Source organism: Silene latifolia, chromosome 9 (genome assembly GCF_048544455.1).
Source record: "Silene latifolia isolate original U9 population chromosome 9, ASM4854445v1, whole genome shotgun sequence".
NCBI classification, from domain to species: Eukaryota; Viridiplantae; Streptophyta; class Magnoliopsida; order Caryophyllales; family Caryophyllaceae; genus Silene; species Silene latifolia.
Window position 1 is genome coordinate 224,339,747 of NC_133534.1, and position 72,089 is coordinate 224,411,835.

At 35.0% G+C, this 72,089-nt stretch overlaps 4 protein-coding genes across 4 annotated transcripts in view; 2 read left to right on the forward strand and 2 right to left on the reverse strand.

Annotated features, from left to right (window-relative positions):
- Positions 1-1,516: 1,516 nt before the first annotated feature.
- Positions 1,517-25,058, reverse strand: LOC141602298 (protein FAR1-RELATED SEQUENCE 5-like). The gene is made up of 2 exons (XM_074422601.1): positions 24,241-25,058; positions 1,517-1,589 (listed from the first exon to the last, which is right to left on the reverse strand). Exons 1-2 carry the CDS (start codon positions 25,056-25,058, stop codon positions 1,517-1,519), a joined length of 891 nt encoding a protein of 296 aa, XP_074278702.1.
- An 18,583-nt stretch (positions 25,059-43,641) lies between these two features.
- LOC141602299 (uncharacterized) lies at positions 43,642-44,625 on the reverse strand. Its single transcript, XM_074422602.1, has one exon. It carries the CDS (start codon positions 44,623-44,625, stop codon positions 43,642-43,644), a length of 984 nt encoding a protein of 327 aa, XP_074278703.1.
- A 17,784-nt stretch (positions 44,626-62,409) lies between these two features.
- LOC141600467 (transcription initiation factor IIB-2) lies at positions 62,410-67,716 on the forward strand. Its single transcript, XM_074420701.1, has 7 exons — positions 62,410-62,912; positions 64,019-64,043; positions 64,740-64,869; positions 64,953-65,083; positions 65,192-65,280; positions 65,991-66,067; positions 67,197-67,716. The coding sequence occupies exons 1-7, from the start codon at positions 62,563-62,565 to the stop codon at positions 67,328-67,330; spliced, it is 936 nt and encodes a 311-aa protein (XP_074276802.1). The 5' UTR covers positions 62,410-62,562; the 3' UTR covers positions 67,331-67,716.
- Positions 67,717-71,081: 3,365 nt separating this feature from the next.
- The window catches only part of LOC141602300 (putative disease resistance protein RGA1), a 2,733-nt gene continuing 1,725 nt past the window's right edge, over positions 71,082-72,089 (forward strand). The window contains exon 1 of the mRNA XM_074422603.1: positions 71,082-72,089. This exon is cut by the window's right edge and continues 1,725 nt beyond it. Coding sequence (XP_074278704.1) covers positions 71,082-72,089 — 1,008 coding nt within the window.

The following is a 72,089-nucleotide window of genomic DNA, read 5'->3' on the forward strand; positions in this document are numbered from 1 at the left end:
AGGAATTTGGCATTTGTCTATAGTACGGTGACTTGAGACTTAAGCTACATTTTCTATTGCCCATGCCTTTGAATTTGTTTTATTATTACACCTTGGTCATTACTTTGTTACAAATATGGATAGCTTGGGATTTGTATGTGCATCAACATTAGCTCTGAGTTGTCTATTCGCCTTCTGTATGATTGCCTTTTGTACTGTGTGGTGCTTTGCTTGAGGACAAGTAAATAGATGGTTTGGGGGAGTTTGATGAGTCATAATTATATTCATATTTATGCTCCCCCTTTAGTTACTTTTGATTCGGTTTTCGTGCTAGTTTATATTGATTTCATGCCTTTTATGCAAGAATGTCGATACTTCCGCTATTCGGTGTTTAATGCAGGAATGATGTATTTGTGGAGCAAAGGAATGAAATGAGCACTGCAGAGTGGGCATGAAGGAATACACGGAGCATGGCACGAGAATTTAGAAGAATAAAGGGAGAGAAGTTAAGAAGACAACACGAAGAAAAAAGCTGAAACAGGATGAGTCCTCGATCAAGCCCAAGCAGACTCGATCAACTGAGAATGTACTCGATCGATTAGACTCGGGCTCGATCGAGTACACTTTAGTTTCAGGATTTTTGCACAATTTCCTTAAGTCGGTTATGTTTTATTATAAATACCCAATTCGTACCCTATGTTATATGGACGTCTTATTTTACCTAGTTATGCTACTTTACAATAAATTCCCTCTAAAAACACTTAGTTTAGTTTATTGTTCTTACTTTCGGATCTAAGCATTCCTCTATTACGGTATTATTGTTAATCTTTATTCTATTATTAATCATTCATTCATTGTTCATCTTTTATGCTTTTAATTATGTCTTCTACAATTATTATTGTTGTTATCACCGTTATTATGCGTAGCTAGTTTCATAATCTAGGATGAAAGAGAATCTAGCTAGGTTGTTAGAAAAGGGTTATTAATGAATTTATTGCTAAATTGCTCTTGATTATTGTTCATTTGTTGTCTTACATCAAATTAATTAATTCGATCGAATTGGTTAATTAGTCTTGCAAACTAGGATTTTCACCAATCCGATTAAGACTAGTATAGGCCACGATAATTGAATTAGACTGACTTAATAATAGCGATCGCATGTTAAGTTTAGATCTAAAAAGACATATTAGAATCGAGCGATCGTATGACTTTCAACGATATAAATTGCTCAATCAATGAATTAAATCTCACCCTTGGATGAGTACCTAGTGAACCCAATCCCTAGACTCTTTAATATTATTGAATTTGTCTTTATTTACCTCGCAATTAGTTTTAGAAATCAACCAAACCTTCAAGAAAACGGTTACTTTAAGACGAATCTAAATAATAGCAAACTAGAATAATTAACTCGCCTCTCTTTGGATTCGACCCTTTCTTACCGTTAGCTAATTGTTAGTAGTATTATAGGATTACTTTGATTAAGGTGACACGACTTTAGCTTTATCAGAAATATGTCGTGTATATGCTGCTGCTTTATTTAATGAGCTCCATCAACAGGAAAGTCTTTCAGCCTATCAACAATCATCAACGTCATCCTCATCCGAACTCCCCTGAAAATCAACAAAAAAGTATGTATGAATAACATGTAAAGTACTTGAGAAACACATAAAAAACTTGTGTAACAGTGATATTGTTTTGTATAAGATGTGATGTTATTTCTAATAACGTATGATATTGGTTCTAACTCGTAACTATAGACAATATATACACTTTCATGAATAAAAATCATACACAAACTTCTCATGGTGAGCATATCTTTATTGTCGACATCAGGTACAAAAGCATTAGGACAGTTACTTTTATCATAATGAGCCATTTGTTTACAATTACGGCAAAGCCTTTAGGCTTCTCCGCTTTGGCTATGCATTGTCGCTTTGTTGAGATCATTTTATTCCCACTACCAATGTTCTTTGCCTAACGAGGTGGTAGAATCCTCACCTCAGTTGATGAACTGCATCCAAGAAGCATCTCAACCTCCTGCTCTTTTGTCATTGGCTGTACTTATGGATTGAGTTTGACCCTAAATTGCTTCAGTGTGTCATCAAGATCAGTAATCCGATTGTTAGGCATATTTTTCAGCACGTTGATAGTTGAGTAGAACGCTAACCATAACTTGCACATCTCCAGCTACCTTAAATCAGTGGCATCAAAGTCGTCCATTAACTCACCATGTAAACCATAAAGAGGGATATTGTAACACCCCGTATTTTATAATAATATTTTATTATAAAAGTATTTTATTAAATTGATTATTTCGGAATTTAATAATGTATTTTGAATATTTATATTTATCGCATCCATTCTATATTTTATTATTTCCTGTTTTGATATACTTTTGGAAAAGGGTTAAAATGTCCGTGCACGATTTGACTATTTTAATTTAATAATTTCTTTTCTATAATTAGCTCTCCTTCCGTTTTAATATGGTTCAATCCGATTTGTAATTGGATAATCCATTGTATGAGCTAATGGACCCAAAGCCCATTAGTTATTCCCTTATAAATAGAATTTAACCTAGCAAGCAACTAGGTCAATTCATTGTTTGGTGCGTGAGATTTCTGCCGCACGACCTCCTCCACTTTTCCTCTCTTTTATCTCTTTTCTCCCTTTGACTTCATTGTTGAATAACTTTCCTTCTCTCAAACTCATACACAAATTATATTTTCATAATCTTTGCTCTTACCTCTACAATAATTTATTCTCCAAATAATTTTATGAGAATTATTTGTATGGACCTTTAGACCTACGTTTTGGGTCTTTTATTTTTAATGGGTAAAGAAGAAGAAGAGTATTTTATGGTGCTTTCATGGTTTTGAATTCGGTATTCTTTAGAGTCGACTTTTGGGGACGTTGACACGTGTTGGAGACAAGGCTTTGTTGGTCGTTTTCTTTATGGAGGTTTTCATTAATTGCTAATAAGGTAACTATGTGTTTTCTTTTAATTGTGTTTATGCCAATTGATGTAATTAATATGATTTAATGAATGTTTTGCATGATTAGTACATGTTTGATTATTTATTATCATGTTAATTATGTTTTCTCATGTTTGTATATGTTTCAATGCGTTAATTATATATCGTATGTTGTTTATATGTTTATTATGGGTGTCATGAGCGTAATTAGAGTTTACGAATCGAACCCTAGTGGCGGCATGATGGCGGCCAAGAGTTCTCTCCAAAGTTATAACTAAAGCTAGTATAACCTTGATGATGATTCATGAGTTATAGCTAAAGTTAATACAACTTTGGGTAGTTACCCTAGTTATGGCTGGAGCTACTATAACGTTGAAGTACGAGTTAAGGTTATAGCTGGAACTAACGTACCCTGAGATTATGACTCAAGGTTGTGGTTGGAACTAGTATAACTTTGAGTTTCGTGTCAAAGTTATAGTTGAGGTAAGTATAACTTCAAGTCATATATGTTGAAGTTATAGTCGAGGTTACTATAACCTCGCATCTAGAGTTTATGTTATTGTTAAGGTTACTATAACATTGCATGGTTAATGTTAAAGTTATAGTTGAAGTTACTATAACGTTGGTTGCTTGTACTTGTTCCATATGTTGTATTGTGTTTAACGTGTTATGTCCTTGTGTTGCATATTTATTTGGTTACTCTTGTTCATATGATAAGTAGGATGGTCAGTTATACTATCCTATGAGTTGAGTCGTGATGTTGTTCACGCATGTTAGTACAGTCAGTTATACTGTGCATTTGTTTGTTGGCTGGTTTGAATAGATGACGGTAGATTCTTATAGTATTATGGTGGATTCGTGATGTAAAGATAATGTTCATGGATAGTAGAATGTGATTATAAACTGAGGTTATAAGCTGGTCGTTATATGAGCACATGTGATAAGATTTATTTGGTAATAAGCTTTGATGGAATTGCGGTATCGGTGGATAAGTGTGTTGTGGTACAATAGGTACTAGCTTAACCTATGGTGTGTGTTTGTTGGAAACATAGTAATGTCATGATCATGAGTGTTCAAAGGAGATGATTGGGTCTAGCGAGTGCGACAAATGATTTTGTCATGAGATTGAGGTTCCATAAAATCATGACAGTTTAGACGAAGTTTGAGGTTTGAGATTGAGGAATTTGGATACTAGATATATATCGAGAATCATCGAGACTTATTAAAGCCTTTTGAGCTTAAGAGTTGTGAATGGTAGTAAGCACTACTCGCTTTGAGGATATTAGTGTAGGCTGGAGTAATTATAATGTCACTCGTGAATGGAAGAGTTTTCTCATTTGAAAGATGTTTTTGGTTTAGAGATTATCTATTTGAGGTTTTGGTTAATGTCAGATCTTGTGGTGAATGATAAACTAGAATTGGAGTATTCGTTAAAGTTTATGTGGATTTGTAGTAATAGTAATGAGTTCAAACTTTGGAGAGGGCATATATGTTGTTTAATGATGGTTAATGGTAGTTGGATGAGTGTTTGAAATATGAGGACTAGATGTTGGCTTAATAATCATCTTGGGTTGCGATGGTCGGAGTCTGATATGAGTTTTAAGGTGATAGAGAGTGTGAAGATGATAATAACTTTGAGGATTTGGGATTCTTTCTTTGGTTTGAGCTTGGATAAGGATCAGAGTGCGCAGCGGTTAGGATTCCGAGATGACCTTTGTTGATGATCACTTGTAATTCTTACCGTCTTTTGATCTTATCTTTGAAATTCAAGTTTCGAGGACGAAACTTCTTTTTAGGGGGTTGGATTGTAACACCCCGTATTTTATAATAATATTTTATTATAAAAGTATCTTATTAAATTGATTATTTCGGAATTTAATAATGTATTTTAGAAATATTTATATTTATCGATTTCGTTCTCTATTTATTATTCCTCACTTTAATATATTTGGAAGGGTTAAAATGACCGGGCACGATTTGATTATTTTAATGTAATAACTACTTTTCCAATATAAGCTCTCTTTACGTTTTAATATAGCTCAATCCAATTTGTAATCAGATAATCCATTGTATGAGTTAATGGACCCAAAGCCCATTAGTTAATCCCCTTATAAATAGAATTAACCTAGCAAGCAACTAGGTCAATCCTTTTTCTTTCTCCATGAGACCTAACCTAGCACGCAAGCTGCTCTCCTTTATTTTCTCACGTAAAGTGCCGCACGGCAGCTTCCTCTATTTCTCTCTTTTGTTCTTCTTTTCTCCCTTTGACTCCATTGTTGAATATCTTTTATTCTTCCAAACTCATACATAAATTATATTTTCATAATCCTTACTCTTACCTCTACAACATATTATTCTCCAAATATTTTTATGAGAATTATTTGTATGAACCTTTAGACCTACCTTTAAGGTCTCTTATTTTAATGGGTAAAGAAGAAGAAGAGTCTTTTATAGTGTTTTCATGGATTTCGATTTGTGCCTTTCTTTAAAGTCGATTTTAGGGACGTGGACACGTGTTTGAGACAAGTTTTGATGATCGAGTCTTTCATGGAGGTTTTCTTTATTGCGGTATTTAATTGCTAAAAAGGTAACTAGGTGTTTTCTTTAAATTGTGTTTATGCCAATTGATGTAATTAATATGATTTAATGAATGTTTTGTATGATTAGTACATGTTTGATTGTTTATTATCATGTTAATTATGTTTTCACATGTTTCTATATGTTTTAATGTATTAATTATATATCGCATGTTGGTTATGTGTTTATTATGGGTGTCATGAGCGTAATTAGGGTTTACGAATAAACCCTAGTGGCGGCATGATAGGTGGCCTAGAGTGCTCTCCAAATTTATAGCTAAAGCTAGTATAACCTTGATGATGATTCATGAGTTATAGCTAAAGTTAATACAACTTTGGGTAGTTACCCTAGTTATGGCTGGAGCTACTATAGCGTTTAAGTAAGAGTTAAGGTTATAGCTGGAACGAACGTACCCTGAGATTATGGCTCAAGGTTGTGGTTGGAACTAGTATAACTTTGAGTTTCGTGTCAAAGTTATAGTTGAGTTAAGTATAACTTCAAGTCATATATGTTGAAGTTATAGTCGAGGTTACTATAACCTCGCATCTAGAGTTTATGTTATGGTTGAGGTTACTATAACATTGCATGGTTAATATTAAAGTTATAGCTGAAGTTACTATAACATTTGGTTGCTTATACTTGTTTCATATGTTGTATTGTGTTAACGTGTCATGTCCTTGTGTTGCATATGTATTTGGTTACTCTTGTTCATATGATAAGTAGGATGGTCGGTTATACTATCCTATGAGTTGAGTCGTGATGTTGTTCACGCATGTTAGTACAGTCAGTTATACTGTGCATTTGTTTGTTGGCTGGTTTGAATAGATGACGGTAGTATCAGTTATATACTATCGGAATGAACTAACGCCACCCGTTGATGCGGGATTTATGTTGGTCTATGTTCGGGGTGGCAGATTAAATCGGTTATACGTTCGGGTCCCGAGTGTCGTTCGGTGTACGATTATTGCATCGAGAGGTCCGGCAGGTCTTAGGCATATAGGCGGTGGTGATACGCTATACATAGTACCGTAGAGGCGGTGGTGATACGCTCCCACACCGATGGAGGCGGTGGTGATACGCTCCGTCGATCGGGCGGTGGTGATACGCTCCGACAAGTTAGAGGCGATGGTGATACGCTCTAACGGGCGTTCGCTCTATTCGCTATAATTTGTTGCTAGCTTTGTGCCTTCTGTTGCTGTGGATTGTGTGTTACCGTATTCGCTATGCTTTGATGCTAGCATTGTGCCTTAAGTTGTTAGGGGTCGTGTCCTACAATGGTTATTAGGGTACATGGTCTAGTTCTTGCATATGGTTTAGGTTTGCGTGATTCCGTCAGATTGATAAGTCATGGTAAGCTTTGTTGGGTCTTTCAAGAGTATAGATGATCTCGCATGTTTACTGGTTTTACATTTCATTTATTAATGATTGCTGATTATATTCAATTGTTGTAAACATGACTGGGAGAGCATCTAGTTACTCCCGACTGATTGTCGACCCCCATTTTCAGGTTATTCAGATGTTGCTGTCTGGTTGATGCTTGCTTGGGGAATGTGCGAAGTGAGCTTAATAATAAATTAGGAGTTTGCCTTATGTTTTAAGAACCTTTGAATAATGTATTAGTTTGGTTTTGGATTTAGTAGCGAACCGGATTGGTTAGGTGTTTCCGCCACCTTGACCCTTTTATCAGTATCGTACTCTGATATTTATTTTATATAAGTTTTCCCTTTGTTTTATAATCCGGGTTGTTACAGTTGGTATCAGAGCAACCTTGCGACCGTGTGGTGATCGGAGGCAGTTGTTATACGCTCCTGGAGGCAGTGGTTATACGCTCCATTGTAATCACACACCTAGTGGGAGAGGATTCTGGGTTAGCGGTTATGCTCCCAGGCGCAACGAGGACGTTGCGTTCTTCAAATGGGGGTGATTGTAACACCCCATGTTAATTGAAGAGGTCCTGTGATAGGCTTAAATGACTAGTGCTTAAAGGGATTGAAAGTACTACTCATATCAACAAAGTGCACTTTCTTTTATGGTCATCCATGCAAAAGAACTCCAAAGATAAGCGTGCTTGGCTGGGAGTAGTCTTAGGATGGGTGACCTCCTGGGAAGGTTCTCGGGATGCGCATGAGTGAGGACAAAATGCGCTATAAAGGACCTGTATTGATCTGTGGGCCATGTACACAGCCTGGTGAGCTATCATAAGTAACCGCTCCCGACCCGGTTTGGGCCGGGGTGTTACAAGTATTTTATAATAATATTTTATTATAAAAGTATTTTATTAAATTGATTATTTCGGAATTTAATAATGTATTTTGAATATTTATATTTATCGCATCCATTCTATATTTTATTATTTCCCGTTTTGATATACTTTTGGAAGGGTTAAAATGTCCGTGCACGATTTGACTATTTTAATTTAATAATTTCTTTTCTATAATTAGCTCTCCTTCCGTTTTAATATGGTTCAATCCGATTTGTAATTGGATAATCCATTGTATGAGCTAATGGACTCAAAGCCCATTAGTTATTCCCTTATAAATAGAATTTAACCTAGCAAGCAACTAGGTCAATTCATTGTTTCGTGCGTAAGATTTCTGCCGCACGGCCTCCTCCAGTTTTCCTCTCTTTTGTTCTCTTTACTCCCTTTGACTTCATTGTTGAATATCTTTCCTTCTCTCAAACTCATACACAAATTATATTTTCATAATCTTTGCTCTTACCTCTACAATAATTTATTCTCCAAATAATTTTATGAGAATTATTTGTATGGACCTTTAGACCTACGTTTTGGGTCTTTTATTTTTAATGGGTAAAGAAGAAGAAGAGTATTTTATGGTGCTTTCATGGTTTTGGATTCGATATTCTTTAGAGTCGACTTTTGGGGACGTTGACACATGTTGGAGACAAGGCTTTGTTGGTCGTTTTCTTTATGGAGGTTTTCATTAATTGCTAATAAGGTAACTAGGTGTTTTCTTTTAATTGTGTTTATGCCAATTGATGTAATTAATATGATTTAATGAATGTTTTGCATGATTAGTGCATGTTTGATTGTTTATTATCATGTTAATTATGTTTTCTCATGTTTGTATATGTTCAATGCGTTAATTATATATCGTATGTTGTTTATGTAACACCCCGGTTTATAAAAGAAGCCTTCGTCAAGACATTCCCTGATAAACCGGACTGTTACCATCTCGGTTTCCCGAGGTAGTGAATAACAAATTAAACTTCACGGCAATTTACATAATTATTTTTAACTTAATTATTACAAAACCTCTTTTATGTCAAATTACAAAGAACAAACATAAATAAAAGTGAAAGTCTTCTAGATGATGATCTAGCTACTAAGTCGTCTGATCCAGTGTCTCACGCCCGTCCAGCTCCCGTTCTATCTCTTAACCTGTCAAGTCTGCTCGCCAATATTTGGGTCATCACAGGTGTTCACGAATACACAGGGTCAACCACGAGGTTGAGTAGGAAAAACAATGAAACAACAAAATATGATATGCATGCTCCTCCGTCACCTCCATCTCCATCTCAACTCATATCTCATATCTCATACCCCGGAACGCCCAGCCATACCGATCCCCGGTAGACTATATATCGACCGTAGCCGATCCGCCATTTCCTTGTTGAGGACACCAGGGCAAGTCCTGCAGAACCCGCCTGGGCCTTATCACAACATCGTCATCCCACACCACATCACCACAACATCCTCCATCTCCAATGCATATGAATGCTCAAAAGAAATTAATGCAACATAATATATATAAATCACTGAACTGATAAATCATAAAATCATGCCGGTTAGCCAATGCTGTGATATCATACTCAATACGATCAATTCAGTCAATCACCTTCCCATATATGAATCATAACGTAAATCAACAACCATGAATCAAGCCAACACAATTCGACAATAACGGTAATAAGTCAAGTGTATTTCCCTACCTCAAGGTGCCAGCAAATCCAATTAAGCGGTTCAAGCGATCGAACATAAAGCAACGAATTTGATTAACGATCCTTCACGAATCCGTCACCTAAAACAATTATAATATTTATAATTACTAACTACTAAATATAGAAATCTCCCAAAGTAGAAGCTACTAAAAATAGATAGGTTACCCAATATAGAGAGTTCCTAAAATAGAAGTTTTTCCGAAATACAATCCCGACACCAAACTTATGCCCCAACTGATAACTAAAATAACCCGATTAGTATTTGACCCAACTTCCCAAAATAGAAAGTTACTAAAGTAGAATTTCTTAAAATGGAAACTTTCCCGATATAGTAACTTTTCTCTTTTAACAAACCCGACTCAAAACCCGACTTGAATTACCTAACTGGCTCGGGAATTAAATTGAATAACCAATATGATAATTAAAAGATTAAACGAATTATACGATTGAGAAAACTCGAATCAAACATTTGAACAACTCACAACCCGACTTAAAACCTGTCTTTAATTATTTAAATAACTCGGAATTAAATTAATTAATTAAGCATACGACCAATTAACGAAATATAACGATTAAACTATGACAAAACCCGTTTCAAAGCTAAAACAACCCGTCATCAACACTACCCCCCTCACACGCGCTCCCACGCTCCCACGCGCCACCACTAGGCCGTGTCAACCACCACCCAATCCCCACACGACCCGACCACCAACGACCACCACCAGCCTGGTCGACTGCCGCCGGCGAGTCGAACCAGGGCTGCCATAAGGCCGGGTTCACCATCGTGCCTCACCACACGCCCACTGTCCTTGACTCACCACCACCGCAACAATCACCAAACCCCTGCCAAACTACCACGGCCCTGCTCGCCGTCAGCCCACGCACCCAGAAACAGTGGCACCACCGTCTCGACCTCCCCCTAGTCCACGGTGGCGCCACCCCAAACCTACCCATCTAAACCCGTCTGAAAACCACTACATAAACCCGTTTCTACCCCCTTGTCGATGCCGCCCTTCACAGCCACCACTACCGCCTAAAACCACCTCAACAACCACCACCCCACTCGACCCTTACCACCCTACTCCCTTACCCTGCTAACAACCACCAGCAACACCTTCCTAAGCCACGAAACAACACCCAAAAACCCGACATCAATGCTAAAACAGAGGAGATGGGTTGAATGCTTACCTTTCCGCCACCACAACAGCCACCACGGCCACCCACGGTCGTCGACAATAGTCCCTAGCTTATCACTGCTGTGCCGTTAACACCCATGGCCTCTCTCTCTCTCTCTCTCTCTCTCTCTCTCTCTCTCTCTCTCTCTCTCTCTCTCTCTCTCTCTCTCTCTCTCTCTCTCTCTCTCTCTCTCTCTCTATGCGTGAAAAGCTGAGATTTGGTGTTGATAAAGAAGGGAGGCGGGTTGAGTGAGTAAGGAATGAGGGAGGCGGGTTGGGTAGGGTTGTTAGGGTTAGGGTATACTATTAGGGTTAGGGTTTAGGGTTAAATGGGCTGGACAGTTATTGGGCCAGCTCAAAAGGTTAGCTCACATTTCGAATTCCATATAACCCGTCTCAATTAGCTTAGATCGATACAACGCGAGTCAAGTAAAATAACTTAACGTAATTATCGACTAACAATTAACCCGACATAATTCGTAATATAAATGTATAATAATTAATATATAATAATATCCATTTAATTGATTATATAAAATACGGGGTATTACAGTCTTCCCCCCTTAAAATGAACTTCGTCCCGAAGTTCGCTCCCGTACACAAACCTCAGAAGGATATTGTATATCGTACCTACGGACATCACGCATTTCCTACATCGTTAACACACACTTTTGACACATCAGTTAAACATAACAGACACGGAATGTTACATTCTGCCCTCCTAAAAATAAACTTCGTCCCGAAGTTTAGCTCGTTTTTACTTAACCCACTAACTACAACTACTAACTACCTGAGAACACAAATGTATAGTAACTAAATATTCATCTGAGAACACCGTCATCTTCCATCTCAATTCCGATCTCAAACTCAAGTAACTCAATAACCATGGTCTCACTGGACCGTAAATGTAACTCGGCACAAGGGCCCCACAACTCATAACTCAATACCAGTAGTTTAACTATACTCTCCTTTTACACCTCAACCAACTAACAGAAGTAGGAATAACACATATAGAACTCATTTGCATAGGTACCCCACAACGAAACATCTACTTGATCAAAACCACCATCTACAAACAAGTGCAATATAAACATTAAGATTTTACGATCCTACCCGACTAGAAACATGGTTACGTCCTCGTAACCTCTTTTCAATTTTCATATACTTATGTACAAAATCATTATCAACCACATGTGACAGGAAAGAACACATGATAAGAGATTGCGCATTAACATTAAGGTCAAAACAAGGTTTTATTAAGGAATTAACTGATTGTCAACAAGTAACATTTATTACTAGCTCATGCTTAACTTAAAAACACAACATCAAACTAAAAGAACAACTAGAAAGGAACCAAGGTTTACACGGTTTCACAACTAAACAAATTTGATGATCAATTATAGACTATGAACGAGCGAGAGCAAAATCAACAAAGCAATTTAAGAACTTCTCACATTTGTAAACATATCACAGAAAACAGATCTACCACTGCTATCCCTCACAATCACAGGATCTTATTGACATGTCCGTACAACCATTTACTCACTCACTGGTTTAGGTCACGAATTAGGCCGATGAATTTAAGCAATCAACAACATACTCATCATTCATATTTTAAATTATCAAAATTGTTTGCACGATATCAATTCTGAAAACATGTTTCCCAATAAAAGTAACAGCATATGATCTATGACAACGACAACATTACTTCCATATCCCTCATGTGTTTAACATCTTAGCAACCATATCATTCAATTGTGTCCAGCAACTTAGTATAATTCATTTTCAGCAAAACAAAAGATATCGTATAAATAACTTAGACATATACATTTGCCATCATATACTTTGTAGAACTCTAGCTATGATAAAAGATTAACAACTTGAACAACTTCTCTGATTTGTACGGTTTGAATAATTAGGCAACTCGTAGGCTCAATTAAACGTAACTATAACGACTATCATTTAAACCAATGTATATCAAGTGAATCATCAAAGGGTTATCCTATTATAATTGTCAACATAGTTATCATAAACAATCTCTATTAGAATATAATTGATAGTAACGACTCGAGAATATAGATATGTCAAACGTCGTGTTACGATTGCAAGAATCACTTTAGCATTTTATGACAATATAATAACGAACATATCCAATAAGAAATAACTCACTGTTTATTATCATGTTATAGGTTTAGGTTCAACTGAAATAATTAATGCGATGAAGGTAACAAATATAATTATTGGCACACAACTCATATGAAAGACATTAGAACTCAGATGCATCCTACATGTGTGAACATTTAGACATACTCATTACTACCATCCATGTGTAAACATTTAGACATAATTATTATAATTATTCATGCGAGTATATTAGAACAATAAAATTAACTTTTAACGTCATCAACTTTACCAAGATATGACAATATAGTTTTATATTTATATATATCCGACCACTATGCAAATATGATGAACACGCCAGGAATATTACAACATGCCAAATGTATATAACGTATGCAAACAACTGGACTCGTATAAACATTTCAACCTCGATGAAGAATCAAATTAAGCTATCCCATTTTACTCATACTATCATGCCAATAATGTTATCAACTAAGTTTTAATTTTATCACTTGTTAAGATACATAACTACTGAACATGCCTGCTACTATCATCATATAAGGACATTATAAATTCACATTACTAAAGCTCATGAATTAACCAAACAATCGTATGAAAATTCAACATAGAACGCACATTTTAAATGTTTTGATTCACGTTGTAACTTCCAAAAATCACGAATAAATAACCGTTCGATTATAACTCGATTCATATTACTTTTATAAAAATACGGAGAGTTAAAAACACATGGGAAAAAGAATTAGGTCTAAAGTACAAGAATTCCATTTTTAAAGAATTTTACAACTCAGTTGGTCCAAACAAACATGTGACCGCAATTGGTCTGAAACTTGGGTCAGTTTGCAAAACTTATTATTTAATATAGAGACATCAATATTTTTCGTGGCTTATCAATATAAAAACATATACGAGTTTTATGATCGATGGAGTTGGAATTATGAGAAAATTATTAATACAATTTAAATGAGGATTTTTACAAAATCGTTTGTCAAAACATCATCACTTTGGGGAACTTCCTAACCACAACTTACTAAAATATTTATTACTCCTAATCCGTATATCATATAAGCATTAAACCAACGCCAAATGAACACTAACTCCCAAGGCTATCTCTCATAAAATTTTCATCCATAGGCAATAAACAGAAGGAAAATGGCAGTAAGGTCAATTAAAGAGTAAAATCAAACAAAACGAGTTTCAGCACTAAGTCGTTCATTTTCTATGTTCCAAACTCTTACAACCATACTATCGATACTAACCCATCCTAACTTAAATCTCACCCTGTACTTACGTAAAAATCTACCCCATAGAATCCCTTCGCATCTCGATCTACTCCTTACATCTAAATCACGATTGCTATGACTAAAACATGCATTTCAACAGTGTTTCTATCTACTATCACAATACTATACTAGCATGGCTTCGGGATCACATAACCGCATATTACTAGGCATAATAGTACTATCAACACATCATTCAACATCTACCTAGGTAACTATCATTGACTCGCAATTATTTTCATGCTCACGACTACCACAACACTTTATTGATTATTAACCTGAACTCGAAAATTTATTTCTCATTTCCACAACATCATATGATCACGTCATCATTCATACAAAATACTTACCGTAGCGTTGTCCTGCAGAATGGTTAGAATATATGGGTCTCAAGGTATACATCAACTCGATTATATCCAAGGTTTTCCTTCTAACTACCTCATTCACTCAATTTTCTCTCGGGTTACCTGGTTCAAAACTGAGAGGGCAAAAGAGCACGTATTAAGGGCGCCTTCTTAACCGCACTGTGAGCTCCTAACAGTTTATTCCCAGGGGTTCATTTTATTTAGACACATCCTACGTTCATTAGGGTCATTGGTTTAGGCCTGAGGATCGTTCGCTCTGATACCACTTTGTAACACCCCGGTTTATAAAAGAAGCCTTCGTCAAGACATTCCCTGATAAACCGGACTGTTACCATCTCGGTTTCCCGAGGTAGTGAATAACAAATTAAACTCCACGGCAATTTACATAATTATTTTTAACTTAATTATTACAAAACCTCTTTTATGTCAAATTACAAAGAACAAACATAAATAAAAGTGAAAGTCTTCTAGATGATGATCTAGCTACTAAGTCGTCTGATCCAGTGTCTCACGCCCGTCCAGCTCCCGTTCTATCTCTTAACCTGTCAAGTCTGCTCGCCAATATTTGGGTCATCACAGGTGTTCACGAATACACAGGGTCAACCACGAGGTTGAGTAGGGAAAACAATGAAACAACAAAATATGATATGCATGCTCCTCCGTCACCTCCATCTCCATCTCAACTCATATCTCATATCTCATACCCCGGAACGCCCAGCCATACCGATCCCCGGTAGACTATATATCGACCGTAGCCGATCTGCCAGCTCGCAGCTGAGGACACCAGGGCAAGTCCTGCAGAACCCGCCTGAGCCTTATCACAACATCGTCATCCCACACCACATCACCACAACATCCTCCATCTCCAATGCATATGAATGCTCAAAAGAAATTAATGCAACACAATATATATAAATCACTGAACTGGTAAATCATAAAATCATGCCGGTTACCCAATGCTGTGATATCATACTCAATACGATCAATTCAGTCAATCACCTTCCCGTATATGAATCATAACGTAAATCAACAACCATGAATCAAGCCAACACAATTCGACAATAACGGTAATAAGTCAAGTGTATTTCCCTACCTCAAGGTGCCAGCAAATCCAATTAAGCAGTTCAAGCAGTCCAGAACATAAAGCAACGAATTTGATTAACGATCCTTCACGAATCCGTCACCTAAAACAATTATAATATTTATAATTACTAACTACTAAATATAGAAATCTCCCAAAGTAGAAGCTACTAAAAATAGATAGGTTACCCAATATAGAGAGTTCCTAAAATAGAAGTTTTTCCGAAATACAATCCCGACACCAAACTTATGCCCCAACTGATAACTAAAATAACCCGATTAGTATTTGACCCAACCTCCCAAAATAGAAAGTTACTAAAGTAGAATTTCTTAAAATGGAAACTTTTCCGATATAGTAACTTTTCTCTTTTAACAAACCCGACTCAAAACCCGACTTGAATTACCTAACTGGCTCGGGAATTAAATTGAATAACCAATATGATAATTAAAAGATTAAACGAATTATACGATTGAGAAAACTCGAATCAAACATTTGAACAACTCACAACCCGACTTAAAAACCGTCTTTAATTATTTAAATAACTCGGAATTAAATTAATTAATTAAGCATACGACCAATTAACGAAATATAACGATTAAACTATGACAAAACCCGTTTCAAAGCTAAAACAACCCGTCATCAACACTACCCCCCTCACACGCGCTCCCACGCTCCCACGCGCCACCACTAGGCCGTGTCAACCACCAGCCCAATCCCCCACACTGACCCAGCCACCAACGACCACCACCAGCCTGGTCGACTGCCGCCGGCGAGTCGAACCAGGGCTGCCATAAGGCCGGGTTCACCACCGTGCCTCACCACACGCCCACTGTCCTTGACTCACCACCACCGCAACAATCACCAAACCCCTGCCAAACTACCACGGCCCTGCTCGCCGTCAGCCCACGCACCCAGAAACAGTGGCACCACCGTCTCGACCTCCCCCTAGTCCACGGTGGCGCCACCCCAAACCTAGCCATCTAAACCCGTCTGAAAACCACTACATAAACCCGTTTCTACCCCCTTGTCGATGCCGCCCTTCACAGCCACCACTACCGCCTAAAACCACCAAAACAACCACCACCCCACTCGACCCTTACCACCCTACTCCCTTACCCTGCTAACAACCACCAGCAACACCTCCCTAAGCCACAAAACAACACCCAAAAACCCGACATCAATGCTAAAACAGAGGAGATGGGTTGAATGCTTACCTTTCCGCCACCACAACAGCCACCACGGCCACCCATGGTCGTCTACAATAGTCCCTAGCTCATCCCTGTTGTGCCGTCAACACCCATGGCCACTCTCTCTCTCTCTCTATGCGTGAAAAGCTGAGATTTGGTGTTGATGAAGAAGGGAGGCGGGTTGAGTGAGTAAGGAATGAGGGAGGCGGGTTGGGTAGGGTTGTTAGGGTTAGGATATACTATTAGGGTTAGGGTTTAGGGTTAAATGGGCTGGACAGTTATTGGGCCAGCTTAAAAGGTTAGCTCACATTTCGAATTCCATATAACCCGTCTCAATTAGCTTAGATCGATACAACGCGAGTCAAGTAAAATAACTTAACGTAATTATCGACTAACAATTAACCCGACATAATTCGTAATATAAATGTATAATAATTAATATATAATAATATCCATTTAATTGATTATATAAAATACGGGGTATTACAGTTTATATGTTTATTATGGGTGTCATGAGCGTAATTAGAGTTTACGAATCGAACCCTAGTGGCGGCATGATGGCGGCCAAGAGTGCTCTCCAAAGTTATAGCTAAAGCTAGTATAACCTTGATAATGATTCATGAGTTATAGCTAAAGTTAATACAACTTTGGGTAGTTACCCTAGTTATGGCTGGAGCTACTATAACGTTGAAGTACGAGTTAAGGTTATAGTTGGAACTAACGTACCCTGAGATTATGGCTCAAGGTTGTGGTTGGAACTAGTATAACTTTGAGTTTCGTGTCAAAGTTATAGTTGAGGTAAGTATAACTTCAAGTCATATATGTTGAAGTTATAGTCGAGGTTACTATAACCTCGCATCTAGAGTTTATGTTATGGTTAAGGTTACTATAACATTGCATGGTTAATGTTAAAGTTATAGCTGAAGTTACTATAACGTTGGTTGCTTGTACTTGTTCCATATGTTGTATTGTGTTTAACGTGTTATGTCCTTGTGTTGCATATTTATTTGGTTACTCTTGTTCATATGATAAGTAGGATGGTCAGTTATACTATCCTATGAGTTGAGTCGTGATGTTGTTCACGCATGTTAGTACAGCCAGTTATACTGTGCATTTGTTTGTTGGCTGGTTTGAATAGATGACGGTAGTATCAGTTATATACTATCGGAATGAACTAACGCCACCCGTTGATGCCGGATTTATTTTGGTCTATGTTCGGGAGTGGCCAGATTCGTCAGTTATACGTTCTGGGTCCCGAGTGTCGTTCGGTGTACAGTTATTGCATCTAGAGGTCTGGCCAGGTCTTAGGCATATAGGCAGTGGTGATACGCTCTAACGGGCGTTCGCTATATTCGCTATGCTTTGTTGCTAGCTTTGTGCATTCCGTTGCTGTGGATTGTGTGTTACCGTATTCGCTATGCTTTGATGCTAGCATTGTGCCTTAAGTTGTTAGGGGTCGTGTGCTACAATGGTTATTAGTGTACATGGTCTAGTTCTTGCATATGGTCAGGTTTGCATGATTCCGTCTAAGATTGATAAGTCATGGTAAGCTTTATTGGGTTTTCATGAGTGTAGATGATCTCACATGTTTACTGGTTTTACATTTCATTTATTAATGATTGTTGATTATATTCAATTGTTGTAAACATGACTAGGAGAGCATCTAGTTACTCCCGACTGATTGTCGACCCCCATTCTCAGGTTGAACGCTTGTTGCTGACTTGTTGATGCTTGCTTGGGGAATGTGCGAAGCGAGCTTAATAATAAATTAGGAGTTTATTTTCATGTTATGAGAACCTTCGAATAATGTATTAGTTGTTTTGGATTTAGTAGCGAACCGGATTGGTCAGGTGTTTCCGCCACCTTGACCCTTTTATCAGTATCGTACTCTGATATTTAATTTATATAAGGTTTTTCCTTTGTTTTATAATCCGGGTTGTTACAGTTGGTATCAGAGCGAACACGCTCCCAACTCTCGCGTAGTTAATGACTAAAATAAATTGACTTAGTAAATGAGTGAGAGTAAATGGGGTAGAAACAATTAAGGACTTGTTCGTTTATGCCTTAATGTTTCTTATCGTTATTAATTTTATTACATGTGTTGTCAGTCATGTACTTGTTTGATTATGTGTTGATGTTTCGTATAATTATTAATTGTGTTACATGTGTTGCTAATGCACTTATTTGTTATGCCCTAACGTTTCGCATCTTTATTAATTGTATTACCTGTATTGTTCATGTACATACTTTTATTGCCTTAATGTTTTGCACCGCTATTAATTGTATTGCATGTTTTGTTCATGCACTTGTTTGTTTATGCCTTAATGTTTCATATTTTTCATAATTGTATTAAATGTGTTGTTTATGTATTTGCTAGTTTATGCCTTAATGTTTTCGATCGTTATCAATTGTTTTACATGAGTTATTTTTATACTTGCTTTTCGTTCCTTAATACTTTGTATTGTTATTAATTGTATTAAATATTTTGTTCATATATTGGTTTGTTTATGTCTTATTGTTTATAGCTATTAATTATATTTAATGCATTTTCACGTATGACTTTTCCCAGCATGCTTTGTTGATTTGAAAGATGGTCAATTTTGAAGATGTCCTTTGCATGTTACGTGTCGTGCATTTTGGTTATATGTCAGTCAAAACTTTTAATCCTTGATAACCCGAGCTTTACTCTTATTGTACTTTCATCCTTTTGGATCGTTTGGCGGTGGTGTCCTTGTTTGAGGTGATTTCGAGGTTGATTCCCTTGTGGTTTCTTGAGGCAACAAGTTAGGATTGATGGTAGTTATTGGAATGTTCAAGTATGAAAGAAAAGAGCGTTTATTATTATGAGTTTGGTAACGAAAACGTTTACTTTGGGATTAGAGGTTTTGAGATGGAATTTCCTTTGGGATTAGAGGTTGTTAAGGTGAAGTTTACTTTGAGAAAAGTGGTTGTTAAAATGAATCTCATTTGGGATAAGTGGTTGTTAGGTTCTTTTATGTGATTGAGGAAATCGTTATTGACGATAGAGGGCGATGATTTGTGACATAAGATGTATGATTGTGGTTTCATAGTTTTACTATAAGTGAGAGACATGATGAGTAGATTTATCTTATGATATTATTTGGGAATATCGTGGCTTATGCTTTTAATGGTTAGAATTATTGAGTTTTGGCCTGAGTTAAAAGAAAGGTTATGCATGTTATTTATGGATCGAGAGTAGAGTAATGGAAATGAATTGAGAGTTATCGTGGAGTTTAGATTGAGCACGTTGAGAATTTTGGAGACTATGCTCGTCTTTAATTGAAATGTCATATTTGAGGAGTAAGAATCGTTAATGGCAATCAGTAAGTTACGAAGGAATTTATGATTAATCTGTTGATGAGTTATTTATTGACTATATCTTTTAAAGGATTGAGTGAAAGAGGTGAACTGTAACTTATGAACTTGTGAGATGTCAATGTTAAAGTGTTTTAGCGTTGGCTTAGTGAACCACCATGTTGACGATGATTATAATGTATCGTGATGTTCATCTTTTGAGGGTATAGAGATTGCTATCGATTGATTCATTAAGTGTGATTATATGGAGTTCATGAGAGTGGAAGGACTTGAGAGTTGATGTCGTGAGAGTTTATGATCTTGAGAGTTGATAATTTGAGGAATGTAGAGATTGTAACGGGGCTATTATAAAGAGATTTGTTGGTCCTGAGGTATTATGGAGATACAACGGAGGGATGTTAAGAGACGTTGTTACCTTAAGTGATGATTGTACGAGAATTGTATGACTCTGGTTATCTGCTTTATTTATTTTATCTTAAGGTGTCGTCTTCGCGTCGATAAACTCGTTTTTGGAGTCGTCTATTCTTATCATCCTTGCACGTGTTAACAATACCTCTTCTATTTGAGCCTTCAGACCAAAAGTTTCTTTTATCTTTGTCCTCTGTGTGTTTCATCTATCATTGCTTTCTATTTGTTCTTTATTTCAACTCCAGTTCCTTCTTATTTGAACTTTTGAAATTACCCTTTTCACATTGATTTCTCTTTAAGCTTTTACTTCCGAAAGGAATGTGTTCTTTTGCCTTGTGGTGTTGCACGAAAATGTTTTGTTTTGGTTTGCAAGTTATTTGTTCTTTCATGATAACGTGAAAACTTTTGAATTCCCTCGTTAGAGCTACTTGTGATCATCTCGTAGTGAAAGCTTGGATCCTTTGGCGAGCAATGTTAGACGCTTCGAGTTTGATGTTTGGTTATTTGAGGTTTAAAACATGGTAAGAGAGTTGAATGGAAGTATGAATCGGGACAACGTGTAGAGTTTTGGGAAATGGAGTATTAAAGGTCTTATACTAAGCTAGGAAAGTTTGAGGGTGTTTTTACATTGAGGATACATAGATGTTTGTTTGTTGTATCTGAGGTTAAAGATGTTTCATTTAAAGTGTATGAGTGTTTAATTGAAGGACATAGATTCATACAGTCTTATGGTGGATTTGGGATGTAAAGATAATGTTCATGGATAATAAACTGAGATTAGGAATTGAGGTTATAAGTTTGGTGATTTTATGAGCACAGGTGATGAGAGTTGTATGGTGATATTATTATGCTTTGGTGGAAATGTTTTATCAATGGCAAGTGTGTTGTGGTACAATTACTAGCTTAACTAAAGCTATGTGGTTCCTTGGGTGCTTAGGAAAGTCGTGATCACAAGTGTTCATAGGAAATAATTGGGTCTTGCGAGTGCGACTGATGATGTTGCCATGGGATTGAGGTTGGATAGGATTTTGATAGTTTAGTCAGAGTTTGAGGTTTGGGTTTGATGTAACTTTTGGGATTATAGAGTGTGTGAAGATGATAATAACATTGAAGATTTAAGATCTTTTCTGTGGTTTGAGTTTGGATATGGATCAGAGTGCGCAGCGGTTAGGATTTCGAGATGACCTTTATTGATGACCACTTGTAATTCTTACCTTCTTTTGATCTTATTTTTGAATTCCAAGTTTCGAGGACGAAACTTCTTTTTAGGGGGTTGGATTGTAACACCCCGTATTTTATAATAATATTTTATTATAAAAGTATTTTATTAAATTGATTATTTCGGAATTTAATAATGTATTTTGAATATTTATATTTATCGCATCCATTCTATATTTTATTATTTCCCGTTTTGATATACTTTTGGAAGGGTTAAAATGTCCGTGCACGATTTGACTATTTTAATTTAATAATTTCTTTTCTATAATTAGCTCTCCTTCCATTTTAATATGGTTCAATCCGATTTGTAATTGGATAATCCATTGTATGAGCTAATGGACTCAAAGCCCATTAGTTATTCCCTTATAAATAGAATTTAACCTAGCAAGCAACTAGGTCAATTCATTGTTTGGTGCGTGAGATTTCTGCCGCACGGCCTCCTCCACTTTTCCTCTCTTTTGTTCTCTTTACTCCATTTGACTTCATTGTGCTTTCCTTCTCTCAAACTCATACACAAATTATATTTTCATAATCTTTGCTCTTACCTCTACAATAATTTATTCTCCAAATAATTTTATGAGAATTATTTGTATGGACCTTTAGACCTACGTTTTGGGCCTTTTATTTTTAATGGGTAAAGAAGAAGAAGAGTATTTTATGGTGCTTTCATGGTTTTGGATTCGGTATTCTTTAGAGTCGACTTTTGGGGACGTTGACACGTGTTGGAGACAAGGCTTTGTTGGTCATTTTCTTTATGGAGGTTTTCATTAATTGCTAATAAGGTAACTAGGTGTTTTCTTTTAATTGTGTTTATGCCAATTGATGTAATTAATATGATTTAATGAATGTTTTGCATGATTAGTACATGTTTGATTGTTTATTATCATGTTAATTATGTTTTCTCATGTTTTTATATGTTTCAATGCATTAATTATATATCGTATGTTGTTTATATGTTTATTATGGGTGTCATGAGCGTAATTAGAGTTTACGAATCGAACCTTGGTGGCGGCATGATGGCAGCCAAGAGTGCTCTCCAAAGTTATAGCTAAAGCTAGTATAACCTTGATAATGATTCATGAGTTATAGCTAAAGTTAATACAACTTTGGGTAGTTACCCTAGTTATGGCTGGAGCTACTATAACGTTGAAGTACGAGTTAAGGTTATAGCTGGAACTAACGTACCCTGAGATTATGGCTCAAGGTTGTGGTTGGAACTAGTATAACTTTGAGTTTCGTGTCAAAGTTATAGTTGAGGTAAGTATAACTTCAAGTCATATATGTTGAAGTTATAGTCGAGGTTACTATAACCTCGCATCTAGAGTTTATGTTATGGTTAAGGTTACTATAACATTGCATGGTTAATGTTAAAGTTATAGCTGAAGTTACTATAACGTTGGTTGCTTGTACTTGTTCCATATGTTGTATTGTGTTTAACGTGTTATGTCCTTGTGTTGCATATTTATTTGGTTCCTCTTGTTCATATGATAAGTAGGATGGTCAGTTATACTATCCTATGAGTTGAGTCATGATGTTGTTCACGCATGTTAGTACAGCCAGTTATACTGTGCATTTGTTTGTTGGCTGCTTTGAATAGATGACGGTAGTATCAGTTATATATTATCGGAATGAACAAACGCCACCCGTTGATATGGGATTTATTTTGGTCTATGTTCGGGGGTGGCCAGATTCGTCAGTTATACGTTCTGGGTCCCGAGTGTCGTTCGGTGTACAGTTATTGCATCGAGAGGTCTGGCCAGGTCTTAGGCATATAGGCAGTGGTGATACGCTATATATAGTACCGTGGAAGCGGTGGTGATACGCTCCACACCGATGGAGGCGAGTGGTGATACGCTCCGTCGTCGGGGGTGGTGATACGCTCGACAAGTTAGAGGCAGTGGTGATACGCTCTAACGGGCATTCGCTCTATTCGCTATGCTTTGTTGCTAGCTTTGTGCCTTCTGTTGTTGTGGATTGTGTGTTACCGTATTCGCTATGCTTTGATGCTAGCATTGTGCCTTAAGTTGTTAGGGGTCGTGTGCTACAATGGTTATTAGTGTACATGGTCTAGTTCTTGCATATGGTTCAGGTTTGCATGATTCCGTCTAAGATTGATAAGTCATGGTAAGCTTTATTGGGTTTTCATGAGTGTAGATGATCTCACATGTTTACTGGTTTTACATTTCATTTATTAATGATTGTTGCTTATATTCAATTGTTATAAACATGATTGGGAGAGCATCTAGTTACTCCCGACTGATTGTCGACTCCCATTCTCAGGTTGAACGCTTGTTGCTGACTTGTTGATGCTTGCTTGGGGAATGTGCGAAGTGAGCTTAATAATAAATTAGGAGTTTATTTTCATGTTATGAGAACCTTCGAATAATGTATTAGTTGTTTTGGATTTAGTAGCGAACCGGATTGGTCAGGTGTTTCCGCCACCTTGACCCTTTTATCAGTATCGTACTCTGATATTTAATTTATATAAGGTTTTTTCTTTGTTTTATAATCCGGGTTGTTACAGATATTGTGTGCATTCTTGGTCCACCGCATAAGAATGTACCTATCAGGCAAAGTGTTCACTTGTTTCCCAGAGTAAACCCAAATAATGTGTCTGCAAATAATACCCTTTCTGTTGAACAACTTACAAGAACATTCTGCATCATTGGTTGTAGAATTGTACACAACTTGATAGTTCTTCTGTGTTCTACCATCAGCTACACCAATCACCTTTGTACGGTTAATAGGTAGTGTGAAACCACCAACACTAAGGGAACAAATGGAAGCAGTAGCTTCTAGCCTAAAATCTTTGGAAGCAGCATGTGTATAAACCTTGGACGCATGAGCTTCCAACCTAAGAGAAGTAGTTAATTTTGGTAGGGTACAATCATCGTCTCTATCAAGTCGCTTTTGATTATGGCGTTGTTGATCCATGGCGCTTTGAAACCGCATCCAGAATTCAACGAGTGTACCATGTATATTTTCAAAATGCTTGAAAAAGTTATTCTGACTCTCAGATCGTTGAGTTGTTTGTAAAAGACACCCCATAGGAATATCGCGATAATAAGCTGGAATCCATTTTCTTCTTTTTCTATACATGGTTGACAACCAGGAATTGCCTTCAAGGTTATGTTCATTAACCAACTGAGACCATTTTGCTTCAAATTCCACAGGTTCTAAGTCAGAGTCCCAAACTATAGCATTGAAGCGGCTCGCAAAATCAGTCTCTTTGGATATTGTAGGCCCAACCTTATTAGTGACCCTTTGCATGATATGCCATATGCAATATTTGCACCTAGCCTTCTTGAAAACAACACGCAAACCCTTCTTTATTCCAGCACATTTATCAGTAAATATACATTGTGGTTCTCGCAGGCCCATAGCATCTAAAAACTTTTCAAACACCCACTTGAACGACTCTTAATCCTCATGAAATAGTAATGCAACGGCAAAAATAGCTGACCTTTTGTGGTGGTCTACACCAGTTGGATCAAAACGGATATAATCACCAAACAAAGAGTAGTTTCTACGTGACTGCTGATATCGTCCTAATTTAGGACGATTTAGCCCATGCCTATTACCTTATTCCGACTCGATTTTGCGTGCTTAAATGTTTAAATAGCTCATTTAATAACTAATTTATAATTATTAGCCGTCTTAGTCATATTTAATAATTAGTCATATTGTTATTATAATATTAGTATTATTAGTATTATTTTATTAATATATTAATTTAATATGTAGGTAAGGCGGTATAATAAAGAGGAGATTTGAGTTAAAGTAATTTGAGACGGAAATTAAGGAGCAAATTGGGTCGAGACGGAAATAAGACAGGTCAAGGCAAGAAAATAAAGCGGAAAGTCAACCATTGACTTAGCAATTGATCGTCATCATCCATCATCACCCTGTGTCTTCAACATTCATCAACAAATACCACAGTACACCATCAATTCATCATCAACAATCGACAAGCAACAGCCCAAAACAACTTCACCATCAACAATTCAACCTCCATCAACCCACCAATCCTCGGATCATCACCATATCCACCGAGCATTCACCATTATCATGAAACCCCTGCTCCTTGCGTTCTCCTCTGTTCACACACACCAGCAGCAACAACACCAACGAACCACCCCGCAACCACCGTGGTTTCCTCCACATCTCAACCCAAGCTCAGATCAGCAGCAACCCATCTCGCATACACCATAATTCACGCACCAACTCCACCACCATTCATCGCGCATCACCATCCTGCACTCCACAACCACCAGCCTCCCAATCATCCACCGTTCGAAACACCAGCAGCGGCACCATAATCTGGGTTAATCTTCGACATCACCATCATACCCACCTGCTCCATCGACAACAACCAGTGCAGCCACCATCGAAGCCGAGTTTATTGGTAAACAATGCACTCCTAGCCGGCCTTAGCACCGGTGGCTGGCCAACCGGCTCGCAACACACCTCAGCCCATCTCGCAACATCAATTGTTCTCCTAGCCGGGGGACCGGCTGCCGCCTACCCGGCTCCCAACATCAACAATCGCATCAAATTGCTCCCAGACGGTCCACCGACCGTCGACACCCCCACCAGCTCCCATCACCATCAATTATTCACCTAGTTTCCAGAGAAATCCCAGGCGGTACTATCACCGGTGGCCGGTTGGCCGGCTCTCAGAACCTATGCTGCGTATTCCCTTTTTGTCGTGTCTCCCCTTTCCCCTTTTTTGTTGTGTCATGTATAATGTATGTTTGTTAGGTGAGTCATAGGATTATTAGTATTACAATAATAATTATTATTATTATTATTAGGGTAAATTGATAACTTATACCTTGTATAATTCTTTTTTTCAAATTTTATACCTAAGATAATTTTCTTTTAAAACCTATACCTAATATTCTAATTTCTTTCAAACTCAATACCAAGTTGCATTTGACAAGGTGACCGTTTTGCCCTTGCCCTTTAACCTATCATCATCAACAGTTCAACACCCATTCTTCATCATTCAAAACCAAGAAAAATTTATCCCAACACATCAAACCATCAACAATCACAACCATCCACTATATAGGAACCTTCATCGGCAACTTCTCTGTCCCTGTAACCGACGCCTTCTCTATGTCCCTCGTCACCAATCCAGAATCAATTTACGATTTTGCATCACCGCTTACTCATTCAGCCGCCTACCACTGCTCGACCCAATACCGACCTCCCCTGCACCTTCGCCCACGACCCTAAGCCCATCGATTACCATAATGCAATGCAGCCACCAGAACATAGGGTCCCTCATCGGCACCTCCCCAATCGAGGTGTATGGTGGTGTGCTTATTTCGTAGTGGATTTTTAAATGGAGGGTCAAATCTGGAGGTGTTAGGAGGTTCTTGTAGTAGTGTTTGGCTTTAGGTAATGCTTCTGGCGGTGGCGGTGGCGGTGGGCGGTGTGTTAGATATTGTGGTGTTGGGCGGTGTTGAAGACGGTGTTAGGGATGGTGGTGGTGGTGTCTTTAGGTGGTGATAATGAATGCTAGCTCGTGTTGGTGGTAGTGTTAGACGGAGGTGTTATTGGGTCGTGATGGTGGTGGTGTATGATGTTAATGGCGTTAGGCGATGATGGTGTTAGTGTTGGGGGTGATGGTGATGGTGGATTGTTTGAGGTTGAAACAATACTAGGTAAAGAAGACTAGGGGCAAATTGGGCATATAGCAACATATTTAACAATTAAAAATTGATTTTTACCGGATTTCGGTTATTTTTCTCCCGAAGGTGAAATTTGGTATTAAGTATGAAAGAAAATAAGAAGCAAGGTATAAGTTTTGAAAAAAAAGTTATCTTAGGTATAAAATTTAAAAAGTGGTGTTATACTAGGTATAATTTATCAATTTACCCTTATTATTATTATGATTATTATTAGAGTCGGCAATCACGGACACGACCCGAAAACACGACACGAACCCGACACGAAGTTAGCGGGTTATGGTCAAGACGTTGTGACCCATTTAAGTAATTGGGTTGACACGACACGACACGAAACTTAAATGGGTCGGGTTAGGGTTGATGTTTTTTGACACGAACCTGACACGAAAAACCCATTTATTTAAAATTGTCATAATATAATTGGCTTGAGGCAATGATTCAACAAAACAACTTAAAATTAGCATTTTCATTTATCATTTTTGGGATAATAGGGTTATAAAACGTAGTTTATTGTATGAGTTTATTGGGTTAAACGGGTTAAGTGGGTTAATAATGACCTGCTTAAAGATAAATGGGTTAAACAGGTCGGGTTGGGTTATAGAAAAATTAAATGGGTCGGGTTAGGGTTGAGACAAATGACCCGTTTATGTAATTGGATCGGGTTAGGGTTGGGGTAGTTGTGACCCGTTTAATATTTATACGAACACGAACACGACACGACTTGACATGTTTACCAGGTCTAATTATTATTATTATTATTATTATTATTATTATTATTATTATTATTATTATTATTATTATTATTATTGTTATTGTTATTATTATTATTATTATTATTATTATTATTATTATTATTATTATTGTTATTGTTATTATTATTATTATTATTATTATTATTATAATATTATTATTATTATTATTATAATAATAATAATATTATTATTATTATTATTATTATTATTATTATTATTATTATTATTATTATTATTTAAGTATTATTATTATTATTATTATTATTATTATTATTATTATTATTATTATTATTATTATTATTATTATTATTATTATTATTATTATTATTATTAGACTAGTATAAAAGGCTCACTCCCTTTAATACCTCACCATACCTTACACCATAGTTTACCTTAGATTATTCTACCAATTAGACTAGTTTAGCTTAATTTACTCTCTCATTATTGTAACAAGAACCCCCATTATTTCTCTCTTTAATTTCCTTCAATAAAAGTTGTAATCTTTTTTCATTATTAATTTAATTCCTCTTTAGTTTATTCAAGATTTACAATTATCGTTAGTTTACATTTAGATTATTGGGTTGAAATTGGAAGACAAGAAGAGATTCATCTTCTTTATTTCAAACAAAGTTTCCACCTTTAATTAATAATGTTGGTATAATCTTTCTCTTTATTTCTCTTCCTCTCAATTGTTTACATGTTTATTGTAGTTTAATTACTTGTCTTATCATTATAATTGTTCTTCTTATTTTCATGTTTAAGTTTCCATCTTTTGCTCCCATTTTCATTAACATGTGTGAGTAGTGTATTGCTTGGGTGGAGGGGGATCTTGTGTGGTTAATTTGGGTAGACTATTGGCTTGAACAAGCAAGTACTACATGGTAATTTCTCTTTTAATTGTCATGCATACAAAGTGTTTGTGGAAATGTCTCAATGAGAATTCGAGTCAATTTCACTATTTTATAACTTGTTGGGTGAGAGCTTGACTTGTAACTAGATAATTCATGACGATTAGTGGGTTATGGGTAATTAGAGCGGGAGTTCGATTACTCTTAACCTTGGGTTAGTCTCACATCGAGGGGTGGAGATTTGCCTTTACATTTACCTTGATTACTTATTAATTTGTTCCTTTACTCGACCTTTTCTCTACATGAGTGAACCCGACCACCCTTGCTTCCTTAATTAGGATCTTAATCAATTTGTCATTGCTTGCTTTAGTTGTAGTCGTATCATTTAGTTTATCATTCACTCAAAGCATTTGCAAGAACTAAACTAGGAAACAAACGATCAATTTAAGAACCATAATCTCGTCTCTATGGATCGACCTCCTTACCCTATTACATTCATTAGTTTGGTATTGAGATTATAAATATTGTTTGCATATCGAGGAGTACGACAAACCTCGGTATCAACTGTGCATCGGCCCAAAATGCACGAACCAAACAATTGGAAGAATCCACCTCATAACCAAAGTCGAAACCTTGACTGGTATCAGATTTATCCTGGAAATGATTGACAAATAGTTGAGCATCCCGGTCTCCTATGAAATATTTGATATCCCTTTGAAAATTCTTAAAGTCAACCAATTGAGCTCCAACATTTTCATAGCTATCTACATATTCCTTAACATGTTGTAGACACCTCAAAGTTGTCTACTAACCTTAAGGGTACCCGGTGATGAGGCTAAAACTAAATGACTAAATGAAAATTGACAATGTTATAATTAAAGGCTCTTTACGCTTGTTTCCCGTAAAATCACTTATAATATGGCATAAAACCATCATTAAGCCCATTGCTTCCTTTTGGTCCACCTAGACACATTATCGTATTCTTATCCCCTTTAATAAATTCACTTTGACAACCATATTGGGATATCGTTCAAATGAGATATTATTAGCACAAAACTGATAAGATTCAAAGACTTACTTGAAAAAAATGATACGGAATATTAATAGTAGTCGAATGAAAATAGTGCGGGAAAGTAAGTTTTGGATGTTGTGCATATGGGCCGAACGGATAAAAGTTCCAATCTGCTAAACATCGTCGACATCTTACTAATTATCGTCGACATTTTTTAATGACTTTCCTAATCTACCCCTCACTGTAAACCTCCCATATTAACATCTTTTTTTCAAGTACGACATTTCCGTCACCACCGCTTCAATTCCGCCACCAAATTCAAGAAATCGACGACAAGTAATCTAAACTAGTTTATTTTTTTACAAATTTGTAATTAGTTAGTAGATTTAGATGGTTTAGAATAGAAACGTTATTGTTAGAACGGACGGAGAATTTTTTCGTCCAGACCTAGGCCCGGACGAAAAATATTTTCGTTCGGAAAAAAAAAAAAAAATTTTAGAAAATTGTTTTTTCTCCCGGACGAAAAAAAATTTCGTCTGGACGAAGAAATTTTCCGTCTAGACGAATTTTTTTTTTTGTCTGGACCTATTTCTGGACGAAAAATTTCTTCATCCAGACCCTTTTTCGACATAATTTTTTTTAAAAATTATTAATTTCCGTCTTAAATTAGTTTTGGACGCGGGGATCGATAATCGCTAATCCGTTCTACTCTAATCCGTTCGTCAAATCATTAGTCGATATGTTTAAAACCGTTTTAATCGAAAATTTCGTAAATTAAATTACGATTTTTTTCCGAAAAACCGTCTTGTTTTGTTTTAGAGAGCGAGAGAGAAAAAGAGAGGGGAGTTAATAGGGGCAATATTGGAAAGTTGTATTAATTGTTGACGATAATTAGTAAAAGTGTCAACGATATTTAACACGGCCGAAAGAGTTAAGGAAGCACTGTAACGATATACAAAGTAGCCGGCCCATTAAAGTAAGCTATATCACCGCACTATTCGATAAAGCTACGCATATAACGTATTGAAGATGCAAATAGATAAAGATTGATGGTTTCCTTATTATAATCAAAGATGAAAAGCATAAGAGTCAATGTGATCCTAACTCGATAAGACACGAAGTAGAAGACACGGTCAACTACAATTGCCATGCACATACTTTATCCCTTGGACTCCATATCTCAGCTAAATTCCATTGTGAAATTAGTCTATATATAGCTCTCATGCAATCTTAGGAGGTAGGAGGAGATTCGAAAATAATTCCACGGAAACATACATTTTACCGAGACACACACACGAGATTAACAAACAAAATCAAAAGACCAGATCTAGTTCCAAGTTCCGAAGTTCTACTCTTATACACCGTCTCAAATATTCTATCTCATTTTCAAAATACTCACATACAATAAAATCGTCCCAGTTCATATAAGCGTATAAGAGCCGTTAATTTACGACAAATTCGAAATTCATTCATAGTCAACATCCAGATAGGCCTGAGGGTACCAGATCAAATAAGTTTTCTTTACCCTTTATTTTGCTCTTTTGTTTATTTTATAATTCTTTATAAACTAACCTAGTTAAGTAAGTTAACTTCATCTTGTCTCAAATTTCAATCGTCTTGTATAAAATTGTATAATTAACATTGTTTTTAGTTAAATTTCGTCAAATATATAATATTACAAATAAATAGTAGAGGCCGTTAGTTTGATGGGCGGTCCGGGTGCCTAACACCTTCCCTCACCGTACCTTTATCCTCGAATCCTCAATCTGTGTGTTTTTTTTTTTTTGAAATTCTTGATTTCTAAGTGAACAAAGACGGTGATTATGCCACTCACGAAACTGAAAGACAACATACGCAACCCCATTATAGCGAAACTCAATCATTGCATTACAGCCAATCCTAGTTAGTTTAGTGTTTCTGATATCAAATGGCTTCGTAGTTGCCTTCTCCTCTACACTATTTAAAACAACAGTCTTCCTCTTACTATCTCTATAACCTTCACGGTTACAAATAAACTTATACTGCACATCACCAGTATCAGACCTTTTTTGGGAAGACTTTTGAGATTCAAAACCACATGATTCTGCATAAACACCATAAAAACTGATAACTTCTTCCAATGACCCAAAAAACTGGCCAATTTGAGGTTTAAACTCTATTACAACTTTCCTTGTCCACAATTCATTACCACCAGGTGTGGAATCCAAAAGAAGTTGATGTACACGATGAGGAAGAGAAGGTTGTTCAACACATGGAGTAGAGATAATTGCAGACTTATTATTATCAGTAGACGTAGATCCATAAGGTTGTTTAATATGTAGAGTAAAAGTAATTGAAAACACATTATTATCGTTAGAGGTTGGGGTAGAAGAAGTTAGACTACTTGCAGGATCTGGCAACAAATAGAACAAGAAAATATAATGTAGACAAACAAGTAATAATTGACTTCTGACAATAAAGGTAACAATATCACATGCACTAAAACAATATCACATATTCTGTTATACAATATTACACAATCTGCTAAACAATATCACACATTCTAAAAAAAAATATCACACATTTTGTGAAACAATATCACACTCTATACATATCACGACAAATATCTTTTGCTAAATTTTAGAATTCATAGCACAACAATCATCTTTTGTAAGAATATCAATATCACAACTTAATCTTAGGGCAAACGAAATTGTAAAACATCAAAATAAAGTTAAAATAAGAATTAAAATACACATAAATTAAACGAAAATTTCTCATGGTACCCCTTATTTTTGTCAGATTTTCCATGGTACCCTTACTTTTAGGAATATGCCTATGGTATCCTTGTGTGGACAAGGCCCTCGGGAACTGCGTCCGCGGGATCCACACTAGGCATAATCGACTCGAGGTTCTTTCGAATCGAATTAAGACAAATTAGAGTCGCCACCAAGTTTTTTGGGAACTTGGAACCGTTCAAGTCAACTTTACACCTTTCATCGAAAAGCATAAAGCCAATCGACTACGAGTGATTAAAGATAAAGACTTGTACCCTATATCACTCGATTTGAATGACTCTCGTAATCCAATGGTATTTAGACGGATCCACAAACCATAGATCTTGAGTAAGGGGTGAGGGTACGTGTTAGGAAGCCCATAAGAACACCTAACCCCGCCCGTCAATAACGGCCTCTACTAAGTCAAGTGTCAGATTTCAAACAAGGTCATAGCCACTACGATATATGATATGCAAACATCGTTTTAAAACCCTAACATGTGACAATAATTTCTATGTCGTTTAATGCATGAATACTAACTTTGTCAAAGTTGTTTTAGCATGTTGGTTGATTTGAAATAAAAGATGCGCAAACACGGCTTAGGAGGAATGGGGGAGCCATTGGGATCTATCCTATTACAACCCAGGCATTTCATGCCGACACAACGAGAAATAAATTACAACTCGATTTAATTACAACAACTATCGAAATTATTTTGACTCAATTAAAATAAAACCTATGTACCTGATACAAAATTACAATACAAACTAACAAAAAACAACTCAAACTATTATGACTTAACAAATAAAATAAATGAAAACAAAAAGGCTAAAACTAAGTTAGATTAATTAATGATGTTAGCCGATTTATTAATTAGTAAACAAATTAGACTAGAATTAAACTAATTAAATTAAACAAATACAAAGGTTTGAAATAAATTAGGTACAACTTATTGATTAAATTGAACCCAACTCATTAAAATTATTCACCAATCCATATTTATTAAAATAGGATTAGTAAACAATTAAAGAAACAAAAGAAGAAAAGAAATCAAAACTGGCAGACCCGTGCAGTGCACGGATCAGAAGTCAGAACAGACCCGTGCAGTGCACGGTTTTTTGTAGAAAACAAAGATAATTGCATTTTAATTTCGAAATCAGCAAAATAAATTACGGAAAAATTCACTAAATTAAATTTACATATTTTGAACCTTAAAAAATAATAAAAACAAAATTTACAATATTAGAAACAAGTAAAACAAATTAAAGGTTAATTAATTATAAATTAAATTAAGTAATTACGAACTAGGTTAAAGACAATTCTAATTTGTCAACGAGTGCAAATGGAAAGGTGTTAAGCACACACTTCCATGCTAGCGAGAAAATTAGTGAAAGAGAAAGATGCATTCAATTAAGTTACAGAATCGTTAGTTGATTTTAAAGCTTATGTCGAAGCCACCTATCGTGTCTAATTAGATTATTAAATTGATCTAATGTCATCTAAACGAGTTATATGTTAACAATCAGAGGTCATACTAACATGTGAATGGTCCTAGGGTGGGTCGAATCACACGAAACAAGAGAGGGGTCAAAAGCGAAGAGCGAAGTCAGAATTCGTTTTATTAATGCCCTACCTTGAACACGAGGATATGTAAATGAGACGGGGGTGTACGACCGACTGATGTAGCGGTTTCTTTCCATCTCAAGTCAACGCGGGTGTTCATGGTGGTACTTTAACTCATACTCGGACTAAACTAGTTTCGTAGTTAATTAGAACAATCGATAAACAAAAAACGATAAACAAACAAAAACAAACTATAAAAAAACAAACATAAAAAACGAAATAAAAGGGAGAAAGAAGAGGATTTGATGCACCCTCAACCTACATGTATCGTTGACACCGTCTTGGGTCGTAATCGATGGTAGATTTTATCTCGAGAGGCCGTCGTCGACGAAGAAACAAAGCAAACAACACGTTTTTATCGAATCTGGACAGCAACTTTTAAACAGCGATTTCTCTCTCGTTTCATGATGAAAATTCGATTTAAAAGATGTTTTGAAAACTAGAAAGAGAGGAGAACAGAGATCTTAAAGCAATCCCTGCTCGTTTTGAGTTATTGGGCACGAAAAACGAGCACAAACAGAACTGGACAGACAGGAACAAACCGCGAAAACAGAGTGTATAACACTCTGTTTTTCGAGGGAATTCGTGTGCTCTCAAGGGCAATTTGGCTCGTAAATCTTTGTCTAATGTGTAGATGGATATTGTATGGTTAATTTGGAACAAGAAACTCGAATTTTGATGGAGGTTTGAAGGAGGAACGAATGGTTTCAAAGAGAACACACAAACTGATTCTCAGTTTGTATGTTGGTTTTGTGGAGGGTTTTTGAGAGGCAATTAGGGTTTGTTTCTGGAGTTTAAAGCTTGTAAGTGAAGGTAGTATGTATGGTGAACTTAGAGGAATGAATGTATGGTGAAGGGTGGGTATTTATAAGGAGTTAAAGTAGGGTAAAAGAGAGGGAGAGGCAGTCGGGCCTGCTCACGCATAGTCTTCGGTCCATCAGACTTTTGTGAGGGTTTGGGGGGGGTTTCTTGGTGATTAAGCTAGGGTAATATGGGTAGGATACTAGGGTATGGGTTAGGGTTAATGGGTACGGGTTTTGGTAGTATTTGGAGCGGGTTTTGGGCTCGGGATTGAGCTGCCAAAATAGGGGGGCTGCTCGTGTATATGCGGGCTGTTTGGGGGGTGTTTAGGATGGAATTTTGGGCCGTGGATAGGGGGTTCGAACTGGGGTGGATGGGTATTGGTCTAGGTTGGTTAGTGTACTCGAGATTCGTGCCAATTCGTAAAGAAAACGGGCTCAAAAACCGAGCTAAAATCGAGCTCAAAAAACATGTTTAAAAACGAGTTTTCTTCGCTTTTTAAAATCGATTTTTCAAATCAATCAACCCATTAAAATAAATGACTTTTCAAATCAAATATACTCATAAAATGATTTTTCAAATCAAATATTTATTTTATTTTCAATAAAATAGACTTGGGAAAATAAATTCAAAATAAAATAAAATAAATTGAATTCACCTAAAAAAGCCACAATTTAAATATCATTTAAATTAATAAAATGAACTCACTAAAAAAAACATTAATTTAAATATCATTTAAATTAATAAAATGAATTCACTTAAAAAAACATTAATTTAAATATCATTTAAATTAATAAAATACTTCATCGACGACGCCCATTCTACATCGTAAAACGAGCTCCAAATAATGACAGTGACAACTAAAGAATACATGTGTCCTATCATCATCGGGTGTTTGTCGGGTTCTCTATAAATTCCAATATCGACGGATACGGGTATCTACACCTTGAGGTTCCATTTTTGTGCCCATGGTACCCTCTAATATAACGATCGTTAAATGGAAGTTAAGTTTTGATGATGTGGCAATAAATTAGTAATTAAAAATTACAGAAATTTTCCATGGTACCTCTTAATTTGTCATATTTCCCATGGTACCCCTACTTTTCATTTTTATTTTATATTTGTTAATAATTTTTAGTTACATATTCATTGTCACATCATCAAAACTTAACGTTTATTTAACGGCCGCTACATTAGGGGGTACCATGGGCACAAAAATGGACCCTCAAAGGTATCATAGGCAGATTCTTAAAAGCAGGGGTATCATGGGAAATCTGACAAAATTAAGGGGTACCATGGGAAATTTCCGTAAATTAAAAGTAGGTACGAAAATTATAAGAAACGTAGTAAGATGACTACGGATTAGAAATAGGATTAATTGATAAGAATACTCTGAACTATGGGCGTGCTGCTCAAAATACTCCAAACTCTATTTTAACTACCAGTAAAACTAACTAGTACCCTCTTTCGCTTTTATTAGAATATGTAACCGGTTACCTGCTAAGCAGGTGAATAAACTTCTAATTCTCCTTTAACCCCTTTTTTTCTTTATACTTTTTTTTTTTATTTTCTTTGTTAACCTCTTCTCCTAATCACCATTAAAGCTTTCTCTCAGATCCAACACACAATAACTCCATTGATGATCTTCACCGATGACATGAACGAACACATCCTCTCTTCTCATAATTAACTTTCTGAAAACCCCAATGCCTATCATCACACCAAATCCCTCAAAATCATCTTCATATATCCGAAACCCTAATTTGATCAATAATCACAATCAACAACTTCAAATTTCAAACTTTCGTCGGAAAATATAGATGTGGAGCAAAAGCAAGCTGATTTAGTCGATCAATTTGTGAAAAATGCATCGAAATGGCGGATTGATTACTTTCCTTGACCCTGATGAAGATGTCGACACAGTCGAAGATCCAGGCAACGACCCTTTCGTGGTTTTGGTCAGTGCAATGATTGGGGAAATTTCAAAGTGGAAAGGATATTGGTTGATTCTGGAAGCGCCGTAGAAGTACTTACATATGCTGGTTTCTTAGGCATGAAATTCACAGACAAAGCTTTGAATTAAGTCTTTTAAGGTAAGGCTTGCTCCCTAGTCCCCACATGCCCAATCTACGGATTTTCTAATCAACCAATCCATACCTGTTAAAGGTTAAATTATTTTACCCATGGTGTTAGGAAATGGACAACACAAGTATAGGTGATAGTGAAATTCCTCGTGGTTGACCAACTGCCCGCTTATAATTTGATTTTTGGACATCCCTTTATCATCATATAATGTAAAAAATCTAAGTTACAAATTTAGGTGAGATAAATTAAATGGAAGAGAGAGAAAAAATTTGTGAAAAATGGGTAAAGAAAGAAGATGAAGAATGGAGAAGGAATAAAAAAGGGTTAAAAAAAGAAGATGAAGGCTGGAAGGAGATGAAGATTAATGAAGGGGAAAATAAGTGGGGCACTGAAAAAAAAAATACCTGCTATGATAAGTTAAAAAAACAACCAATTATGTTCAAAGTGACAGGGGGTCTTTGTTGGTTTTATTGGTAGTTAAAATAAAGTTTGGAGTATTTTAAGCAGCACACTCATAGTTCAGAGTATTCCTATCAATTAATCCTTAGAAATATATGTATGAAAACGGAAAAACATGTGATGTAAAGCGTCCACCGACTATCTTTGCATCGTTTGGTGACTCCGAACATCTTTGCATCGTGTCGAGACCTTCACCGAGACGAAAACGTCCAATCTAAAGCGATCCGATCGAAAGCATTTTTACGTCACCAAACGTGGCTTTCAGACCGCCGCATGTCTGCAGGTCGGCGCGCAAGTGGCCCATGTCCACAGCTATAATGGACACGAGCAACAAATTTAGGCCCGTCGAACAATTATTTTATGTTTAGGCCCGTCCCCGTCCAACCCAAGCTCTCACTTAATCACCTCTAACTCAACTACTAAAACAAATAAACAATTAAGACTAATCCTAAGACTCTAACTTACTAAGCACAACCTAACGCCATCCCCGGCAACGACACCATTTTGATATAGGTTTTTAGTCGCCTCACCTATAGTCAAACAAGATTTGTAACTCGACTAATGTGTAGTTAGTGCGTGGTCGAGGTCAAACACGAAGATGGTGGGGGTGTATGCTAGGGTAGTAAAGTATAAGTTTAGTCTAAGAAGTAAATAAGATTGATTTATTCTAAACTAATATGTGAACTAGACGCAAATTGAACTAGAGTAAAGGTGTTTTAATCAATTAAAGAGAAATTAGGGTAGTCGGGTTCACCAAAGTGGTGCCGGTCAATTTAAGTCGAGATTAGCTAGGGATTTTGGTTATGAGTTGGTCCTTAGCTTTAGACTAGCCAAGTCTTCACTTAAACTAACCCAAGTCCTAATGTTCATGCAAGGTCTAGTCACAAGTAAAGGTTTTTCACCAAGACAAGTAAACAAGGTAATGAACATTTCATATGCATGAATGAGAAGACAAATTACACAATAATTTCTCCAACTTTAATCACCCTAACAAGCCCACTAAGGACCCCCTTAAACCCTAGAGTAATACTACTCACTCATATCTCTACTAACACAAGCAAACATGTTGATAATTAAAGCAAAGGTGAAGGAAAATATGCTATTCAGTAATTTGTTCAACTAATTGCAATAATAATGAAACTAAAATGAAATTAAAGCAAGACAAGAGAAGAAAATTATACCAGCATCAACAAAGGAAGTAACTTGGATTAATAAATGAAGAAGAATTTCTTCAAATCTTCTTTACAACCCCAATATTATCAACCAAGAGTGACTAACTAAATCTATGCTAATTTGTAGATTAATTAAGACTAAATTAAGGAAAGCTTAGAACTTGATTAGAGAATGATTAAAACTTAGCAAAAATATTTCTAGATCTAGGATTGTGTGTGCCAAAAATTATTAAAAGGGGTATATATAGTGTTCTCCAATATCTATAAAATATAATTAAAAGGCTAATGTTACATGGCAAATTAAATGTGACATGGCCAACTAAATTGTGACGTGGCATGTGACATGGCAAATTAATGTGATATTATTATTATTATTATTATTATTATTAACTTATATATGTTTATTAAATACTTATTATTATTATTATTATTATTATTAAATTATATATGTTTGTTAAATTTATGATATGATTAATTAAAAAATTAGAAAAGTGATGCTACGAATTCACCTATAAGTTTCATAATTTATCTATCTATATATCTATATAATATAATAAAAAAGACAACTTGAGTGTAATTTTTACTCCATATGACATTGGTAACAAATATAAAAAAAACTTCAATAAGTAGCTTATTTTTTCAATTCCACAATCAAAACTTACTCTCATAATTAATGGTAAAATAAATTTAGAAAATTGAATGGAAAAACCTTTTAAAATTCCACAATTTACTTTTTTGAACCATCATGGAATAATTAATTTTTACAATTTACAATATAATTAAAAAGGCAACTTGAATGTCATTTTACTCCATATGGCATTGCTAATACATAAAAAAATTAAATAAGTAGCTTATGTTTTCAATTCCACAATCAAAACTTACTCTCATAATTAATGGTAAAATAAATTTAAAAAATTGAATGAAAAACCTTTTAGAATTCCATAATTTACTTTTTAAACCATCATGAAATTAATCTTTTCAATTATGTAATTTGCTTTTCCCATTCATTTTTTTCCTCAATTCCCACTATTTGTCTTTCTATAAGTGCTCTTTTTTATATCATTTATGTTACTACTTTTTTTTAAGGTGATTGATGGTCTTTAACCATTAATTTGTTATCAAGTATATAATGTTGTGTACTTGTGCTATTATACTTTCTTGATCAACCTAATAAAATTGATATTTTTCTATTCATATGTTTAATCATCTCTAACATATATTTTTTTCCTTTTCATTTGATATGTACCATTATCAAGGCATGTACGAAAAGGAAGCGCTCATGCACCTTCAGATAAATACTAAATAGTATGTTTTCTAAATTATACTTCGTATGTTTTTTTGTTTATATGTTTTTTTGAAATAAATTCTTTTATAATCTTTATTACTAATTTTTTTCTACATAGGATCATTTACTCAAGTTTAACAAGATTTCGATGAAATTCTTGTACTAACAATAAGGAATTTAACAAAGTTTATGAACCTTTTGGATTTCGATTGTGGGAATATCTTCTGTAGATTTATTTGAAATGAAAGCTCAATTCATATTTTATGGAGTAGAGACCGTTTGAATCATTTCTAATTTTTTTATATCCATATATTAAAATTATTATTATGATATTTTGTCAATAGAATGCATGTTACTAGATAATTCTTAGTTCTTTATTTTAGAATATATCAAAATTTACGTGATTCAATCATAGACTTCAATCTAAATTACAAGATTCACACATAAATTTTTATCTAATCATGTTCAACGACTTATTTTGCTCTTAGATAATGTTCAATTATTGGTATGCATGCTACATTCTTCAATTATTTTAGTTTTCCATTATTTTCATATGATAACGTGCATATGTCTTTGATACCTTACCATTAGAAATTTTCTGTCGCGCACACACACATATAAAATGCGTTGTTTGTACCAATTCCTATTTGTCAAGTTTTTAAGACGGGTAGTTACCCATTGTCGTTTGCACAATTTATTTTAAAAATCCCGTGAAATTTTATTATATTTGACAAATTATAATGTGACGTGGCAAATTTTAATGCGACATGGATTATTAACCTATACTTCTATAATTAAAAGGCTAAGTAAAAACAATAAATTTAATTCCACATATCACTAGCAATTAATTTAATTCCACATAGGATTAGCAATCAATTTACTTTCTATACATTTTACTTATTTATTTATTTTATTTACTAATTAACAAGCCAAAAAGATGAGGAGAAAAAGGAATAGCAAAAAAATATGACAAAAAAGAAGAGTAGTTTATTATTCATATTTTACCCAACCTCAACCAATTTCACTTCTAATTACACCGACACCAAAATACCAACTTCATCCCTTTACTACTATATATCTATGATCTATATATATCTATAAAATTTATAAAAGACTACATAAACCATTTAATTTTATTAATCCATAAAATATTATATTATTATTAATTATTGTTAAAAGGGTAAAGTTAAACAAAGGCTACATAAACCATTTAATTTTATTTCAAATGACATTTTATAATACATTACTTCGTATGATATTACTATGACTATATCTATACAATATAGTTAAAAGGCTTCTAAAAGCATTACATTTAATTCCATGTGGCATACTCATTAAATTTTATTCTATGTTGCATTTTCACAATTTTTAAATTTGTATTGAGTATTAAATTTACTAAAATTTCTTACAAAAGTGTTATCATATATTTTGTAACATATAAGTTAAAGTAAATCAAAGTAAAAGGCTTTTAAAATCACTAAATTTAATTCCATGTGGCATAATCATTAAATTTTATTCTATGTTGCATTTTTATAATTTTTAAAGTTGTATTGATTATTAAATTTACTAACATTTCTCACAAAAGTGTCATCATATATTTTGTAACATATAAGTTAAAGTAAATAAAGGGATATTATCATTATTCTTAAATTAATTGTATGCATTAAATATTTCTTGAGTTAAAAAAATTTCAAAAGTGATGTAATTTATACAAATTCACTTACAAATTTCATAATTTTTGTAACATATAAGTTAAACCAAATCGAAGGATATTATCATTATTCTTAAATTAATTTTATACATTAAATATTTCATGAGTTGATAAAAAATTCAAAAGTAATGAAATTTATACAAATTCACAAATAAAATTTAACATTTTATTTAAATTTTTTGTAATAAAACCTGTTAATGAATTGATTAAAATTTCTTTATACTTATTTTTCTAATTTATAAATTTGATGAAGTGTTTGTTGGAAGTGTTGTATTTTTTTCTATAAATTGTTAATACTTTACTTTCCTAAAATTAAAACCTTTTTAATTAAAAATAAAAATAATTTTGTAGTTCAATAACATTCCTAAAAGTAAAAGTATGACATTTTACTTCAACTACTATTTAAAAACAAGGCAATTAAAAAACTATGACATTTTTCACATTAGTCCAATTTACTTATTATGTGAAAAACTATTCATGCATCTAAAAACAAGGCAATTGAACACCTACAATTTTCATTAACCTTTTTCCTAATTAATTTACCTCTTAAGGTCCTCATAATCAATTATCTTATTTAATAATACTCATAACTCACAAAATAATTGAAAATGAATATGAAAAGATGAGAATCAATGGTTGTATTATCTTATTTAATAATACTCATAACTCACAAAATAAATGAAAAATAAAATGAAAAGTTTAAAACTAATGGTTGTATAATGGATATAAAACTAATAGTTTCCATTCATAATCCTCCATGTAATATCCATTGATCATAAATTTTCAAATTACATACTATATTTCATGGTTGAATATTATATTTGATTATGGTGAGTATGAACGTATGGTATATAAAAATGAAATTAACATCTCCTATATGAAATTGTTATTGTTGTTTTGTAGTTTGATAAATTATTTTAATTTTTTATGTTATCTGTTCTTATGAATCGTTTGATTTATATTGGAATTCATATTTTTCATGTGGGTTAATTTAAATGGCCTACATGTGAAAATATTTTGATTCTTTTGTTAAATGTTCGTCATGTTGATGTTTTCTCTTTGGTCAATTAAACATGTGTATCAACTCTAAAGCATCATCAAAGGCATGTGAATGTAGATATGGTAGAGTCTCGTGCAAGTAGTTTGAAGAAAGAAGATAATCAAAAGGCACAAGACTAAGGTGAAAACTAAAGATAAAACTTAAGGTATAAACTAATAAGTTATTGATGTATCGTTTTATTAGTAGATACAGACAAAAAAATGTACTTAGTGTCAAATGACAATGGATTGTAAAGTTTGTATAACAGATTTTGGATAACTATTTTGTTCATATTAGGGTAATTGTTTTTCACTTTCTCATATTTAATTTCGTAGATCAAACTATTTCTGTTTCAAACACAATGTGTAATTATTGTCTTGTACTACTATACTATTATATCTTGATTTGTGCAAGAATTTGTTGTACATTTAGTTTAATTAAACATTATTGTTCACTTTTGAGTATTAAGAAGCACGTCTAAATTTTAGTAAGAAAACTTATATTTATCCCGTGCATTGCACGAGTAACAAAACGAATATACAATCAAAAGGCTACCTAATCATTTAATTTTAATTCACATGACATTTTTATAATCCATTCATTCATATTATTATTATTATTATTTTTTTTTTGCAAGAAGGATATTCTCATATATTTCCAAAAGTAGGATTACATGAGGTTCTTACAAAGCATAACCACTAAACAACAAAAACGAGAGAGATCCCCTATACATTTAAGGCCTCTAGAATTTCAGTATGTGCAGTAGGAGGTGACTTGTGCAAAAGGAGAACATGAACACAAAGCTTGATGTCCTTGATGAGGCATGGGGCTTGCCTCTCCTTGCCCTCAAATAAACGATAATTGTTTTCCATCCATATGTAATAGGTTGCTGCAGCAATACCACATTTGAACCACTTATTTCTCCAATGTTTCTTAGGTTTGCTGCGGTGACACCAGAGGATAAGGCTTTGAAGCTGCAAGTCTCTAAGATTGAGTCCCATCCAGGAGAGAAGAGAAGAAAGGACAGTCTGGGAGTAAGGACAATTAAAGAACAAATGTCTGTTTGATTCAGCATGCTGCTTACACAGGCAACATCTGTTGGCAATGCTAATCCCTCTTCTGCAAAACTGATCAGCTGTAGCAAGCTTCCTTTGGAGAGCTAATATAAGAGTAAACTTATGCCTGGACTGAAGGAAAGGGTCCTGAACTGCTCTATAACATGCATGAGTAGGGAATTTAGGCCTAAGGAGATTGTAGGCTTTCCCAACAGAGAATTTACCTTTGGTAGTGCAAGTGAGCAACATATCAAGTGCTTTCTGCTTACTGCCACAATGAGTGACCCAAATATCCCTAGCAGTGAGGACATTTCGAAGGCTCTCAGAGTGATATTCATGTATTTGTAAATCCCAGATGGAGGTAGTGGCTAGGAAATAGTGCCTAATCCAGGAAGTCCAGATAGAACCAGTTCCCTGTACAAAATGCCAAAGCCATTTAAGCATGTTAGCTTGATTCCAAATAGCAAGATTCTTGATCTGGAAGCCCCCCTCAGACCAAGGACTACAGATACTAGCCCAATCCTTAAAGATCATTTTCCTTTGCCCTTCCTGGTACCCCCAAAATAATTGATTGCATAATTTTGTAATGGCGGCACAGACATTCTGTGGCAAGAGCAGGCTACCACACCAAAAGTTCTCCAAACCAAAGACCATAGAATTGAGAACTTCAGTTTTATGTTATCTTATTATTATTATTATTATTATTATTATTATTATTATTATTATTATTATTATTATTATTATTATTATTATTATTATTATTATTATTATTATTATTATTATTATTATTATTATTATTATTATTATTAATATTATTAATATTATTATTAATATTAATATTATTATTATTATTATTATTATTATTTATTATTATTTATTATTATTTATTATTATTATTTTTTTGCAGTGAATGCAGGTGGAGCTTCTCATTAATTAATAATCAGGACATTACAAAGACCACTAGAGCCACATATGAAACCTACCAAGTACACTAAGTAGCTGCCTGGACATCAAGCCAAAACAAAAACAACCAGTTTAGCGACCTACTGAATAGTGATACATCCGAGTAGCAACCAGACAAGAGATTTTGCGAATCAAAGCTTCAAATGGTAGACCTCTATCCTCGAAAATCCGAGCATTTCTTTCTCTCCAAATCACGTAAATGGCCGTCACCAGTAAGCATCTCCTAGTAACCTTCACCTTAGCACATCCTCTATTATACTGCTTAAACCAGTGGAGTAGCAGATGCAATGAGGAGGGAGGAGTAAAGGTACCATTCAACTTGCAAACAGAGCTCCAAACTCGATTAGAGAATCCAATGCGGCCAAACTTTTAGCTGATTGCACTCAGGATGATCAATTGCAGATGGGTATGTTATTTCAGATTCTTAGGCATAGAGAGCCTGCTGTCAGTTGGTATAGGACCATCCACGATGCTGTTGTTCTTCCAAAGCATGCTGTTATTGGTAGCTTGCCAAAACAAGCTTGCAACGGTTGACAACTTAAAACTTCGTGGTTTCTCTTTGGCTAATCGTTGTGATTTATTATTATTATTTATTATTATTATTATTATTATTATTATTATTATTATTATTATTATTATTATACAATAACATAAAAATGATATTTTGAGCAATTCCTTTAGTATCAAGTGACATCATCTTACTCTAACTAAGTGATCATGTAAGAACTTTTATAAATTTTCTAACATAAATATGCACTAAATTTTTCATAACCATGAATAATGATCTTGGTAACTAAAAAGACAAAAAAAAATAGAAAGATAAATATGTACTAATTTTTTCATAACTACATGAGTTAATGATCTTGGTAACTATAAAGACAAAGAATAAAAATTGGTTAAATAAATGACTATGTAAGAACCTTCAAAAACTCTTTAAGAAAATATGCATTAAATTTTTCATTACTCCATTATCGTTAATGATCTTGGCAACAAAAAAGACAAAAAATAAAAATTGGTTAAACTAACTCATTAAAATGATGTTTACATCAACTCATTATAATTCATTAAAGTTTAATTTCAATAAATATCATTTATCGTTAGCACTACGAGGGTTTATTTAGATCAATTATAACCGATAACTCAAGAGATATATCAATTAAAAGTCATATCATCCAAGATTATAAATAAGACCACAAAAAGAGGGGGGAAGGGGGGGGGGGACTTCCATTCACCTATAACGTTTTATTTGCATACTTTTGTTTAGTCTTTTACACTCTATTTAATTGGATTCTAATTTATTTTTGTTTATTTTCAGAGTTACTTACTATGGATCTAAACGTGAATGTCGAGGTATAAACAATTAATATTTTATTCTTTTTACTTTTATTTCACATATACCAAGTATTTTTGTTTCGCTTAAGTAAGTTTAATTTAGTGGTTACAATGCTCGAATATTAAAATGGAATACTAACTTAGGGGTTGTCATTAAGATAAATCAAACCATCATACAAACTTAGGAGTTTTGGCAGTGGCGTATCTAGGATTTGCTCATAGGGGATGCAAAATTATATGCTATGAAAAATGACATATAAATAGAGTATTATAAAGTTGTGTGTCTTTTGAATATTGTAGTCAAAGCTAGTAGATTTCCGAATTATTAGCCTCTAAAAAGAGGAAAAATATGTATTAATTCAAACAAAACTATACTAATATATTATTTAACTCCCACATCCTAATATGTAAATTATTATCTAAATTAACTTAGTCATAAAGTATACAAACAAATACAACTAACTTTATTTGACTTTTGATAGATTTTGAAATAAGTAGGGTTTTTTATATGGATAAATTAGTTTAAAAAAAAGGTTGAATTTTGGAAACCGGAGGAAGAATGGGATAATAATAACTTATTGATACAAAATGCAGGATTAAAAACATAATGACGGAAAGATACCAAAATGAACAAATTTCAAGAAATACCCCATATTGTTAATATAAATAATTTTCAACTGTACTAACTAAACTATTTAGCCTAGGGAAATCAACAAAAAAAGAGCAAGTGTGTGCATTAGAAGTCTCGAACACTAGACCTCGGTGAAGTTATTTGAGTTTCTATCCGCTGCACCAAGAGAGATTTGTAGTCTATATTTGTTTCTTTCTGTACTTATCAATTATTTTCAGAATTCAGAGGGGATGCAAGCGCACCCACCGCACCCCCCCTAGCTACGCCTATGAGTTTTGGTGTCATTCCTCATTACATAGTTTTGACTTATATCACAAAATTTCAAAATACCCTAACTTTAATATATCTCCAAGTAAAAAAGAAAGTACAGAAAAATCCGAAAAACACTTTCACGAACAATACACCGAAAACAAAACAACAAAAAAAAAGTCAAACCCGTGATTTTCACGAGTCACAAAACTAGTTTATAGTTAATTAGCATTGATTTAATTCATTAATCTATAAATAAATATTTACAATATAATTTAAAGGTACCAAAAACGACAAATTTTAACGTAATATGGTAAATCTATACAATATTATAAAAAGATAAAACTAAGTATTTCACTAAGCCATGTCTCCTATCAAAAGCCATCTTGAATTTTTATGTGTCACATGCATGTAATTAAAAAAAAAAAAAAATTTAAGTTGTACAATAGAATGTAAATGTTAATAAACTTTTTAGATTCCTCTCATCTTTATAGATATATTATTAATTAATAATTAATAATTAATAGTTAATAATCTTATCTTTATTAATTCAGAAGACAATACTCAATCGAGGACGTGCCACCTCATTAATTCAGTCTTTTTTTTTTAAATTCATGTTATGGTGGGACCCGTAAGTGTGCAAATGAGTATATTTCTTCAGAATTTCGCCAATACAAATATCCTACAAATTCGGTCGTAGAACAAATACTATAAAATAATACTATGAAATAACTTTATACATTCCGAATAAATAAAATTAATGGCATATAAGCGGTTTGAATTACAAATCGGAATAAATGAAAATAATACTATGAAATAATTTTATACATTCCGAATAATTTGATAAAACTATATTTATACATATGCAATAAATTTACTGACAACGAGTCCAAAGCGATAATAGCCCAAGCTTTACACTTTGATTTTATTTGTATACAGGTTATTAATTTTATTTTAACAATTCGAAATTTTATGATATATACGGCATCTTTGAATTTGTTAGTTAAAAATAAGAAATATTTAATCATCAAAACAAAATACGAAGTATTATTTATCGATCCATGTACTTCATTGTATATGGGCTTACTAGCACACACACTAATTTCACCAATAAATCATATAAACTTTGATATTTTAATGTTACACTAAGCTGTGTTAAAGTAGATTATTAAATTATATTTCTTTATTCGGGATGTAAAGTTTTTTATGTATGCAAATTTTATTTACAATAGTATATTACGTTATTTCCTCTTAAACCATTACATTTGAACACGTATTTGAAACAAGTGTAAACATTAACTATGTAGATCGCTGATTTAAACCAACTAGATAATTACCATAGAAATGCAAAAAAAAAAAAAAATCATCCAAAATCATTAATACCGGCCCAAATACATACCCGTGCAATTTTGCACGGGTTTAAAACTAGTTAATAATTAATTCACTCTACATACTAATTTAACATCTAATTCCTTTTCTTAAATGATGATTTTTTTTAGCTTTCCTCTCCTTATTTATACTACCTAAACACATTGTCATGTTTTTGTCTACAATTATAATCTCTTGCATTACCACAATGTTTCAATTTCTCTACCTTAAAACACCTTTGAGATTTTATTTCATATTTAAGCTTCCACACTCAATTCAAGATTATTTTTAGTTCATAAAATCCTAATTGAATTAATTAATTCAATTTAGTTTTTATTGTATTTGGCTTTATAATAACTTTATGTAGCCATAATATATTTTTTGTTCGTATTTTAATTATAAATCATTCTAAAGAATTAAATTAATTTTTCAATTTTCAATTTATTATTATAGTTTGATTGACTTTTAGTTTTTTGGCGGGTACTTCTTCATTGAAGCGACATAAAACATTACATCTGACAATTCTTGGAAGATTTATTGCCAAAAGTTTTGTGAATTCTCCCAGATTATCTTTGCTGCAATAATTTTGCACGTAACACCTTTTTTTCCTTAATTTATGGTCAATGGGTCACAAGCCAAATAACTCAAAGTGTGTAAAAGATTATGCGAGTAAGTCAATAAGCTTAGACATTTTTGTCAATATAGTTTAAGGAGATATTTTAGAGTTGTAACTAATATTTTTACAAAGTACAACAATGTTTATTAGGTACACGTAAATATTTGTTACTTGTGTCATTCATAAGATGCATAATTAATTTTGCTCGTTTATACTAATAATTGTTCGAAATTCTAAAGTTATATTCTTTTACTTCACTCCTTCTGTTTTCCATAAATATAACCTGTTGGACCTTCAGTCCTTATTAATTGTTTTGATAATGACAGTAATGATTTGTATGTGGACTTAATATATAAACATATGCGTGTAATTGTGTGCTTAAGTTTTAATTTAGAAAGGAACAATTACAAGACGCAAGCTTGAAGTTTGGACCAAGGAGGTACAACTTCAAATATACTTGATCGATGCATTCAAGCAAGATCAAGATTGGAAATCAACCACGAGACTCAAGATGAGACACTTGTGAAGAGACGATTCGTTTACTGAAGATCTACTGAAGATTAGATAGTATAGGTCGTCATCCGGTAATGGTTTTACTTTGTTTGATTTAAAGGTTAATGAAGTTATGACCTAATAGACATAACTTCATTGCTAGACAAAAATGATGAGTTAATTTTTGGAAAATATATTTTTAATGGTTTATAAAAATAAGAGAGTATTTATTTTGTTTGGAATTAATTAATTAGAATTTAAGTTAAATAAACTATTGGTTTGTAATACGATATTTATATCGTCATGCAACCTAGGGCTTTAACTAAATTCTATCTCGATTTGTTGCGGGCTTTAGAAGCAAGAAAGGACCGAAGGAGGCCTTGGGCCGGCCGAACCCTAGGGAGGCCGAAACCCTAGGAGGCCAAAACTCCTCCTTCCTTTCTCTTCTTACTTGTTCTTCAAGTTTTACATTTCCAGAACATTCCTATGCCCTAATTCCAGAACATTCCAAACCCTAATCCTCTCTACTATAAATACTCTCATTCATTCAACATTAATTGTTGACACACACATCTACAAATTTCAAGAGAGAAAAATATTTTTAAGCAAAAATCATTTGAGCTTTAATTCTTATTTTCATATTTGCTTATACAAAATCACGCATCAAATTTGTCAATCACTCGAAGAAAAATCGTTATAGGATACTAAATACACAAGGGTATTATACTCACTCGCATAACGTGAGATTAGTATTTATCGTTGTATTTTTCTTATTAACGTAAGAGCAACCTAGAGTATTTAGCGATACTCAATCTGAGTTATAATCATATAGTTGATTATACGAGTGGATTGGTAATTTTTGTAATCCGGAGAAAGGTACTAAAAATTATTAATCGAGAATAGTGGACGTAGGTTTCGACTTGTGAAACTGAACCACTTCAAAATCCTGTGTGTCTCTCTTTCTCTCTCTCTTTATTATTGTTATTTCGATTTTGCATTTATTGTTAATAATTTAATTAGTTGATTTTAATCAATAAAATCAAGTAATTAATTTATATCATATATTTCGAAAAAGCGGTCATCGTTTTTAATACTCAATTCACCCCCCCCCCCCCTCTCTTTCGTATTCGATCAATAGACTCCACAATTGGTATTAGAGCCTCGTGCTCTTGATAGCCTAACAGCTAGAGTTGATCATTTTTTTTGTAGTCTATTTATCGTCTTTTCCGCTGCATTTATTTTTTGTCAAATGGATTCCAAACACCTAAAGTGTCCTATATTCAATGGGAAGAACTATGGGTTATGGAAAAATATGATGACCCACTTCATTAAGGGAAACGACTGGGAGTGTTGGTTGATTATCAAGAATGGTCCGAATAAGATCTTACTTGCAACCGTGTAATGGCACTACCGTCGAAAAGAAAGAAGAAGACTATATTGAGGCGGATTATAAAAAGGCTGAGAAGAATTCAAAAGCAATAAGTTTATTGCAAAACGGTATGATTGCCACTGAATTCGATCGTTTCTCAACCAGTTCATCTGCCAAGGAAATATGGGATGGTCTAGAATTAGCCTATGAGGGAACCACTGTTGTCAAAAAGCAACGTATGGCATTACTAATGCGAAAATACGAGCTGTTTGCCATGGAGCAAAACGAGTCAGTTGATAGCATGTCCTCTCGCTTTTCTAGCATCATCAATGAGCTGAAAAATTTAGGAAGAACTTTTGACTCCGAGGAAATTGCTAGAAAAATACTCAGAAGTATGTCTCGCAGATGGAGACACAAAGTATCTGTCATAGAAGAATGTAAGGACCTAACTTCATTATCCTATCAGGAGCTACTCGGAACCTTAATGGCTCACGAGATTACTCTGAATCAGGATGAGGAGGAAGTTGGCACAAGCAAAAAGATGGCCTTACAAGCTGAGTCTAGCAAAGTTGATGATTCTTCAGATATTGAAGATGAAACTGTATTGTTTGTTAAACGTCTTAGGAAAAAGCCCTTCTTTCAAAATCAAAACAAGACAAATAACAAATCAAAGCAAACCCCTAAGAAATCGTTTGAGTCAAAAGGGTCTTTCTCTAATCGTGGATGCTTCAAGTGTGGTGATGATAATCACATGATCAAAGATTGCCCTACATGGAAGAAAATTAAGGACAAGAATCAACGAGACAAAACAAAGAGAGAATTCAAGCAAGTTATGATGGCATATTGTTGGGGAGACTTGGACTCTGAAGATGGCGAATCCGAAGAAGAAGAAGAAACTGCCAACGTCTGTCTAAGTAGCGTCAGTCTTGACCTATTCTCCGAAAGCGACAATGAAAGCAATGCTTCAAATCTTTGAGAAGTGTCTTGTTGGAAATTGATTGATTCGGAGGATGAAGAGGTAAATTATCTTGAACTTAAAAAGCGTGTTAAGAAACTTTCTAAGGATAATTTAATTAAGTGTTGTGAACATTCCCTTGATCATTGTCATGAACAAAGTCTAGAGTTAAGAGACCTTAAGGAACAGATTTTAGATATTCTTTGAGGAAAACCAACTTCAAAGCCAACGCAAAAAGCTCAAATCTAAAGTTATGGCTACTCCATTTCTACAACTTCGGATATGACGAATCTTTGAGAAGAACGCTCTTGAATTAAAAGTTAAGGCTAGTGATGCCATAACTTCAGAGCTTAAACTTAACATTAAGAATCTTCAAGCTAAAGTTACGGCTAGTGATGCCATAACTTCAGAGCTTAAACTCGACATTAAGCATCTTCAAGCTAAAGTTACTGACTAGTGATGCTATAACTTCGAGTTGAAGAAAGTCAATGAGATTTTAAAAGATGAGCTTAATGGCAAAGATAGTGTGGTTTCCGAACACAAGAGAGAAATTGTATTTCTCTCTAAGCAATTGGATGAAACTAGTAATAGTATGTCCAAACTTAAGGAACAACATGAAATTGAGAAACGTGTCTTAAATGAACGTTTTGATAAATTTCGTGATAACTTTGAGAAAGGTAGCTCTTCCAAGGATTCAAATGAAGATCATTCAAAATGTGAAAAAGAAATTGAGTCCTTGAAAGAATTACTTTTACATGCTCGAAAAGTTCATGATAAGTGGGAAGGAAGCACAAAGGTTCTAAACTTCCTTCATTGAACAATCGACAATAACATGAAGATGGGACTTGGTCATGAATGCTATAGCCGTAGAGACCATGATAAGTGCAAATCTAATCCTTCGAAAATGATTTGAGAAAAAGAAAATACGTTAATCTTCCGAATACTTGATTTGCAATTCTTTGTGGCTCTATTGGACATATACAAGTCAATTGTGTCAAACTTGCTTGGGATAAGAAAAAGAATGTTGAAACTGTTAAGACTTGTGATTTCATAGTGGAAGATGATGTCTCTACTATAGATGAACCTAACGACATTGAAGAACGCAATAATGAGTTTAGATGGACTTATGATATGGCTTTTGATTACTCATCTGTTCCTTCAAAACCAAACAAAATAAATGAGAATCGAAAGCATACATTCAAGCCTAAAGTTCATAACCCTAAACCTAAAGCGTCTCATGAAGGTACTAGACCTAAAGCTACTTTCGATAGAACAAAACCTAGAGTACCTTATGTTCCGATTGTTAGACAAAGACCAAGACAACCCAATGTTAAAGCCAAAAGAATAATAAGACAAGTATGGGTTAGAAAGGATCAAATATATAGAATTACTAACCATAAAGGACCCAACTTAGCTTGGGTACCTAAAAGTTGTATTTGATTCATTTGCAGGTAGAAGTGAAAGAAAATAATCTATGGTATCTCGACAGTGGATGCTCGAGACACATGACAGGAGACAGAAATCTTTTTCTTTCACTAGAGCCCTTCTTTGGTGGCAAGGTTACCTTTGGAGATAACAAGAAGGGTACAATTATTGGAGTAGGAAAAATTGGAATTTCAACCTCTCATTCAATCGATAAAGTATATCTGGTAAGTGGTCTTAAACATAATTTACTTAGTATTTCTCAATTATGTGACAAAGGAAATAGAGTTGTCTTTCATGCCGATGTTTGTCGTATCATAAATGAAGGTACTAGTAATGTTTTACTTGAGGGTCACCGTATGAGGAATGTGTATATGATTGACTTAAATGTTGTCAATACAAATTCCTTTGCGTGTATGAAAGTAAATTCCGATGAGTCTTGCTTGTGGCACAAGAGGTTTGCACACGTTAGTCCAACTATTTTAAAGAAACTTATGTCCATGGATTTAGTTGAAGGCTTGCCCTCAATTAATTTCGAGCAGGAGACAATGTGTGACTCATGTGCCCGCTGCAAACATGTTAGATCCTCTTTTAAACCTAAGAGAATAGTTAGCACTAAACGACCACTTGAGATGGTACACATGGATTTATGTGGACCTATGAGAGTTAGAAGCCGTGGTGGATCAAAGTATGTATTTGTTCTAGTCGATGATTACTCAAGGTATGTCTGGCCAATCTTTCTTTCCTCTAAAGATGAAACTTTCGATGAATTTGTGGTATTAATGAAGCTTGCCCAAAATAGATATGATAATAAGCTTATTTCGATTCGCACGGATCACGGCACGGAATTTGATAATCAATTATTTATAGAATATTGTAGGGAAAATGGTGTGGGGCATAACTTCTCCGCACCACGTACCCCACAACAAAACGGTGTCGTGGAACGTATGAATCGAACCCTAGAGGATATGGCTCGTACTATGCTTTTGTGTAGTGGCCTTCCTAGAAGCTTCTGGGCAGAAGCTGTTAGTACCGCATGTTATGTGCATAATAGAGCTATGATCCGACCTATTTTGAAAAAGACTCCCTATGAACTTTTAAGAGGGAGAAAACCCAATATATCACATCTCCGTTGCTTCGGGAGCAAATGCTTTGTTCACAATAATGGAAAAGAAAATTTAGGAAAATTTGACCCCCGAAGTGATGAAGCTGTTTTTATGGGATATTCGGATCATAGTAAAGCTTATAAAGTGTTCAATAAAAGAACCTTGCGCATAGAAGAAAGTGTTCATGTTCGCTTTGACGAAGATAATGTGTTTGATAAAGTTGAACAGGAAGAAGAGGATCCAGATGAGCCCGATTTCTTTCTAGCAAGAAATGAGCCCCTAAATGAAGATGAAGATATTCAAGGTATCAATGATGAACTAGAAAATTCTGCAAACAATCCTAAGAGAAGTGATGAGTCCATAGTTAATGATACTATCGACCCTTCCTTGGATAAAGAAAGAGATCTTGAAGTTATACCTAATGATGTTGTAACTTCCGATCCAAATCATGATATTTCTAATGAAGTTAGTGATGCTTCTGAAGAAAATCCCAAGTCCAACTCAGGGGGAACAAATCATGATTCTTCGCCTGCAGATGATGCTAGTCCATCAAATGATAATGAGCCTAGAGTTCTCAAAAAGTGGAAACATCAAAGCTCCCATCCTTTGGACAAAATCCTAGGGGATCTAGAGCAAGGCATTAAAACTAGAAGGTCCTTGAATAATTTCTGCTCGTTCTTTTCGTTTCTATCAACCATTGAACCTACCAATATTAAAGAAGCTCTTGCTGAACCTGATTGGATAACCGCTATGCAAGAAGAGCTTCAACAATTCGAACGCAATAAGGTATGGCACTTAGTACCACGACCTAGTGATCGAACTGTTATTGGTACTAGATGGGTGTTTAGAAACAAATTGGACGATACAGGACTTATTACAAGAAACAAGGCACGACTAGTTGTCCAAGGCTACAATCAACAGGAAGGGATCGATTATGACGAGACCTTTGCACCCGTAGCAAGACTTGAGGCTATTCGTCTCATTATTGCCTTTTTTGCTCATAAAGGAATGAAACTGTTCCAAATGGACGTTAAGAAAAGACATTTCTTAATGGTTATTTGGAGGAAGAAGTCTATGTAGAACAACCTCCGGGATTTTTAGATAGCAAGTTTCAAAACCACGTCTATAAATTAGACAAAGCTTTATATGGTTTGAAACAAGCTCCTAGGGCATGGTATGACAGATTATCCAAGTTTTTGTTACAAAATAATTTTACAAGAGGATCTGTCGATAAAACCCCACATTCCTAAAATCCGAGGGTTCAAATTACTTGTTGTACAAATTTATGTAGACGATATTATATTCGGTTCTACTAATGAAAAATTGTGCAAGTATTTTTTTGATCTAATGACTTCTGAGTTTGAAATGAGCATGATGAGAGAATCAAGTACTTTTTAGGCTTACAAATTCAACAAACTAAGGATGGTATAAAGATACACCAACAGAAATATATCAAGGAACTAATTCGAAAGTTCGGTATGGAAAATGCAAAATCATACGATACACCTATGGTACCTGAAAAGAAGATGACTATAGATGAACATGGTAAGTGTGTCGATGAGACTACATATCGAGGTATGATTGGTTCACTTTTATATTTAAGCGCAAGTCGTCCCGATATAATGTTTAGTGTATGTGTATCGTGCTCGATTTCAATCGTGCCCTAAAGAATCACATATGATTGCGGTTAAACGTATCTTGAGATATTTAATTGGTACATCTAATTTATACTTATGGTATCCACTTGAGTGTAATTTCGATCTAGTAGGATATTCGGATGCAGATTATGCGGGATGTTCTTTAGATAGGAAAAGCACTTACGGGTATGCAACGTTTGTTGGACCTTGTATTATCACATGGGGATCGAAGAAACAAAATTCGATTTGCAATGTCTCTCTTTGAAAGCCGAAGTATGTATCTGCATGGATCTGGTATGTTCTCAATTACTTTGGTTAAAGCAACAACTATGTGATTATGGTATAAATGTAGGTCGTATGCCTATTATGTGTGACAATACGAGTGCTATAGTAATTTCTAAGAACCCCGCCCAAAGACTCGAGGACCAAACATATAGATATTCGACACCATTTTCTACGGGATCATGTAGAGAAAGGCAACATTTCACTTGAATTTTGTAGTACCGAAAGGCAATGGGCTGATATCTTGACTAAGGCATTAGCTAGAAAACGCTTTGAGTTATTGAGACTTGAGATTGGTTTAATTAGTGATAATTAAATCCGTCATAATTATGTCGGGAACTGAATGATGGCTAGAAAGATAAGATTGTACGATTGTGTCCGTATATTTTTGTTGCAAGTTTAATTATGTTAAATAATATTTATTTTACGTGTTATATCTTGCTTATGTGTATGGTAGTATTTTATATTCTGCATAATCACATTTCCTTACAAAAATCGACAAAATCTACAATAAATTGCCTTAATATAATAAAGATATTTCTATCTTATTATATTCCTACACAAATCCTGCCTAAACTCCAATACAAAAGATTTTCTTTCCTAATCTTACATCTAATAGGAAATAATGCCAAAAAAAAAAAAAAAAGGAAAGATGCCGAAAAAAAAAAGGAAAGGCATTAAAGATTTAAGGAAATTGGTATTATTTTCTATCTTTTAGGAATCCTATTCTTACCTAAACTCAAATTCCTTATGCTATATATACCCCTTTAATCTCACCATAATTCTCATCAATTCTAATCCTCTAAACCCTAATTACCTTTACTACTATCTTTTATTTTCATAATGACTAATCAACCTACAATCCGTTTTCAATCAAAGAAACATGTTGTTATTAGAAAGAAGGTAAGTCAATCACCGCCTCGCACTCGCTCCACCTCACCGGCCGAACCCCCTCGCTCCCCACGGTCCTTTGTCGACCAACCCGCCAACCTCACAAAGCGAAGAAAATTATTCAAGGGTAAGGGGAAGATGGTTTCGAAAATTGAGGTAAGTTCAAAGACTGAGAACTATAAACTTCAAGATGGTTCTTCACGTATTCTTTACGCACAGCATATGGATGATTACACCAATAATGGACTGAATAATCTTAGACTAACTCAAGTAGAAAGAAGAGATGTCAATCAAGTTGCTCAATATCGCATTCACGCAGGACGAGTATATTCGATTGATTGGTTAAAGAAATACAAAGCACTTGGGTTTTTCAGAAATTTTCTCAAGGATCAAGGATGGGAAAATATTGTTGCTGTAAGTGGTCCTGTCTTTCCTATTGAGGTATATCAATTTTATGCTTCTGTTCATCTTAAGGAAGGAAATTTGTTTGCTGTGGTCAATGAGACTTCCATAAAAGTCTCACCTGGTGATTTCTGCGACTTGGCTCGAGTTCCTGAAGGAGGAACTGAGATCAATCCAAGCGTAGAATGGGGAGGTGTGTCACCTGAAAAAAGGTTGATAGTGAAACGGTATTTCAAACAAGATGCAACTTCGTCTGAGACTATCTTGACTGCAAAGTTGTCGCCTAAATTGAGGTTCTTTTTGAACTTTCTTTGGAATACTATTGTTCCTCGAAAAGAAGGTAGAGATAAATTCGGGGCACATGAGATGATTATTATGAAGGCTTGGCTTGAAAGAGAAAAGGTTAGTCTACCCTTGCTTGTGTTTCATAAAATTATACAAGCTAGTGTAACGGCTAAGATGGAGGATTTTGCTTCTACTTTAAGTTTGCCTTATGGGAATTGGATATCACGAATTTTAGAGAAGAAAGGAGTAATTGGGAAGCAGAATTATGGAGTTATCACTAATGACGAGATGAGCGATCTTTATCTATCTTATATGAAGCTCGTTATTAATGGCAATGAATTAGGTTTTGAGACAAAAGGAGAAAAAGGAGAAAAAGAAGGAAAAAGCAATGTGAGTTTTGATATGTTGGATTCTAAGATGGATTCAAACTTTACTTCTATTCTTGGACGGATTAATGAACAAGACAAGAAATTGGAAAAATTGTTTGACCTAATTAAAAAGGAAAGGAGAATTGATACTAGTGGACCAAGTGAAGTCAGCCCGGCTCACCTAAAGACCGTGTTGTCACGGTTTGATACACTACTCGAAAGTGTTTTTAAGGGCATTTACGAACTCACTCCGAGTCTACTCAAATAAAGGAAGGTATGGCTAGTTTGGTTAAGTTTGGTGATGATCTTTTGCAATCTGGGAAGGAGATGAGGTCTGAGATGCAAACTATATATGAAGCAGTTAAAGCAATGACTTTGAGGATTGGTAACTTCGATACTCGATTAACCGCTCAAGCTGCACTTCTCGACCATTGTCATGCGCGACTCGAGGACTTGGAATACCACTTTGACCTAGGTCCAACCCGCCAAGCCCACGCTACCCTTGACCTTTTTGCCCTAATCCATTCACCCTAGCCTTATCTTTTTAATTCCTTTGCTCAAATAAAAATCCATTCTTATGGATATTAGCTTTTTCAATTCCGCATTATTTCTTTTGTGATTGCAAGTTTATAATATTATTATGCTAATTAAGAACTAGATTGCGTTTAATATAATATATTTTTCATGATTAATTTTTGTTTCATAATATATTATTCTGGTCGTTTTATGTTTGTTCTTATCTTTTCAATGATGCCAAGAGGGGGAATTGTTTTTATGATTTGCGACCGTCTCAAAGATTAATTCTCTCATGGCGTTCTGTAGTTATAACTTTGAAGAGATTATTAGTTTCTACGCTCAACTGTTCTATAATTTGGGAAGTATTATGTTGAGGGGGAACTAGACTTAGACACAAATCATAGGAGACTTGTCATCATCAAAAAGGAGGAATTTGTTGGACCTTTAGTCCTAATTAATTGTTTTGATAATGTGTAATGATTTGTATGTGGACTTAATATATAAACATATGCGTGTAATTGTGTGCTTAAGTTTTAATTTAGAAAGGAACAATTACAAGACGCAAGCTTGAAGTTTGGACCAAGGAGGTACAACTTCAAATATACTTGATCGATGCATTCAAGCAAGATCAAGATTGGAAATCAACCACGAGACTCAAGATGAGAGACTTGTGAAGAGACGATTCGTTTACTGAAGATCTACTGAAGATTAGATATTATAGGTCGTCATCCGGTAATGGTTTTACTTTGTTTGATTTAAAGGTTAATGAAGTTATGGCTTAATAGACATAACTTCATTGCTAGACAAAAATGATGCGTTAATTTTTGGAAAATATATTTTTAATGGTTTATAAAAATAAGAGAGTATTTATTTTGTTTGGAATTAATTAATTAGAATTTAAGTTAAATAAACTATTGGTTTATAATACGATATTTATATCGTCATGCAACCTAGGGCTTTAACTAAATTCTATCTCGATTTGTTGCGGGCTTTAGAAGCAAGAAAGGACCGAAGGAGGCCTTGGGCCGGCCGAACCCTAGGGAGGCTGAAACCCTAGGAGGCCAAAACTCCTCCTTCCTTTCTCTTCTTACTTGTTCTTCAAGTTTTACATTTCCAGAACATTCCTATGCCCTAATTCCAGAACATTCCAAACCCTAATCCTCTCTACTATAAATACTCTTATTCATTCAACATTAATTGTTGACACACACATCTACAAATTTCAAGAGAGAAAAATATTTTTAAGCAAAAATCATTTGAGCTTTAATTCTTATTTTCATATTTGCTTATACAAAAATCACGCATCAAATTTGTCAATCACTCGAAGAAAAATCGTTATAGGATACTAAATACACAAGGGTATTATACTCACTCGCATAACGTGAGATTAGTATTTATCGTTGTATTTTTCTTATTAACGTAAGAGCAACCTAGAGTATTTAGCGATACTCAATCTGAGTTATAATCATATAGTTGATTATACGAGTGGATTGGTAATTTTTGTAATCCGGAGAAAGGTACTAAAAATTATTAATCGAGAATAGTGGACGTAGGTTTCGACTTATGAAACTGAACCACTTCAAAATCCTGTGTGTCTCTCTTTCTCTCTCTCTTTATTATTGTTATTTCGATTTTGCATTTATTGTTAATAATTTAATTAGTTGATTTTAATCAATAAAATCAAGTAATTAATTTATATCATATATTTCGAAAAAGCGGTCATCGTTTTTAATACTCAATTCACCCCCCCCTCTTTCGTATTCGATCAATAGACTCCACATAACCGCACAACGTACTCGGAATAATTTGGGACACAAATATTTAATTTTTAATTATTTGATGTTGCGGGGTATTCTACATATTTTTAAAATATAACAGAGAATTTTAAAGAATATAAAATCCATTGAAATAGAGGGAATATAAAATTGTTGTAATATATAAGGGGTTGTTTGGTTTACTATGGGAAGATAAAGTTCCTATGAAGTTAAGTTCATGTGAATTTGTAATTCATGTGAATTGTAAAAATGTTGTTTGGTTGTCATGTGTGAAATGAATTCATGTGGGAAGTTGCACTTACCAAGGGGGGGGCTAGGTAAGCAACTTCCTACATTATGGAGGAATTGAAGTTCCTTGGGAAGTTCTAATTCCCATGAAATGGGCAACCAAACAACATCATATTTAAGCAATTCATGGGAATTTCTACTTCCCATGATTTAAGAGGGCAACCAAACAACCCCTAAGAAGTATAGCCGTTGTTAGGTACTGAAATTTAGTACGTACTTGCAACACTTACACAATAATTTTAAAATGTTACCCTTGATCAACTTTTTATTGGTCAAGTATGAAGCTATCTGCACTATGAAATTGCCACGCGGGGCTTTAAAATCCTATATATAATTAGAGGTCTAAAAACTCTGATTCATTCAATAAATAAAGAGAAATTAAACAAACGCTTAAGTATTTGTTGGTTAAGAAAAGCATGCATATTCCATAATCTTTAAGTCGATTAAAACAATAAATTATTAACGATCCTGTGGTTTCCACGGGTTTCAAAACTAGTTTGATCATTAAACATATGAGATGTCGAAAACGCGGAGAAGGTGTCCCATACGGTCTGTACCGTCCAACGGTCCTAAGACAGTATGAGAGTCCGCTGGAACTTTTCTTCAATTTTGATCTTGACTTGGACTTGGGAGGGATTTGATAAGGTGGACAGTTCGACGGTCCTATGACAGTATGGGAGCCCGTTGGAACTTTTCCTCAATTTTGATCTTGACTTGGACTTAGGGAGGGATACGAAACAGTGGACCGTCTGACGACCTATGACACTATGGGAGCCCGCTGGAACTTTTCTTCAATTTTGATCTTGACTTGAAATTGGGAGGGATTTGAGACGGTGGACCGTCTGACGGTCCTATGACAGTATGAGAGCCCGCTTGAACTTTTCGTGCAAAACTCATCCAAGCTATATCATTAGGAGTCTCGTATGGTGGACCGATCGCTGGCCGACCGTCCTAGAGTCCTCCTTTTCCTCCTCCTTCCTTCCTTCCTTCCTTCCTTCTTGCTTCCTTACTTCAATTCCCGCTTCACTCGTGTTGCTTTTCCTCCTTCATTTAATGCCTACAATTCAAAGTCGAGGGAGGTAAAAGCCGACAAAGAGGCAAAATGGCAAGCAAAGCGGTCTAAAAATTCTAAAATAGAATCAAAACACATGAAAGGAAATGGGATAAATGACACTAAAACTTAAATTTAGGTATTTTTTCATTGATTCTTTATTTATTACTCCGTAGTAGAATTATTATGGATTATTACATCCAAATTGAAAAGTATAAGGTTCATTTACGGTAATTTTTTGTCTCTCACTATGACCCGCAACCCAGCTAAATTGAACTAAACCCGACTCAAAATAACACAAATCGATTAAAATTGTTAACCAAAATAAACCTGATCAATCTGAATTAAATTAAACTGATTTAACCCGATCCGAAATTGAAGAGAATGACCCGTTTAGGAGGTCCTACAAAGAGAGTACAACATCCTCTTGTCCCCTTCCTTGCTTGTATAAATATCCCGGCTTCCCCCTTTGTTTTCCCCTATTTCTATCTCTCTCCCCCTTGCTGTAACCTAAAATAAAAAAGAGGGAGCAGAAACCGTAATTCTTGCTAACAAAATCTGGATCCACCAAACCAAGTCGCATAAATAAATAAATGGACGCCTTCTGTAGCGACTGCAAGAAGCACACCGAGGTTGTATTCGACCACTCGGCAGGGGACACTGTCTGCTCCGAATGCGGTTTGGTACTCGAGTCTCATTCCATTGATGAAACTTCCGAGTGGCGTACCTTCGCAAACGAGTCCAACGACAACGACCCCGTCCGTGTTGGGGGTCCCTCTAATCCACTCCTTACTGACGGTGGACTCTCTACCGTCATCTCCAAACCTAACGGCTCCTCTGGTGACTTCCTATCTTCCTCCCTCGGTCGCTGGCAGAATCGCGGCTCTAATCCTGATCGCGCTCTTATCCTCGCCTTCAAAACCATTGCCACCATGGCTGACAGGTCTTCTTCTTTTTCCCTCTTTCCCAGTTGATTTAGTCAAGGATGGCTACAAAGTTATAGAATTCGAAACAGTTTTTAATTAATTTGGTGGAAATAAAAAAGACCCAACTTTAATATTTTCTGAATCATATTAAGTAAGTGTTTGCAGCTTGTGTTCTTGGAGTTTGTTATCTATCTCCGAAGTTATTGGGATTCTAATGCGTGGTCAGAAACTGATCTTGTTTATACCATTTATGTACTGATGCTGGGTCTTTCCTAACAGTTAAATGTAGAGTTATGTTGGAATTTTTCGAGTAGTGGTGGTGGTGGTATCATAATTATCCATACTATAAGTGATCGATGGAAAACAAACTGTCAGTAGGAGATAATCGATGGTGGTGAAGCTGTGATTTCAAAAGCTTTAGACTTTTGCTTTGCCTCACAACTTACTGTACTCAATTGCCTCTAGGTCATTTCAAGTCTCTGAAACCAGGGAATTTTATAATGAAAGTTGTAAATTGTAAAATTTCCATTGTTAGTGTCCCTGTTGGTAATCCAGTTGTAGTTGAGAGAACTAGGACCTGGTTTCTTATGTGTTGGAGACTGAATGGGTGGACTTACATGTTTGATAAGGAGGATATATAGGACAACAGAATTGTCTGGTATGTTTATAATGATTTACAGTCATGAGAAGGATTCACCAATAAGGTTGAGGACATATGCATCCTAAATCCCGTCTTTATAAGGTGGGTACGGAGTCACACGTACGGACTTGGAGAAGAATTTTTGAAGCATGTGGAGGTTCCTAGTTCAGGTGAGGGTGATCAACAAATTAGGGACCTACTTGACTTCATTACTATTATGGATGAGGAGGCGGACATAAGGTCTAGTTGTATTTTAGATGTTATGGCATGTGGGGTATACTTTGTTACATTCTGGTAGGAAATCAACGTGAGTTCCACAATGCCAACTTCTAGCAGAAAGGCTTCCTAGTTCGAAACTAAGTGCTTTGTGTCTAACTTTGTCAAATGGACTTCTTGCCAACTTTTCTTTTATGTATTTCTCTGTTTTGTTTATTAACTTTTCTTTTAGTGTAAGCTGATAATAATTACCCTTTCCTGTCTCAGGTTGGGCCTTGTTTCAACAATAAAGGTATGAACTTCATGACATTTACTTTGTTCGACATGAACAACGATATGCTTATGAGCACATGCTAAATTACTAAGCATCAACTTTTACTTTTACTTTCTTTCTTTGTTGATGCCTACATGTCGTTAGCTGTTTACTAGTTTTGTTGTGTCAGTATCGTTAGGGTACAAGACCTGAATTTATAGTTACGTCTAAAATAGCTCGATCATGCTGCCATAAACAGTCTCTGTGACATTACATGGAAAATTGCCTCGTATATCTTAGGCTGCTAGAAGCAGCAGCCTCTTTAGCGGCAATGTGATATTGACGATGAATGTGTAAACAAGGCTATTCCGGGGCAATTCCTTTTTCCTTTAGGGCGCAGGTTCTATGCACTTCCACTTGAGTTGCTTAGTGTGGGTTGGGTGGGGATGGAGAATTATTGTGTTTTCCTTATCTGTGACCTGTTTTTTTTTTTTTTTTTTTTTTTTTTTTTTTTTTTTTCACTTGATGCCTTTGGTATGGAGGTCTACCTGATAGACAGACCATTACTTTTGGAAGTGTGGTGTTCTATGCATTGAATTTGATATGCATCCTTTTTGAACCTCTGCATCTAATGACATGGCAAATAGGGCATCATACTTTACTGATTTTTTATGCATTTGATCTAGGAACAAAATATTTTCATTCATTTGTGATGGGGTTTTTCATCTTGTATAGGATCGAGCTAGTGAGATCTACAAGAAGGTGGAAGATCAGAAGTCTAGTAGAGGAAGAAATCAGGACGCTATACTAGCTGCATGCTTGTACATAGCTTGTCGTCAAGAAGATAAGCCTCGCACCGTAAAGGGTACAGCCTTAGATTCTCATAAAATATTGATCTTCCTGCATTAGCTGTAACTGAGCTTCATTGCTCATTTGGATTTCATATAGAAATCTGTTCTGTTGCCAATGGAGCGACAAAAAAAGAGATTGGTCGAGCAAAAGAGTACATTGTGAAACAATTGGAGGTTGAAATGGGGCAAGCGGTGGACATGGGAACTATACATGCTGGAGACTTCCTGGTAGTGTTCCTCTTCATCTTTTACAAGAGCTTTATAGACTTATTTATTATAGGGTATTCTACAAAGTGCATACACTTATTCCACTTGTATGGTGTTAAACTCAAACAGAGGCGGTTTTGCTCAAATCTTGGAATGAACAACCAAGCTATGAAGGCTGCTCAAGAAGCTGTCCAGAAATCGGAAGAAATCGATATCAGGTAATATGCTTTAGTGTGTACCAATACTTCTTGTTCCAGAAGGTTAGAACATGGTTACCGGGTTCACTATGAATACATCCTTACCAATTCGCGATTCGCTCTTATTGAATGTGTGTGATATGTATTTTCAGTATGCAGCATGATAGAATTCGCTTTTAACAATTCGTGTTCGTAGGGTACCGAGCGAATTGGGTAACCACTAGAATGGTGATAGCAATAGTTATTTGTAGAGTGCATCACACTCCTCCTTGCTTACAAATGCATTATGAACCGTGTCTTGATTCTGCCTCATTTCAGTCATTTTTTAACACGAGAAACTAAGTGGATAGCCGCATACTCATCTATACAAGTCCATTCACTTAGAGATGTTTGGTTTCAGGCATGCTAATGTTGCACCTTTAACAGAATTATCTTAGTTAGCTTATGCAAATAAAATTAAAGAAGCTCTATTTACGTCATTGTTTAATAAGAACTAACATAATCTGGGCATTTCAAAAAGAAGCTTTGGGTTAAAAGTTATTAGACTGTTTTATGTGCTTGAGAAAAGGCGAGTCCTTGCTTCAAGTGGTCTGCACTACTGCAGAAGTTTTTGTTCTCTGAATTCTGAAACAAAGAATCTCACTTTAAAAAAGGAAACCTGATGCTCATAGTTTTTGGCATGGCGTGTTTCTGAGTGTACACTTACATTTTGCTACTTGCAATTCTTACAGGAGGAGTCCAATATCAATTGCTGCAGCTATTATTTATATCATCACCCAACTTTCAGATGAAAAGAAACCACTTCGAGGTTGGTATTGTCTTGTGGTCTTTCGGAAGCATGCAATGTATGTTTGAGTGTTTCAAATCAAAGAGATTGTCTTTCTTATTCTACTAGGATCAAGTGATCGACAACAAGTTTACTTATTGTGCAGTATTAGCAGTTATATAGCACAGTTCTAGCTATAAATTTGAGTTGCATTTTTAAGGGTTGTTAATTCGTGCATTAAGTTATTAACTACGAGGGCATGCAAAAACACGAAAGCCTTAATCTTAAAATGATTTGGGGTCGGCTTACAGGAATTATCCTCTGAACCCGTCACCGAGTGATTGCACACCTACAAATGCAAAGTGATAGAAAAGAGTGAAAAGTGAATTAAGGGAAACATAATATAAAAGTCAAGCTAAATCAATAGGTATTAAAATAAAAAAACTCAGTTTCCTTTATAAAAGCTTAGATACAAAATACAAATTAATAACAATAACTTGAAAACTAGAAGTAAAAATCAATCTTTGAAAAATCGTAAAAGTAAACAAAGCATTATTATATAAGAAGTTTTAAGTAAAATGTTTAACAAATCTCAAAGTAAACAAATAATATATAAAAGCCTGAATAAGTAGTAATTTAAATAACAAAAAAATACTATTCCATATAAGAAACCAAGTAAAAAAAATCAAACTTCATCATCCACACGTGTTATTCCCTCCATAGTGCTCTCTCGGTCACCATAAATTCTTCAATCGCAGGGAACCAAACGCCATGCAGAAATTTAGATCTGATTAAATTGTGTTGTATCTTTTTGAAATTGAAATGTGAAATGAATTCTTGGTAATCAAATTTCAGCATCCAAATTCCCATTCAAGTGTGTGGGAACACGCAACCGCTTGCTTTGAGCTTTAGTGGTGAATAATCATGAAAGAGAAAATGTGAACCACCACCGGTATCATTGTATGGAGGAAGAGATATTTTCCCTTACTTATGGCGGGTGTGAGAGAAATTAGAAACACAAAGTACTTGTGGCGGGTGTGAGAGAAATTAGAAACCTCCCTTTTTTTAACAGTTGGAGCAACAAAGTACTTTGCTTAGTAGCAAGATATCTGCTTGAAATGTTCAGAAATACTAAATGTGATCGCCAAATTGTCACTGGTTTGATATGCAGATGTTTCACAAGCCACTGGAGTTGCGGAGGGGACAATAAGAAACGTGTACAAGGACCTTTATCCCCACATTGCTAAGATTATTCCAACATGGTATGCTAAAGAGGAAGATCTGAAGAACTTGTGCAGCCCATAGATGATTTTTGGTGAAGCAAAACGCAAAGGTCCAAGGCTTGCCACCGCAAGATGACACATGCTGATTTAAATCGGAATTGCAATACGGAATGCTACAAAAGCTTACTTTGATGGTGGTTGATGGAAATATATACCCTCTCTTTCCATAAGGTGTAAGTAACTAGCATAGAAGTATTCACAATTCACTTGAATGCGCTACTCTTATGTTGACAAGCCCGCTTCCCCAGCCCCATTGTTCTGGCACAAATGAGTTTGCCTTGGAGAACAGAACCTCCCCTGGAAACATACAGGGATCCAGGTTTTCTTAATTTAATGATCAGAACTCGGGTGGAATTTTGACGTTGATGATTTATTTCTACTTTGTTGGAGTTTGAAAAACATTTGAAAGAAGTTTGAGTGTTACTCCGTATAATGTATATGGAACTTGGTGATATGCTAACCTTATAGTAACAATCAACATGTCTAGCAACTCGTTTAGAGTTATGTTAGATCTGGAAACCAAGTTGAATTAATAATGAGATTTACTAGTGGGGTTAATTTTATTAGTGGGGAAGAGCTGGGATTCTATCTTCGTGTCAGGGCCAAGGGCCAGTCTTAGGTAGACAGTTTCTATGGGACCTAGGCCTCCCAAAAGGTAACGGAGGTGTGCAAAGGTTTCCTCGGGCGCAGCTTGACTTGACTGCAAGACCTACTAGTCGAATAGGGAGAAAGTCTGGCGTAGTGATGTGGAAGGGCCATTGATCAGCGGATAAAAGTCACTCTAGGGATAACTGGTTGATCTTCCCCAAGAGTTTATGTCGACGGGAAGGTTTAGTACCTCGATGTCAGCTCTTTGCCACCTAGAGGGTTAACCAAGTAAAGTGATGGTGAGTTGAAATATCCAATGACTAGGCGAAACTGTGAGTAGTGGTTTTTCATCATACCTTGCTCGTCAATTTTGCCATGACTACAAAATTGACCCGATCCAAATAACTAGACCTACACCCAAATTCAAGACCCGAACTTGTCCCGAACCCGAATTCACTTGACCCAATATAACTTGACCCGAATGTTCATGGTTCACTAATTAATATCCATAAATAACTTGATAATAGTTGATCCGTAACTGGTTATTGATCTGGTCCGAAATGACCGACCCGAAGCTAACCTGGTTCCCCGTTTGCCAGGTCTACCAGGACGACCTATTAGCGTCTTTTTCTCATAAAGATGCCAAAACATACAATTGCCATAAAGTGTAGATAAGACTAGGGCTTCGTTTGATAAGGTATTTTAGGTACCTGATTTTGTCAAAGTAGCTTATTTGACAAAATTTAAGGTACCATATTTTTTTTAGCTCTGTTTGGCAAAACTACCTGAAAAGGTAGCTGAAACCTGAAAAGCTAACTGAAAACTGAAAAGGTAACTGATAAGGTAGTTGAAAATTATGAACTGATAAGGTAACTGATTATATAAAAATGTGTTTGACAAACTAGATGAAAAGGTAGTTGATTTTGGTGAAATGACGTAAAAGGATATGAAAATTATTTAATATTATAGAATAAAAGGGTAAAAAATGGAAAATAAGTCATTTCAGGTACCTGATTTCTCAAATGCTACCTGAGGTAGCATTTTATTTTAGGTACCTTATTTGACCAAATAAGCTACTTGCCAAACACTTGCAAAAAAATCAAGTAGCTGAAATTTTGGTCAAATAAGCTACTTTGGTTAAATAAGCTACCTGAAGTGTTGTGCCAAACAGAGCCTTTGTAAGCGTTTGACAAGTAGCTTATTTAACCAAATAAGCTACCTGAAATAAAACTTTACCTAGAGTAGCATTTGAGATTTCAGGTACCTGATTTGATTTGATTTTCCGTTTTTACCCCTTAAATTTATACTACTCCCTCCGTACCAGACCAAAAGTAACACTTACTATAAACGGACGTACCACACCAAAGGTAACATTCCTTATTTGGCCCACAACATTACTAAATTATCCTTATACCTATTTGATATTTACACAAAATGTCATTACATACCCCACCTACTAACCCACAATTAAACTCACAATTACATACCCCACCTATTTTTTCCCTCTTTACCCTTATTTTTTCTACATTTTCTTAAATACTCCACTTTTCCCTACGTTACCTTTGGTGTGGTACGGAGGGAGTATTAAATAAATATCATATTCTTTTATACCATTTAATCAAAATCAGTTAGCTTTTCAGTTAGTTTATCTCACACTTTTTTATATAATCAACTATCTTATCAGTTCTTAATTTTCAGCAACCTTATCAGTTTACCTTTTCAGGTTTCAGTTAGCTTTTCAGTTTTCAGCTAACTTTTCAGGATTCACCCACCTTTTCAGTTAGTTTTACAAAACAGAACCTACATTTCCATATATTAATGAGTGAATTAATAATTATTCTCTTTTAGATACCATTTTCTAAAAAAAAAAAATTTTTTTATTAAATTATTCCCCTCAAATATTTTAAGGTCAAAAATTATCCTAATTTTCACTTTCAGGCAAAAGTCTTTTTTATGACCATTTTGCCCCTGTGTTAATAGTTAGACATTAGGTGATGAAGACTACAATAGCAAAATCGCAAATGGTAAGCTAATTAAGGATGACGACTACATAAATTGCAAATTACAAAAGAGCAATCTTACCTTAAATTGGGGAAAAATAAAAGAAGAGAGGAGAGACTAGAGAGAGTTGAAGGAGATGAATGAATTGAAGAGTATAAGGGAGAGAGAAGACCTCAACTATATAAAAACATAAAGGATGGGAAAATCATCATAAAATTAGTCTTTTAAACCAGAAAATTTGAATTCTAGGGAACTTTTCGGCTAAACGGTCTACGTGAAAAGCTAGTCCACGTAGCCTCTTTGGTGCCAAGATAAAGAGGTTGCATTCTGTAAGAGACTTGTGGGTTGACTGGTGTTAGGATGGGAGCTAGTTTCATTGTGGGATGATGGAGATGTCGGAAGCCTGACCTCCCTTGGCTGCTTATACATTGCTAATTGCAGCATGTTTCCCTGGAGAAATTGCTAATTATCAACTGTCAAGAGTGGGTATTGGACAAAGGCCAAGGATGTTGCTTCCACAAACGTGGCAAACTCTTTACAGGGTGACTTAATGAAGCTACAATTAATTAGATACTTGGGTTAATCCAAATAATTACATATCAAAGGGTGAATTAATTCAGTTGTTGTTACACTTCATTCTCATTTCTAATTGTAATTGTGACATTGCTTAGTCTTTGATTTAAGGACTATGTATTTCAATTCCGTGTGCTCATGTATTATTTTTAAAAGATGATAACATGTATTATTTATTATCATATATCCACCAGTTTAATTTAACATAAACTATAACAAATGGACGCTTATGACGACTATGTGTGTATACCTTTATTCATTATGACTTCTTCTTTGTTGATTAATTTGGTACCCTGAGAAGTCACCGTGATCGTGCAACGTTTAATTCAGCATCCTGGCAAGTTAGCGCGATCGTGCGACCTACAACGCTACATAAACTCTGGCTTTTTCAATATGACTATTTCATCAATGCATAGTAGCATTGTTTATCACCATATATGTAATACTATGTATTATATAACTCATAATTTAGTACTATATATCTACGCATTTTGGTTGCAGTTTATACCACACAATACCATCCCAATTCCAATCAAAACCAAACTACATTTGTATCCATTACTTAACTTATTAACACCCTTGTTTTAATCTACAAAACTTATTAATATTTGATGGCGGAAGCTATTATTTTACCCCTCGCAAATTCCATCCTGAAAACAATTGCTTCTTTCACAGGTGACCTTGTGACGGAAAATGTTGTTGAACAAAGCCAGGCTTTAAAATCAGTTAAGGAAGATGTCAAGGCCATTGCTAAACACCTTCATAGCATTACCTCTGTACTTGAAGATGCTGAAGCTAAGCAATACAGCAATGCTGCAGCCGCCGTCAAGGTTTGGCTAAGCCATCTCAAGAGTATTATTTTTGATATTGATGATTTGTTGGATGAAGCCGCCACTGATGCTTTGCAAATGACTCTCAACCAAGGCCACGCTGTCGTTCCTCAACTTAGGTACTCTCTTTCCATAAAACCCCTTATTTCGCGCTTTCACAAAATAAAAGACCTCCGTCTACAACTTGAGCGCACTGTCTTTAAGAAAAATGAATTCGGTGTAACTGATAGTCCTCCAGTTGAAGCTCCCACCAGTGTTAAAAGAGATATTTTTGATGTGTCTGGCTTTGTGAATCCAGTAAACATTGTCGGAAGAGATGAGGCTAAAAACAACATTATAAATAGAGTATTGGGTCTAGGTAACGACGAGTGTACCCTCTCTGTGCTCCCAATCCTTGGAATGGGTGGGATCGGGAAAACTGCACTTGCTAAATTAGTATACTCGGATATTGATCAATTCGATATCAAATTATGGGTATGCGTCTCTGATAAGTTTGACATTCAAAAACTATTACAAGACATACTAAAAGCTATTACTTCTTACAAAGATACATCAAACTACACTTTAGAAGACTTGGCGGAAAGTCTTCAATGTGAGTTGATTGACAAAAAGTTTTTACTAGTGTTGGATGATCTGTGGGAAGATGATGTTATGTTATGGAAGAGGTTGAAGGATATACTTAGTGTTGGTGAAAGGGGAAGTGTAATTTTGATCACCACGAGAATAGAAAAGGTCGCTTCCATCACTCAAACTGTTGAACCTTATCATTTGGATAAGCTTTCAGATTCA

Bases quoted from the DNA above. Each gene is read 5' to 3' on its own strand.
- LOC141602298 (XM_074422601.1), bottom strand. From the start codon at position 25,058: ATGGGCCTGCGAGAACCACAATGTATATTTACTGATAAATGTGCTGGA. The intron at 1,590-24,240 runs GTACATTCTTAT...GTTGATTTTCAG, and splicing joins GTGAACACTTTGCCTGATAG to GGGAGTTCGGATGAGGATGA.
- LOC141602299 (XM_074422602.1), bottom strand. From the start codon at position 44,625: ATGGTCTTTGGTTTGGAGAACTTTTGGTGTGGTAGCCTGCTCTTGCCA.
- LOC141600467 (XM_074420701.1), top strand. From the start codon at position 62,563: ATGGACGCCTTCTGTAGCGACTGCAAGAAGCACACCGAGGTTGTATTC. The intron at 64,870-64,952 runs GTACAGCCTTAG...GATTTCATATAG, and splicing joins TAAGCCTCGCACCGTAAAGG to AAATCTGTTCTGTTGCCAAT. The intron at 66,068-67,196 runs GTTGGTATTGTC...TTTGATATGCAG, and splicing joins TGAAAAGAAACCACTTCGAG to ATGTTTCACAAGCCACTGGA.